Source organism: Mus musculus, chromosome 16 (genome assembly GCF_000001635.26).
Source record: "Mus musculus strain C57BL/6J chromosome 16, GRCm38.p6 C57BL/6J".
Taxonomy (NCBI): domain Eukaryota; kingdom Metazoa; phylum Chordata; class Mammalia; order Rodentia; family Muridae; genus Mus; species Mus musculus.
In genome coordinates this window covers 88,333,450-88,405,538 of record NC_000082.6, presented here as the reverse complement: position 1 = coordinate 88,405,538, position 72,089 = coordinate 88,333,450, and the positions used below count along the sequence as shown (strand labels likewise).

The following is a 72,089-nucleotide window of genomic DNA, read 5'->3' as shown; positions in this document are numbered from 1 at the left end:
TACCAGCCCAGAGATGATACCACCCACAAGGGACCCTTGGTCACTAATTAAGAAAATGCCTTCCAGATGGATCTCATGGAGGCATTTCCTCAACTGAAGCTCCTTTCTCTGAGATAACTCCAACTTGTGTCAAGTTGACACAAAACCCGCCAATACAAACCCCATCCCTCCACTTGATGTCCTATTTTCTACTAGAGGTGGGCTCTACAAGTTCCCTCTCCCCACTGTAAAGCATTTCATCTAAGGTCCCTCCCTTTCCAGCAGGTCCCTGGAAGATTCTAGAGTGTCCCCGCAACCTCCTATTTCCCAGGGTTGCCTGTTTTCATTCTTTCTGCTGGCCCTCATGGCTTCTGTCCTGTTCCCCCACTCGATACAGTGTCACTTATGCTGGTACTGGTAGTTTGGTATTAGTTATTGAGAAAATGATGAATTTAGCTCAGGCTACTCTTGAACTGCTAAACCCCCCCTTCCAACCCTAAGTGCTAAGTCTGTAGATAACACCGCACTACACCCAGTATATGTGCTGCCAGGGATTTAACCAGGGTTTGGGGCATATTATGCAGGCATTCAGTCCAATGAGCTATACGTTCAACTGAAAGGAGTATCACTTTCTAAAATAATAGTTTTTAACCTGGAAAAAAGTACTATGCCATATAATATCTACTAACATGATATACGACATTATAATAATGCGTAGTATAGCAATTTTTAAACAGTATTTAATGGCTCTCTATCACCTTTAATATAATAAATATCAATAGATACAATCTTGAAATAGATAAATCCTGAAAGACTAAGAAGATGCCCTGAGAGCCTGCAGCTCTGTGTGTGTGTGTGTGTGTGTGTGTGTGTGTGTGTGTGTGTGAGTGTGTGTGTGTGCAAAGAGCAGTCCTCCTGTGGGCCTGTGATTTCCTGCAAGAGCGTTGGCCTGGCGAGACCTTGTTAGGAAGGTAGAAGTCAACAAGAGAACAGATATTGGGAAAGGAATCAGCAGCGTTTGCCAGAGCCCTGGACAATCACAGCCTTTCTTCCAGGCTGCCCGGCATGGTAATGAAATCAGTGGTTGTTAAACTGCATTTGGGAGGTTTTCAAATTAAATCTGTTGACAGGTGGGACTCTGATGAGTTTTAGCCCCCACTGCTCCAATCAAAGGCATCTCCAAATGACACACTTACATATGGCATCTCCTTCTATTATTTCATTATAAATTATTTCTAAGGAAGTCACCCATTTCCGTGCCATTAATTCAACATTTCCATTGCGTGAAATCTTTATATTTGACATCTAAGCTTTGTTAGCTTAGGTTTCCTGAAGCTCTGAGTTTAGTATTACTCAACATTTTAAGCTACACATAATATAAAGTGATCTATCCTTATGATTATTATGATATTGCTTCACTTTAATTTTAGTGTTTTAATATTTATACATTCACATAATGCATTTTGAATAATCTACTGTCCATTCAATTCCTTCCAACTCTTTACCTATATCCTTCTCATTTTTAATCCCAATAGCATGTGCACTATTTTGCTTTTCCTGAGTAATACTCACTGAGTTTAGTACTATCTACTGGTACACTAGCATGGGGCCATCTACTGGAACATGAGCATCCTCATTGTGCCTGCAGACTTGCAATAAACCTACTTTTCCATTCCTAGTGGCTACCAGTTGCCAGTTGCTCCTCAGATAAGTGTGGTACTTCAAGAACTCCTCCCCCATGGAAGCTAGGACATGGACTGGTTTGATCTTGTGCAAATCTTATGAATGTAGTCATAGCTACTGTTAGTGCATACATGCAACGAGCTTTTATGTCTACAAAATACTGTTTTGATACAGGTGTCTACTCTGTTTCTTGCAGTCTTTTCACCCTCACTTTCATAGTGATTCCAGAGTGGTGAATAGGGCAATGTGAGATAGCTACACTATTTAGCTGAGTACATCACAGTCTTTTATTTTATACACATGGAAATGTTGTGGGTCTGTATTCATCATCATCTACCAAAGAATATTCTCTGAGGAGAGCTGAAAGATACATCCACTCATGGTTATAGCCATAAGAACTCAGGAGAAGTTTATTACCATGTCCACTTAGCAGAATAATATTACAAGGTTCTCCTTTAGGGCCTACAACCTAAACAAACACAGGTTTTTGGCCCAGCTGATGATATCAGGAAAATGCATTCATTCCACTTGTGAATTTCATTTGCTTGCAGAGTGGGTTTTAAATTGAATCTGAAACGTTTGTGCATCAATTGCACTGGTGGGCATTCCTTGTCACACAGGTGGTTATTATCATTCACAAGATTCACAGTTGGGTAAGGATGCTGAAAGCTTTTCTTCCTCAGTATACATGTGAAGAACTCTCCAGCACTATGAAAGGTAGCAGGAGAGATGACCTTACCAAGTTAGTACCACCTTGATTTCTCCATGCCCAATGACCGAGGTATGCAGTGCCTTCACCAGTAAGTTTTTTTTTTCAAGTTCTGGCAGGGATAGGGCTCCAAACACATTGGTAATAGATTGTAATGTTTGGGGGGGGGGGTTACTATGGGACTTGATTGGTCACAAACTAGGAGGGATAATCCATACCTAGCCCTAAGCTTTTTATAGCCTATAATATCTGGAGGAGCCATTGTCCCCAGGTTATAAAGTAATGCTACCAAAACTCCATTTCTAGATGTATATATTCTAGGAAATCTCTTCAACAGTAAGTTTCCAAGTAGCATTTCCAAAGTTCTTCAATGTCAGTTACCCTTTCCTGTAATCCCTCCTTTGCAAGACACCCCCACTTCTGAACCCCACTGAAACATTTCTGTTGTTATCTCCCTTTCCTTTCTGATACAGCCTAGGTCCTAGCTCCCTTATCTTTAACCATCACCCAGGTTCCTTAATAGTTTTTCTGATTCTATACGTAATTTGATTTAAGTACACATATTTAAAGATTCCTAGCTAGCATGTCCACATGAGAAGAGAACATGTAGCGTTCCTCTTTCTGAGAGTGGACTACATTATTCGGAATGATTGTTATCAGTTCCACCCATTTAAGTGTGAATTTTGTTGTTCCTTATACATGAATACTCATAACCTATATAAATTGCATGTTCATTCTATTCATCTATTCATCAGTTAATTGATATCCAGGTCGTTTTCATTTCCCTGATATTGTGAATAGAACATTACTGCACATGAATGGGCAAGGTCTTTTTTTTTTTCCAGTAAGATATAGAGTCATTGAAAATATATCTAGGAATAACATGTCTGAATCACATAGTAGCCCTATTTCTAGTTTTTGAGGAACCTTGACACTGAATTCCACAGTGGCTGCTGCAGTTTGTACTCTCACCAACAGTGAATATCCTCCCCTGACCCTACCCTCACATCCACTGCAGCCATCACCGTCATTTAATTTACTGATCTTAGCCATTCTGAGCTGGGTAACATGATATTATATCCCAAATAAATTTTAATTTGCACTTCCATTCTAGCCAAGGATTTGACGATTTAAGAAATATTTCTCAGACATTGTCTTTCTGCTTTTGAGAACTCGCTGCTAAACTCCAGGACACAATTTTTAATTGGGTTATTTCATTAGTAGTAGTTTGTTTGGTTCTTGGTCTTTTCTAGACAAGCTCTCTGCCTTATGGTACAGAGTTTTCCCTATTCTGTAAGCTACTTGTTCACTTATCTAATGGTGTTCTTTGATGTACAGAAGATTTTTTTAAATGGTTTCACAAGGTACCATTTTTCAATCACTGGCTTTCATGTCTGTGTTACTTAGTGTTCTGTTCAGAAAATCCTTTCTTGTGCCTATAACTTTAGTGTATATCTTACTTTCTCCTCTATCAGATTTAGGATATCAGATCTTATAGCAAGATCCTTGACCAATGTAGAGTCAAATTTTATGCAAGGTAAGAAATGAGGATCCTATTTCATTCTTCTACAGGTAACTCTCCAGTTTGACCAGTAGCATTGTCTTTTTCTCCAATGCATATTATTGGCCTCTCTGTCAAAAATTAAGCAACAGGTGGAATGCGAACTGTTATCTGGATCCTCGATTCTGTTTAATTGATCAATGTTTCTGTGTGATGCTGGTTCCACATTGTTTTTGTAATCATATCTCTGTAATATAACAAACTAACAAACAATCTGGATTTGTGTTACCTCTGAGCATGTTTTTATTGTTCACCATTGTTTTAGATCTCCTGGGCTTTTGTGTTTCCATATGAATCATGTAGCTTTTTTTTTTCTGCATCAGAATTTTGTTGGCAAATGTGGTGCTTAACCTGTACATTGCTTTTGGTAGGATGGTCCTTTTCACAACATTATGTTAAGATAAATCAAACAAAGAAATGTGTGAGTTGTACAGTGAAAACTCTAGAATTCTGAAGAAAGAAATTTAAAAAAAGACATAAGAAGATGGATATTTCCTGCATTTTAAGAGATAATGGTGGTGGTGGTGGTGGTGGTGATGATGATGATGGGGTGTGTGTGAGTGTGTGTGTTTTCTTGAGTCTGTTCATGTGCCTAATTACATTTATTGGTTTGCATATGTTTATTCATCTCTGGATCTCTGGGATGGATCCAAGTACATTTTTAAGTAGCTACTTTCTCTTGTTTCACAGCTCACAGTCAATCAAAGAACCCCCCTAGAGATGATTTCTCTATGAATTTAATCCTTGTTTTGAGGGTTTGATGCTGTTAAGCACCCTAACTGTGGGAGTCGGCATAGTACAGAAGGTTACTTCTGGAGTTTCTGATAGCAATATGTGATTTGGAATACTTTTATCTTCAAAGACATTGACAAAGGTGATAGACCATTCATCTCTAAAACGAATCCTTCCATGTCAGAAGTTGCCTCTATTACTACTTCTCCATGGACAGGACAGAAAATAAGAAAGCACTAGGAAGAACCCATGTCAAAATGGCTTATATTCTTTTGAAGGACTCTCTTGGTAAAGATGACTGTAATCCTGGTCTACAGGGCAGGTATTTATTACAGAAAAATATTAAAGGCACCTTTGTTATACAAATCGGGTATAAATACCACAGCTCAAACAAGCCACACCAATCTAGTACAATGATTCTTGCTTATGTGTTCACTTTCATTAGTAGTAAATTTTTAAGACTTAGTTTTTCAAAATGGTAACCTGAGAGCAATCCCTGACCGCCTGTTCAGTTCATTTCTGTTGATGCATACCTCTACAACAACACACTTTAGTTTTTTTTACTCTAATGTGCATATACTCGCAGGGACTCTATTCTAAATATTCAGTTCCAAAAAAGCACATGGTTTTCCTTCCTCTTACTAACTCATGATAGGCTGTTAAGGATGCAATCAGTTATTTTGCTAAATTGTAGCCACCCAGCAGGCAGGAGTGATATTTATGTTTGCACTCTGCTCCTTCCCACTGTCTCTACTCATGATATCTAGCATCGAAGCAGCCCTGGCTACCGCCAGGCACCCTGCCAAACACTTTCATTCATCTGTCTCTCATCACAGCTTAATCCAACTTGTTGCTCTCCCTTGTAGTTTAGAAAAGAAGAAGCTGAGTCTGAGAGATTGGTTTCAGGTGACCCACCCTGGGGGGGTTAAATGTGGGCACTATGGCCCCAGGTTTGCACTCCTCTCCATTTCCCAACACTGCTTCGAACTGAGCTAGAATGAGAAGATGACTTGGGAGAAAAGAAAGGAATTCTCACTTTGTATTTTGGTTGGTCATTGCTGCATGCATCTCCCACAAAGTATTACTGCTAACAACAGTACAAGCAAGCAAACAACAACAACAATGACCTGGGCCCTTTAATTCCGTAACAAGACAAGCAGAGAGCCAATGTAACTCAATGCAATGGGTCAGGACATACTTGACACTTATTGAGATTGCAAAATTGCCTTATGTGATGTGCACACTAATACTCAATAATCACCAAGCACCAAGACATTTTCAATTGATTTATAGACAACAAAGCTCCAATACACACTTCAAAATGTTCACTCATTTAAGTGTTTAGGAACTATGTTGGGATGTCCTGCTTGTCATTGTGGTCACTCTCTGACCTGTGATTTTATCCTGTTTCTACACCTGGAGATTCATGGCTTATGTAGTGATGGTTCAACACACTTCTGACAAACCACCTGAATCATTTCCATAATGACCACAGAGCAGTGACACATCCTGGAGGATATTTCTCTTTGTTCATGTCTTATCAAACTTAAGTTTGAACACATACTTTGGGGTCTGAAAAAAATCTGTGGAAATTGAACCATGTAGTGCTGAAAATAGCACATAGAGACAACATTCAGAGTTTCAATGGCTACTGTGTCGGGAAGATCCCATGCTATTCCTACTTACTAAATATCATCACAGATGTTAAAAACATGAAAGAAAGGTTGCTATTTTAAGGGCTTGTCTTGGTGAGGGTTACTATTGCTGTAATGAAACACCATGATGAAAAAGCAAGTTGGGGAGGGAAGAGTTTATTTGGCTTACACTTCCTTATCACTGTTCATCATCAAAGGAAGCTAAGACAGGAACTCAAACAGGACAGGAACCTGGAGCAGGAGCTGCTGCAGAGGCCATGGATCGTTGCTGCCTACTTGCTTGATCTTCATGGCTTGCTTACCCTTCTTTCTTATAGAACCCCAGACCACCATCCTAGTAATGGCACCATATAAAATGGGCTGCCCTACCACCACCTCATCAACCACTAATTAAGAAAGTGCCATGTATATGGATCCTATAAAGGCATTTTTCTCAATTGGCATTCCTTACTTTCAGATAACTCTAGCTTGTGTCAAGTATTTCTCCAGAGTCTTTGCTATATTAATTTGTGCAGTTGTCTTGGTACTCTCTATATATTGACTTAAGATATAAAAGCCTATTTTTCGGGTAAGATGTGAAATTTTATGGGAATATACCACAAAGTGCACATATATTATGTAAAGTCACATTGATCAGCCCTGAAACCTGGTTCTGCATTGAAATTCCTTGGAAAATGTTTAAAAATCCAAACAAAAAAACCATCTACTTACTCAGATCATGTGGCATATGTAGGCACCAACTACTGTATTTCTTCTAACTCTCTAGATGATTATGAAATCAATATATTTCTCTGATTCATACTCCCTTTTAAATACATTAGCTTAGGTCTACTCAAAATTATCCACAACATATAGCAGCATCAGCCACTGAAAATATATTTGCCATGCAGAATGTCGGACCATCCAGGTCCCTCAGATTTCCATTTTAGTGAAGTCTCTAGGGACTTATGTGCATATTAGAGTCTGAGAATACATCACACATATTTTTTTCCTTTGTTTCTTGGGTCTGTTCTCTGGAGTTATCTCAAGATACCTCAGACTCACTTGATTTATAAAGAATAAGAAATCAATCTTTTATACAATGAAGGCAAGGAAGTCCTAAGTCCAAGTGACCAATATCTGGTCTTCTTGCCACATAACTATTTAGCTGAAAGCATGAGTATGAAAATTTATGGAAGTGAGATGAGGGAAACAAGGCAATTACATATTGTCATCAAGATCTTAAGACTCACAATGACTAATGTACTTTGATGATATAATATTAACCCACCTATTCATCACTCAAGGCTTCCTTCTCTCAGTCCTGTAGGCTTATATTGTTCTCTACACCTACATTATTTAGGATTCTTCATTGTTTCAACTTCCCTTCCAGCCCACTGACTAGAGAGTTAGGGAAGAATGGTGGTTAATAGGAAAGGGGGGTTTTGGACTTGTTTTGAAGTAGATCTTTGGGGAAATTACAATCTTTGTTGTCAGGATATCAGCGGTCCAGTCCAATAGCAAACACCAAGTATGAATTAGTAGCAACAGTCCAATCCAATAGCAAACACTAAAAACAAACCAGTAAGAGTGGGTTGATCCAGCAGAAACCTCAAGGCTCTGCTAAATCAGCCAGGTCAGCAGAAGCAACCAGAGTCAGCCAGAGTACCATGAGAAGTTCTTTGGTGCATTTCTCTTTGTGAAGTGAAGCCCAGCAAAGACCAGTGAATGAGCAAGACAAGTGCTGCAGACCAGTAGCGATCAGAGAGGCATTGCATGATATCACAATGCAAGAGCATGCTTTACTGTTTATAGGGTTCTATTTACACTTTTCCCAAACATCACTTACCTTCTCCAGTGTCAGCTCCAGCAAAATATCACATGTTCTCTCACATGTTTGTTTCAGCAAGACAGCTTTCAGAAAAAAAAAAAAAATCATGTGGTGCTATTGAGTTTCCAAAGAAACCAGAATTTTCCACTTCACAATACTGTTGTATTGGTAGTTGAGTTTCCAACATATGGACATTAGGACACATTCAATCTAAAAGTCTACTTCTAACTTGCAGTCTTCTTGGCTCTAAGCATAAGGTCAGTTGCCTTAAAAAAAGTCAAATCTTATTAAAAGTTTTGGCTTCATTGGTATTTATATTTAAGTATTCAATTCATTACCATCATTCAACCTTAAACTATTGGGCTATTCTTCAAGTATAAAATGTAAGCATTTCAGACTAGCAAATACAGGTTTTTCCTCTTCCGTGGTAAAAGTTTATAATGTTAATTAAGGAGAAAGAGTTTATTGTGTTACGTGTGGGAGTGCTATTCTAATATATTATAGCAGATGTGGGTGAGAGAGATGTATTTCCATATCTTGGTATGCTGAAATAAATATCAACAAAACATGCCAGTTCAACACAATGAATCCATGCCTTTAAGAAACTCTATAAATAATATGTCAAAGTAGAAAGCCTTTTATGAAAGGAACTCAGTATGAAATGCATATGTCTGCAATTTAATTTGCAGTGACTATATAATGAAGTATTGTGGGTAAAATGCTTCCTTGTTCAATTTAATTATTTCTTGTGCATTGGTATTGATTGTATTTGAATCCAGAGTGAGTGGAGACTTGTTTCTATGTCTGGTTGAATACCTGTGGTTTCTCAAGGCCTCCTACAGCTGTGATGTGAATGAGACCACTAAACTAATGATTATATTTTAAAACTCTTCAGGTTGATGTGTCTTTCTCTTCATTAAATTGGAACAATAGTATTCACTGCAATCTTTCCATTAGTGCAGATCACCAAGAAGTACTCTCTTGTCCTATTTGCTTTAGATTACCATAATAAAACACTGCCAAAAGCAACTTCGGGAGGAAACGAATTGATTTAGCTTATAGGATGTAGTCTATCATGCAGGAGATCAACAAAAGAACTTGAAGCAGAAACTTTGGAGGATCTGCTGCTTAAGGCCTTGCTTTCAGATTCAAGCCCCTCTACCTTTCTGATAAAGCCCAGATCCACCTGTCTGAGAATGGTACCTCCCACAGTAGGCAACATTCCTACATCAGTTATAATCAAGGAAATGATGCACAGACATGCTCACAGGCCAATTTGGTGGGGATAATTCCTGTGTTGATAAGCTCTTTCTTCGCAGGTTGACAACCAAGATCAGCCATCACATCTAAGGGTTGTGACAAAAATTACATTCCCACCAGTGGATTTTTCAAGCTATTGAGGTATGTAGTAGTCACTTATACATGCTGTAAGAGAATCTGGGCAAATCTGTGGTATGCAGAAAAAGTTCTGCTCGTAGCATAGAAAATAAATGTCTGCATGTACTTTGTTGGAGGGAGTGCTTTATTCGCCCCTCATATTAAAGACCCAGCCAAGTGCACATCTAAAATGAAATCACCCCACATTTTCCATTTTGCACACCATCTTCCTATCACTTCATAAACTGCCCTTGTTAAATTTGTCCTAGAAAGGGGGCTGGAGAGATGGCTCAGTGGTTAAGAGCACCAACTGCTCTTCCGAAGGTCCTGAGTTCAAATCCCAGCAACCACATGGTGGCTCACAACCATCTGTAATGAGATCTGACGCCCTCTTCTGGTGCATCTGAAGACAGCTACAGTGTACTTAGATATAATAAATAAATCTTAGAAAAAGAAAAAAGAAAAAAATTTGTCCTAGAAAATACTTCCTGTAAACATAAACAACTGAGAAATTAAATGGATGGACAGGGCTTGGTTGATTAGGCATGCCCAGCTAAGTTTCATTTCCCTCATCTGAAAGTAGAACTTGCAGTTTCTATTTCCAGCGTTGGAAGATGCCTCGGATTTCTAAGCCTAACAAAGGCTCTGGCATCATTTCCTGTGTTATCCATTTTTCTTCAGAGTGGCAAGCATATCACCTTGGGTTTAATGTGTATCAACACGTAAATTTAATGAGAGGCAGTTGGATGTGATGATTGAATCCTCAGGAAAGAAGAGCTGGGCCATCGTGGCTGTCATTTCAGATTCTAAGGCGTTCTCAAAGACTTTGACCCCTCCCACTCAAATTAACCTTATTCACTGCTTGTTATTCCCAAAGTCCTCAAAACCCCATCCCATTAACTCAGTTCTTAACATACAACACGGGCATCAAATGGCAAATAAACTTAACCTCAAAGATTAAGGTTTTTCCTCTTGTGACCTTGTAGGCATGAAGATAATGTTAATACCACACCGATCCTTGATTGGCATCTCTTTTTGTTTCCTACACGAGCATATTAACCACTAAAGAGAAAGAAAGAGAGACCATGGGACAGATTTACTAAATTCCAGTTATTTCAAACACACACATATTCATACACACGCATTGCCTGTTCACACTCACCCGTCCACAAAAACACGTGATTGGTTCCCTCTCTCGTTAAACTCAGAAATCACTAATGTACTAAAATTGTTTACAGACATGAAGAGATTTGAAAACACAGTTCTGATTAGCCTCTAGATCCAGTATTTGTCAAATATTAAGTGATGCTTCCTGTGACCGGCAAGGAGCCATGCCGCCATGCGTGGAGTAGCCGGAAATGAAATACTTTAAGACTTCATGATTGGCTCTTGTGTTTTCCTGGGCGACACAGGATCTGCCAACCCTCAGTAGCTAAAGTTACAGCTTTGCTTTCCCAGCTGTCCCAGCTACTGGCAGGGTCGTGGGGTAAAGATGAGAGACAGTGACAGTGGTGGCTGTACCACAAGCTCTCCAAATGGCTTTCAGGGTGGGCATAACAAATAAAATGTGTGGGACAGCCAATGCCTATTCTTTCATCATATTTTCCTTGCATATTAAAGTATAAGTCTTTACTATTCATGAACCAATCTTACACTATTTTTCCTACTTAAAAAGAAATTTACATTACCCAAAATATCAGCTCAACAGCCCCAAAGGAACAATAGAGTTTTTTACAGAGATTTGCTGAGAAGAAATTCCCAAAGGCAAGGTATCAAATTACAGTGATTCTCAACCAGAGGTGGCTGTTTTCGCATTTGCTCTGTCTCTATTGAAATGAATCGTCTTCTTTGAAATGATGTCTTAGTGCTGAGAGATGCAAGACAGTGAATAAAGCAGTTATCTTTGAAAGTCGTGAATCAATGTCCATAGGTCATAAAAAGACAGCAAATAAAGTTAAAATAAACAAAAATTGTATCTATGAAACAGAAGTTTAAAATCTTTCCACCTTCACGGATGTCATGCTGAAAGAGATATAATCCATCATTTATTTGCACACTAATTCTTACAGACTTATTAAACAGCTGTCAACTTTAGTGATCTCAGAAGCCATTCACAATCCAGGGACTTCCACACATCATGGCCTATGGTTCTTTGGTGACAGTGAAAAAAGTTATGAAGATAGTACTCTACTCTGACCCCTAGAATCTCTTCTCTTTACAATTAGTGACTATCAAAAAGGAATCATTTCTTTAATGGACAATTATAACTATCTCAAAAGTGGACATCTTTGCCTAAGTCAGCAGTTATAATGTTTGATGTTTTACCAGGTGAGCCAGGAAGATTCTCAGAAGTCAAGATGATGGAGGGGAGACTGAACAGTATATATTAGTCAGACTTCTTTCTCCCTGGGTCAATCTAACCTTATAGATAGATAGACAGACAGATGGACAGACAGGTGGATGGACAGTGGGACAGACAGAGAGATGGGCAGGTAGACAGGCAGATAGATAGATGTAATCACTTTGCGAGGACTCAGCTTTACTGTGTATCCTGAAGAAGGAAGATGCTGTGATGTCAAAGAATAACAACAATCTGTGTTTGTTTTCCACTGTGATTACTTTCTAAACTCTAGAAAATCAAATATTTCTTATCTTCTCTACTTATTATTTTGACAAACGCCATTTATTATGATTAAGAATGTTTTCTAATCTTCTTAGACATCTATCTTCCTCATTTTTCCAGTCCCTTTTTTGTCTCTATTTGTTCCCTTTAGTCTGGAAGTTGCAAACAGTTGACATACGAGGAATCCCCCAGCTTCCCGCAACCTCTGGGACTAACTTCCACTTAGTTGCTAAAGTCCCCCTGATCAAATAAGTGAAACCCTCCTTTTCCCCTATCTCTAAAACATATAAATGTTTGATGCCACTTAGCACTTTATTACTCTATGTAAATATGTCATGTCTGTGTTCACGGAGCATTTAACTGTAAATCTCCCTTACAAACCAATATAGGCAACAATCTGAAAAATGGCAAAGTAGAAAAGTGCAAAAAAGAGAGCCATTATAGTGCCCTCTAGTGGAATTAAGTAGCATTGTAGCTACTGAAATGGTGATTTTTTTTTTTTAAACATCACAAAATATAGCTTAGGAACAGAAAATTCTTTTTGTGTGTGTGTTATATTTCTTTTTTATTATGTATTTTCCTCAATTACATTTCCAATGCTATCCCAAAAGTCCCCCAACCCCCCTCCCCCACTCCCCTACCCACCCATTCCCATTTTTTGGCCCTGGCGTTTCCCCTGTACTGGGGCATATAAAGTTTGCCTGTCCAATGGGCCTCTCTTTCCAGTGATGGCCTACTAGGCCATCTTTTGATACATATGCAGCTAGAGTCAAGAGCTCCGGGGTACTGGTTAGTTCATAATGTTGCACCTACAGGGTTGCAGATCTCTTTAGCTCCTTGGATACTTTCTCTAGCTCCTTCATTGGGGGCCCTGTGATCCATCCAATAGTTGACTGTGAGCATCCACTTCTGTGTTTGCTAGGCCCCGGCATAGTCTCACAAGAGACAGCTATATCACCATCCTTGCAACAAAGGCTTGCTAGTGTATGCAATGGTCTCATTGTTTGGACGCTAATTATGGGATGGATCCCTGGATATGGCAGTCTCTAGATGGTCCATCCTTTTGTCTCAGCTCCAAACTTGGTCTCTGTAACTCCTTCCATGGGTGATTGTTTCCAATTCTAAGAAGGGGCAGAAAATTCCAGAACAAAATAGATAAAAAGAGTGAGGAGTATTGGGGAGGGAGGGGGCAGAGTGTATTTTGGGAAACTTTCAGAAAAAAAAAAAAAAAAAAACTCAATCTTTGCTATCTCTTTAAAGTATTAGTGTATTTTTCAAAAAGTACCCTAATTTATAATAAACACTATAACCTTCCTTATTAATCCCTTGCTTCAAGATTTCAATGTTACATAAGCTTTTGGCTGTTTGTTCAAAACTGAATTTACCCTTGACTAACTTGAGTCAGCAATCAGTAAGCTGGGCAAGTGGTTTTGCTGGTAAATTAATGGTATAAATTCTGTGTTATGAAATAGAAATACAATGAAGCAGTTTCTGCACTGTGGATCGTGGAGCTTAAGGAACCTGTGGCATAAATAGCAACAAGTACCTGCTAATGAAGAACAGGAAGAGTGTGGGCTTAATGGACACTGGGCTTTTGTCTTGTTCCCAGGAAAACAGTACTATTACTGGGTATTGCAGGTAAAAGGAAGGTTGGCTGTTATGCCTGAAATGGCAACAGGAGAGAGAAAGAAAGACCAAGCGACAAAGAGCAACACAGAGAAAGAGAGAGAACTAACCAACGCAAGAGGAGAAACATATACAGATTACAGATGGTCCTGACCATCAGCTAACGATGAAAGTATGTTTACATAACCAAATGGCTAAACACAGGGCAGGACAAACAAAAATATCTGAAAGTGAGTTAAATAAGCATTGTTGTATCAATACTGAAATGACTTAAAATCAATAGGCACATTCATAAGGAAGGTAGAGAACACATTTTTATGAATGGTGAGGCAAGGCCCTCTCCAAATCCACTTTATAAAAGTATGAAGAATACTGACACATGGTTTCAAAATCATCTTTCCAACTTTGAAATAATCTGAGTATTTTCAGAAATCTGAGAAGCTTCATCCATGGGAAAATATCACAACTTAACAGTAAACTTTGTAGGAATTCCACTGGTTCTATTTTGCTTTCAAGGTAGTCTTGAAACTAGTGCCTCAATCTTCCTCTTCTGGGGTAGGAGGTGTCCACACACCCTGGGGACAGTCTTCCCCTTAAATTAATCTTTCTGGAAATATCCTTACCAACCCACCCAGAAATGTGTCTCTTAACTTACTCTAGATCACAGCAAGTCAACTTCCAAGCATAAGCATCCCAATAAACATATGAAGAAGTAGAGATGTATATATGATTCCCAGGAAAACAACTGAAATGTATACTTTTTTTGATTTGGCCAGAAATGTGTAAAGCAAACAGACAGAACCATTGCTATTCTTACTTTTCCACAAAATATTCAAAAGTTTTATAAACGGAATCACCAGATTGTAAAAAGTCAAAACACACACACAGAAAACAAAAACAACAACAACAACAACAACCACATAGCTAAGTCTCAAGTATCCAGGTATCACATGACTTACATTTCTATCTGAATAGGATGCTTCCTTCTGCTGTACTCTTCCATCTGATGCCATCTCAACCTTCCTCATCCTCTTAGTATCTCACTAGCCATCATCTCTGTCTCCCTAAGAGGACACTGCCTTGCCTAGCTCAGACCTCACTGTGCCATCCCCAAGTTTCTTCCTGTAGGTGTCTACCTCCCAAAAGGTACAACCTCATGTGGCTTGTGACATCTTGCTACAGACACTCCTGCTCAAACGCCTTACTGAAGCAGAGTGGCCCTAATCTCTTTGGCTAGGTTCTCGATGTGCATAGTTCTTTGAAGCTCCTTCAAATGCCTACTTAATCTAAGCTAACAGATTGTCTTTCCCATCCGGAGTCTTCTTCACCGCTTCACTGATCACCACAACTTCTACAGCTTGCACTTCAATATCCTAAAAATGCCCTCTATCCACACCCATAACATTTCCATGCTGAAGTTCGCCCACCTAACCAGATGTCTGCTCTGGCCATTCGTGTGCAGTGGCTTTTGTACTGAAATATTAAGGAAGAAATAAAGGGAGGCAGGGAGACATGGCAAAAGGAGACATAGGAAGAAGGAGAAAAGGCAGTGAGAGTTTGATAGGAACGGGCCTCTTAGGGAAGACAGTAAGAGAATCATTTGAAACTAATTAGCATTTACCGTGAGAATCTGCCCTGCTTTCTTTTTTCTTCCCAGTGTTTCATTCAAGTCCATCACTGTAGCTGCTAGGGTAATAATTAGGGGGTGATAATGACCCTTAACTGATAGAATTTTCTTAAGGGGGTCATGCCAATAAGATGGTTCATTGGGTAAGGACACTTGAAGCCAAGCTTGAAGACTGACCCATGTTTGATGGTACCTGGAACTCACATAGTGGAAAGGGAAAATGATTGACTATCTCAAGGTGACTTTTGCCCTCCACATGTGTGTTGTGATAAGCCTAAACACACACACACACACACACACACACACACACACACACACACACACACACAAAAGAGGGAGAGGGAGAGGGAGAGGGAGAGGGAGAGGGAGAGGGAGAGGGAGAGGGAGAGGGAGAGGGAGAGGGAGAGGGAGAGGGAGAGGGAGAGGGAGAGGGAGAGGGAGAGGGAGAGAGGGAGAGAATGGCACATAAGAATTTCACTCTAGCTATCCCGGGTCCCTCAGAGACCAGTTTGTGCAGAAGATTCTGTGGATTGCAGAAGCAGCATAGCTTCTGGGACAGGCCCTGCTTAGGGCCTTCATCTTCAACCAGGAAGCAGATCTGAGCTCCAGACATCTGCGCTCCTCCCCCGGCAGAGTAGAGGTGACCTGCAGAGAGTACTCTGACTACTGAGACTCAGAAGAGAGTTGGACTCCCAGGAATGCTGACAGAGGCTAACAGAATCACAGGAGGAACAAGCTCCAGCCAGAGACAGCTATAACAACTAACACCAGAGATTACCAGATGGCGAAAGGCAAACATAAGAATCTTACTAACAGAAACCAGACCTCTCACCATCATTAGAACCCAGCACTCCCACCTCAACAAGTCCTGAATACCCCAACACACCTGAAAAGCAAAATTCAGATTTAAAACCGTATCTTATGATGCTGGTAGAGGATTTTAAGGAGGAAATTAACTCACTTAAAGAAATATAGGAGAACACGGCTAAACAAGTAGAAGCCCTTAAATCACAAAAATTCCTTAAAGAATTACAGGAAAACAAAACCAAACAGGTGATGGAATTGAACAAAACCATCCAAGATCTAAAAATGGAAGTAGAAACAATAAAGAAAATCCAAAGGGAGACAACTCTGGAGATAGAAACCCTAGGAAAGAAATCAGGAACCATAGATGTGAGCATCAGCAACAGAATACAAGAGATGGAAGAGAGAATCTCAGATGCAGAAGATTCCATAGGGAACATGGACACAACAATCAAAGAAAATGCAAAATGCAAAAAGATCCTAACTCAAAACATCCAGGAAATCCAGGACACAATGAGAAGACCAAACCTTCGGATAATAGGAGTAGATGAGAATGAAGATTTTCAACTTAAAGGGCCAGCAAATATCTTCAACAAAATTATAGAAGAAAACTTTGCTAACCTAATGAAAGAGATGCCCATGAACATACAAGAAGCCTACAGAATTCCAAATAGACTGGACCAGAAGAGAATTTCACTGGAGCTCTGGGGCAGTAATGGCAGCACTCTACTAGAGAAGTTTCTGAATCCTGTGAACACACCAAGAAGCTGCCTTTTTCTGTTGCCCTGTGAGCAGTGCCAACACAGGTGGAGTGGGTGTCTATGTACTCTTCTTAGCTGTAGGAAATGTGTCAGCCTGGGTCCTTTAAGCGTTCTAGCTTCTCTAAAGAATCTATCATCTATGAAACAAGGGCTGACTTGGTTTTACTAGTGAGAAAATTGTCCCTGATCACATGGAGGGGCAAGTGCAGAGATGACAAAACTAAGACTTACTCCCATCCCAGAGGCATTCTGCTTACTTTCTGACATCAAATGGGGTCTGCAGAGTCAGAATGGCATTTCCATAAACAAATTAAGATTACCTCCATAAACTGTAAGGGGACTGATAGCCAAACTCCCTATAAATAGGATTAAGCTTGCTAAAAACAACAGTGTATATATATATATGTGTGTGTGTGTGTGTGTGTGTGTGTGTGTGTGTGTGTGTGTATGTTTATATATGCATATATTGGTAAGTGGAAAACATATTTGTCCCACCCCAGCTTTGAGGTGTAAACTTTGCTGAGATGGGTCTAATCTGTCTTGATTTATTTTTCTTTCTTTTGTTTCACAGTGGAATTCTCTTCTTCCTCTCTGCTCAGCTTCCTCAATTTTCTACAGATCAGAGGATGACAGAAGTACATATTCTAAGGACCTGGCAAGCAGACAGGGAGCTCAACAAACTTAGTCTTGCTTCAGAATCATACTTGAAAGTCAGAAGATACAGGCAGGGACTCTGGGTCATGTTTTTGTGCTATTCAAGGGACAGAAGAAGGATCCATCAGCATCAAGGATCCCTTCAGTAAGTGATGGCTTTTGCCCTGCACTCTTTGCATCCCTGTCCCTGTGTCTTATGGCTTTGATCTTGCCACTGGTTAACTGGAGATAATTGCTGCCTTTCAGTGCTTGTGAGAGAATGGCCAGAAGCCATTTCCATTTACCATTTGACCATGGGAGAGTTAATTAATGAGGGATAGGGTGACTTACACATGGGGAGGTTATTTTTGTGAAGCATTTTGAAAAGATTTAGATCTTTCAAGGCTCAAATCAAAGCAAGCAACCAGACATTAAAATGCCGTATGGAATTAAGATGTTGTTTATTAAAGTCCGCTTCAGACTGCAATTTACTAAATCAGCTATTCTGCTGCACACCGTGGACAAACGAGCCTCATTTGTCAATTATGTCCTATTCAGTAGAAGTCTTGGAAAGTCACCAAGACTTTTCTGAACATAATAGGCTTTGAATTTTGGTCATTTTAAAGTGTTGTTTTTTCCAAGTGGCATAAATTGTTTTGACATCCCTCAGATTTTTTTGATGTAACTACTCAGACAAATCCATTCTGTAACCTTGCTCTCAGAGTTGAATTTATTGGGATGGGCTTAGATGGTGAGAGGGATGCTGAAGTGGCAGCTGAAGAAATGGGAAGAGACCTCTGAGACTGTTGATACTAAGGGAGAAACAGTGGTGACTTAGTCATCTTGGTTGGATCAATATCAAGGAAAATTGGCCCCTTCCTAGGATCATGAACACTCTCTTGCCACCTATGTTGGGAATAAAATTTGAGCACAATGGTTCAATTTTTCATCTTTTACTGAATACAAAGTAGGATAATTTTACAATTTTAATTCTAGTGGGGGTGTGCGCAAGCACACACACATGATTAAGAGCTATGGGGTCTATGTGTAGAGGTGAGAAGCTTTGGAAATTAATTTTCCATCTCCACTCTGGAATTGAACTTAGGCCTACAGGGCAAGTACCCCTATGGCTGATTTGATGTAAATTTGAAATGTATAATGGGTGACCATGGACAACCAGTGCCATTGGTACCCCAAGCATTTATCTTTCCAAGCTTTCAAAGTCTCATTTGTGAAATACATCATAAGTTATTTTTAGCTATGCATGTCTTAACGTACTGTGGAACACCAGAACTAATGCTCCCGATCTGTCCTTTACTACCCACTTACAAGATTCTCCTGGCTAGTTCCCACTAAAGACACATGCATGACTGTCCTGAAGCCAGCCTGCATAACCCAATATGACAAGTCTCATCATCTCAAGGTGCTTAACATAATGCATCTAGGAATTCATTCTAACTCTGTATAGTCATCATGGTCCACGGATCCATTTGTGAACTTCCTCACATGCCACGACTCAGACCACTACAGCTACTGGGAAGTGGGGGTGCATTTGAGCATAGCACTCTGATTGAACACTATACAGGCTTGTGCACATTTGATTCTGTAGTCATTATTCCAGTTTTAGGGTAGGGGAGTCTACCTTCACTATGCTGACAAACTAAGTGTGTTCTGTTGGTAAATTATTTACGTTGGGCTCTAGGAATTCAGGACAGCTTTTCTGTTCCTTCCTATCTGCCTAATAGCAGTGTATGAACTTGCTCTTTCACATCATGTTCACTGCCTCCCTTCTGGTCATTCCCTCCCACAATCCTTCCCCCATCCTCCTCCCCTTCTTCTCTGAGCAGGTGGGAACCCTGTGGTATCCCCCCCCCCTCCACCAACCTGGAACAGCAAGTCTGTAAGTCAAGGCATATCCTCTTTCACTTAGGCAAGACAAGGGAACTTCATACATGAAAAGTTTCTATTGCAGAAAGGCAGTAGTAACTCTTTAACGGCGTGCAGAGTGCACTCTACAGAGAATCTGTAGAACCCTGCTGAAACATATGCTGCGTTGCATTAATTCCTCTCAAATATGTCTTAGTCTCTCCCCCAAATACTTCATCCTCTAAAGCTCAAAATCCTTTTCTTTGATCCCGAGGTTGGTGTTTAAGCTCTCTAATCTACTTGTTTTGATTTCACCTGTTTTGAAATTTTCCATGAATGTAAATTATTAATAAAATTCTGTACTTTTCATGTTTTGCTGGTTTGGGTTACAGGTCCCACAAAAATGTATCTAAGAAGGAAGACAAGGTTTTTTTGTTTTTGTTTTTTCCTTTCCAACACTGATATTATGCCAGGTATTATCTGGGACAAGTGTCACACTTGTCTGAAGAAGATATAAACATTCAATCATCAAATCCTCAGCTAGTCCAAATTCTCTGCTTCTTGAAATGCATTTGATGCAAATAAGCTCCAAACAGAAGAATCTGAGGGAGTAGTACTCTCTAGAGATTGTCAGGGAGTTTGGAAAGAAGGTGATTGTCAAGTCATACTTAAAACAGCTCGACACCTTATAAATCCTGTTGAAGAAAAGAAAAGGAATATAAACAAAAAGAAAACACAACCAAAAAATAATCCCTATTATCTTGTCTTGTAATAATTTCTACACTGAATGTGAATTTTTTAAGCACCCCTGATATATATTTCAGGGCAAGAAAGGAGCTAAAAGTCACTGACACTACTGGAATCCATGTTCCATATCAAGAGATGTTTTACCCTCTTCTAGCCAATTCATTGTATATTATTCCTTAGTGAGTGGGAGAAAGTTAATGGGGAAAGACTGTTTAATCATGACACCATGTTGGATCACCAGGTCATTGCCATCACCTGGACCAGCAGCATCTGGGAAACTGTTAGGAACACAACTTCTCTGGGTCCATCCCTAAGGTGCCATTTTGTGAGTTTTACAACACATTTGTCATTTTTTCCATAGGTCTTTTGAGTCTGGGCATCTAGAGATCGGAACCTGAATCTCAATTTTAACACCCAATGTCAAATTGAGTGTTAAAATGTGAAGTTGAGTGCGACTTTGGTGACTTGTGTTCATGAAGTGTGAGAGTCACCTACTGCTTATGATGAGCTATTGAGTATACCGAGAGGGACCCAAGTGAGAATGATGGCCAGCTAGGTTCTTCAAGACAACTGCCTACTTTCTATCTCACATGGTCCCCTCTGAGGAGACAAATTAAATTCATTCACAAGAATTAGGAGAACATGCTTTCAGACTTTTACTTTTCATTATCTTCTGGGCAGTGTTACACGTAATAGAGCTAACAAGGACAACCCATTATTTATAACACACTTTATTACTCTGATGCTTCACCGGGTACTGCCCTGGATGGTCAGCAAAATGCTAATGAATTTGATTCTCATACCAATCCTATTATCCCCATTTGCAAATGGAGAGATAACATTGTGGACAGTGCATTAGGTAAAAGCCATGCAGCTCATTAGTAATAGAGCCAACATTTAAACCCAATCACTCTGATACCAAAGATCATTTGATCTCAGCAGAGCTACTTTGTCATCTGTGGAATTTTAGCATTCCAATCTCATTCCTCATTTAGGTTACTAACAAAGAATGTGGAGTCTGAACTTAAATCAGTAAGCCCAACACGAGAAATCACTTCCTGACCTGCTCCAAAATGTTTCTGTTATTTGCCTGCAATGAAAATGCCTCAGATGCTTATGTAGATTTTTAATTTTGTCTGTGATGGACATTCCAGAAAATGATCTTCAATGGCCAGGAATTCAGTTTTGAATGAATGTTTTTTGTTGAGCATATAGTAAATCAAACCCAAAGAACAGACAGCAAATGGTAGGTAAAGGATCGGTAGAAGAGAGAGAGAGAGAGAGAGAGAGAGAGAGAGAGAGAGAGAGACAATAGAGAATACGTGTGGATGGATGGATGGATGGATGGATGGATGGATGGATGGATAAATAGGTTTATAGATGAAACATAGATAGATAGAAGATATAGAGAGATGGTGGGTAATAAATACTATCAGACTAGACTCTCTAAATATCCATCAGAAATCTGGCAAAACCACTTTAAGGAAATCAGCTAGAGTTTCCCCATTGGAAGTCCCAGGCAATGCAAAGTGTCTTCTCAGGTAAGACTTTCAAGTAAAACAATAACAACAGAGAAAGATGATGTCATTAAACAAGATGCTCACATTATCCATTAGAGTCTATCTGGGGAACCTGAGCAAGTAGACTGGAGTTCCCAGTTGAACTTTCTCTCTGTAGATGACTTATCACAGCTAAATTTCCCATGGTTCCCATCTTTCCTTTCACAATGTAGGCTCCCACCTAACCTCACAGGATAAATACTTATAAACAGTGCTAGAAATAACTCACCTTTTATAAGGATAAAATGGTTCTAGTCTTTGGGCTATTTATCTGTTTTCTTTCTCTTCTCACAGTTATAAGGGGACAGCATATCCCCAGACAAAGGGTATTGCAGAACACCTTGAAATAAATATGCCAGTTTCTAAAATGGAGAGAAAACAAGCAGCTATGCTTCCAGACTCAGCTCCTCAGTGAGCTCTAACAACACATTGCAATTTAAGAACATTGTGCTTATTATAGTCAGCTACATGAATGCAAGACTATAAGCAATATGGAAATCAGTAGACAAGGAATTTGTAGGTAGATTTACATATATATGGTTACTAAATTTACATATGTATGCATATATATATAGATGTAGATAGATAGATAGATAGATAGATAGATAGATAGATAGATAGATAGATAGATAGATAGAAATTCAACTCACAAACATATTTGCATTTTCTAAATATTTCAAGTGCAGGTGAAAATATTTCAATATTTTCTAAATATTTAAATCCCACTTAAAGCACTCAAGCTCACCAGTTGACTCACACTAATTTAGGGATGAAATTGAGAGGAAACAGACTATATAAATGAAAGTCTCAGAATATATTTGAAGCCTGGTGATATCTTTACTGGCTTGAATCTATCCCGATTATGTACATCTTTTACAATGATTCTTCTTCACAAGTTAGCAAAAATTGTACTAGTTGCCCCATCTTAGAATGTCTGATGGAGCAATGGACCCAATTCCATGAATGTTCTGTTCTTCTAGAGTCATGTTATCATGGATTAATCTGATCAGTATAGTCAGAAGAAGAACACAGATTAGGAGATGCAGCAAAACCTGGCTCTCCTGGGTGTCCTCTGTAACTCCACAATAAATAGTCAGAATCTAAACACAGAGAACTTGGAATGTAATAAAAAGAAGCAAAATACAACATCAACAATCCAGTTATTTCTGCAAGGCATCATTGTATTACCCATATTTGAAGCAGAAATGTCATTCTGTCTCTATGGAAGGACCTATGTGTATGCCTATCTTCCTATCTATTTATTTATCAATCATTTATTTGTGAACAATTTAGGATCTACATCATTATCTCTATGAGTATCTATGTTTATTCTGCATATATCTACTCTATTCTGTCATATCTATCTCCATCTCTATTTATTACAAGTAGGCTATTAATAGAAAAAAAGGTAATTCTAATTTTTCCCAACTCTTAAAACAAGGATATTTGAAGGTTGATTGTTGATACTTCTCCAGATAGTATTAGAGCCAGAAAGAAGTGTCGAGGAAGGACAAGCTGAACATCTTCCCAGGAAGTGAAGCAAAATCAGAAATGGGTAAAATGCTTTTTAAGTTGACCTTGTGTTTCATTATTTGGTGCACATCACTGCAAGCCTGTTCCTAATGCTCTTCTGTAAGTCACACAGTCGGGTAAATGAAGCTGAGAGAAACAAAAGAGGGTGCCTTTAGCTGTCAAGTGAGGTGGGTTGAGGGTGGGGGCTGCTGATTAATAGGGAAAGCTCTGCCTGGAAACAGGGTCAAGGTGAGTGGTTGCCCAAGTGCAGGCTCATGTTGAAGGAAAGAAATATATACTTGCTAGCCCTTCTCTGAGAAGCATATTTAGTTTAGAAATTTTAGGATGAAAGAAAAAAATGGGGGGAGGGGGAGAACCCTCATCAAACAGGACTCTGGGAATGGAATCAGAATAGATGAGGGAACAGATATAAAGAGCTGATCCTTGCCAAGTAAGCTCATGCTGGGCTGTGTTGACCTCCGTTGCTCTTTAAGGGGGAGAAAACCCTTTCTATTGGTTGCTTCAGAACAAAGACTTCCTCAGAAGGACTGCTGGAAGTCTGCAAGGTTTTTTACCATAGACTTGAGCAGAAATCCTGAAAAGTGAGACCCTTTGGAGTTAGTGTGAAGACAGGATGTGTCACAATTCTGGTAAGGACACACTTTCTCAAACACTAGAAAACAGGACACTTCCCACTTTAATGAGCCTGCTTATTATCTGGGGAATCTCACTGAAATGCAGAATGTTGTTCAGATCTCCGATGGGACCTGAGATTTTGCATTTGTAAGGAGCTGCTTGCATTGCTTAATCCCCTAGACATACTTGAAAGGCAAGGTCCTAAATGGTTTCTGAAGGTCTGTGAGTTTTGTAGCTAATTTTAGGACCATATCCCCAACTCACAAATACTACAGCAAAATAAACCTATCCCTAACATCAATGAGATGGGGTGATAAAATTTGTTTCAAATTGACCTTTGCTTATGTCTACCGTGGTTTCTCAGCAATTAGAAAGATGGCTATGAAGGGATTTAACCAAAAGGTGGGCAGAGGGAAATTCGTGCAGCCTTTTACTGGGTGTATTATTTTCCTGTTGCAGTGATAAAATGATTCCAAAAAGATTCACTTTTTTGGCTCATGACTCAAGCACAGTCCACCAGATTTGGGAAGACATGACAACAGGAGCTTCAGTAGGCTGCTCACACTGGATCCACGGTGAGGAGGCAGGTAATTAGAAATGCTTTGCTCCATGGATTTCTCCTGTTTGTCCAGTCTAAAGAATGATGCTGTCTCTCTGTGGCCTCTTAAACAAATCACGTTAATTCTTCACAGATAGATTCAGAAGCTAACCCAATCTGAATAATCACTCGCATACACGTCTAGAAGCTTGTCCCTAGGTGACTATAGATCCTGCCATAATCAATCACACTGGGTGGCATGACCCAAGGAGCAAGAGGTAACATTTCCCTGAATGTCCACTGTCTGTGGCTTTAAAACCCCTACCACCTGGAATACATGCTAAATTAATTTGTCTTGAGTTCAGCCTGACAACCATTAGTTTATTTCAGATTGGCCCTGAAGTACAGAAAAGACTGAGGCCTGGCCAACTCCTTTGCTCTGAGCTGCATCAGTGAATTTTTTCTGTAGAGTTAGCTTTCCCATGAATTACTTTTGAGTCAACAAGATCAAAGGAGAAAATGCAATCAAGGAGATGACTGTTTCTTCCCTTTGCCAGCGTCTCTGCCTGCAGGTGGTTTGGGGAGTGCTTCCTTCTCCTTATTCTTGTATGGTCCTCTGATGGTTTGAATGTTTTAGATGAAGTGATTGATTTGGGGCAAGAAGGAAATGAAAATAAGTTTCCCAATCAAGCTTTGTGTTCACAGTGGCCTCAACCACTTTTCTAGTAAATAGAAAAAAAATGACAGGAACATGGGAATGGCAAAGATGCACTAAGCATCACTTTATTTTTTTTAATCCTTTCTATGCTGCTTTCCACACACCCGCATCTATAAGAACTCGATCTTGATGCCCAATGGCAGATACTATAAAGAAGACTTACTGGGCTTCTGTATATAGGAACTATGCAAAGTAACAAGATGTTTCTCTGGTTACTGTAAAAATCTATATCACACATTCACCTCTGAAAAAGACCCATAAAATAGCACAAAAGGACAATGAAGGATTCTGGGGCTGTGAAATTGATTGATGATGACACTGTGTGGGTTATTCCTCTGTAAGAATAGCAAAACACCAACACTGACACTCATAGAACAAATGTTGATTAGCCGTGGATTAATAGTTACAGGTAAGAGGAGGTAACATTCTGTAATATAGATGAACTATGACGACACATATGAAATAGGTCTAACAGTCAGGTTTGTCTCTCTAAGGCCTTGTACAGTAGTAGTATCTTTGGTTACTGAGTGCTTAGTGTGTTGCTTTCTCCACTGACAATCACACCAGAAGTATAAAATCCATGCTATATGTTCAGGATGCAAAGTAAGGTAAGACTTTGTATGATTTTTAACAGGTTAGAGTCATATTTTTGATTTATTGAATTAAATACTCTATATCATTAAAACCCATTCTCCTCGTATCCTTTGGCTTTTTAAAGGATGTGGTTACTGGAAAGCACACATATGCAGCTGTTCCCTGTTGTGTGCATGGAGTCCTGAAAAGTGTGTCATCTACTTCAGAGTTGAAGTTATATGCATGTGGTATGTGTGGCTTAATAGGCAGATGCTAGAATACAAACTCTAGTCTTCATGATTACACAGCATGTGATCTTAACCAAAAAGTCATTTACTCGTCTCCGCTTCCTTGGTTTTTTTGAGGCGGGGACTCTCTCCATATCTGGATCTCAGTGAATTGGATAGATAAGCTGGCTAGCGATTCTCAAGGATCCTTCGCCTCCTGACTCCTCAGTGCCAAGTTTATAAGCACATTGCTAAACACAGCTCTTACCTGGGTGGGAAGGATTGACCCCGGATCCTTGTGCTTACATGGAAAGGCATGACCAAAGCAACTTATAAAAGAGCATCTCATTTGCGGCTTACAGTTTAGAGGGTTAATCCATGACCATCATGACAGGAAAGATGGCATCAGGCAGTCAGATCTGGTGCTGGAACAGTGGCTGAGAGCTTACATATGATACATAAACAAGAAGTAGACACAGAGAAAGAGCTAACTGGCAATACCATGGGCTTTGGAAGCCTTAACAGTCCACCCCCAGTGACGTACCTCCTCCAAGCCAACACCTCCTATTCCTTCCCAAACAGTTCCATGATCTGAAAACTAAATATTCAAATATATGAACCTATGAGGCTATTCTCATTCAAATCACCACAGGGACTAACTGAATTTTGTGTTTTGAAATGAAAATGAGAATTTGTGAATCAGGGGTAGAATTTTGTCTGAAAACACTGTGTCTTCTTGTCAAGTTGACAAGCAGTGGAATTATGATGGTTAATTAAAGTCTGTTGTCCAGTTGACTTGATTAAGAATCACCATGGAGACATGCTCCTAGGCCTGTCTGTGTAGTTATAGCTAAATAAGGTTAAATGATGGAGGAAGATGCATCTGAATATAGGTACCAACTGTCCATGTGCTAAAGTCCTATACTGAATAAAAGGAGAAAGCTGGGTGTCTTTATGCTGCCTGGCTGTAGATACAATGTAATTAAACTGACTTGGGATCCTGTTGCTATGAATTCTCTGATGTGATATACTTTCACAGTAGTAACACAGGAAAATAATACACGGACAGAGGGGAGGTCTGGGTCCATGTTGGAGGTTCTTAGTATCATTAATAAAAGAATTTAAGTATAGAATCTTTAAGTATGTTTTTAAACAACCAAAAAAAAATCCAGGGCAGGCAACCTTGGCACTTCAGTAGTTTCCTCGATGAAGAGAACAGGAGAGAGAGAGAGAGAGAGAGAGAGAGAGAGAGAGAGAGAGAGAAGCAATAGCTGTGTCATTTAAGCTGGTATGGAGTCAGACACATGGCAAACAGCTACAAGAAAGACAAGGAAACTTTAGAACAGAAAGGAAGCCCAAAATGTTGATGAAAAACTCAAAATGATAAGGAAAATATACTTAGAAAATAAAGAAAAACAAAACAGGAAAACGTATGCTTTTCTCAAAGATTCAGAGAAGTGGGCAGACTTAAGGCCATTACTCGGCTGCAGCTCACAGCTTCTGTTCTAGAGATGGGGCTTCTGGGAAAGAAAACTACAAGGTCTCCTTAAAGAATGAATTGTTCCACCTGCCTCTTTAGCACAGTTTAAAGGGAGTTTACTTTCCTAGGAACGATCTCTAGCCAAACTGAACCAACACGTCTGGAATGCTAGGTCTTTCTCGAAAGGGAGATTCTATTCTCTTGAACAGGACCAAAGATTTCTCACACACTGCTATTCCATTTTCTATTATATATTCTATTTTCTCAGCACTTATCTACTTGTATATTTTCTATCTCTTCGATCATTTTATAGGAAGGCACACAATTTCCAATTTACTATAACTATTCTAGCATCTCTAATAAGGCTGAGCCTCTGGTAATATATTTCTAGAGTATATATACTTAGTGTCACTGTTCATAAATCTACCAAGAAATTTACAGTGTCTTGACAAACTAATGATTAATTACCCTGGAATTCACACTAGGAACCCAACAACAGCCTTATGTAAATCTCCACCTGTTTTAGAAATGAAGGAAGGAAGGATGACATTAAAAACAAATAAATAAGCAAACAGTTGTCCTCTCCTTCTATCCTTTCTTCTCTAATGGCCTTGTGGTAGAATTCTTTGGTTACAAATAAAATCTTAATTAGTTATTTTGAAATACAAGGGTTTTTTTTCTTTTTTAATTATTAAAATTTGAAACCTGTTCAGGAATGTCATCAGAATACAGGAGGGTTCGCCAGTTTGATCATCAGCATTTTCCAAATTAAACCAATTAGTCCTTTCTCTAATTAACAGCAGTTTCCATCTTAAAACCAACACACTGATAATCAAAGTGAAACATTAATAAATAATATAGGAGTGAGGAAAGAGAGGCAGACAGACAGACAGACAGACAGACAGACAGACACACACACACACACACACACACACACACACACACACAGAGAGAGAGAGAGCAAGACAGAGACACAGAGAGGGGGACACACATACAGGTACGAACAAAGAGACAAGGAGTGATGTTGGGCTCTATTTGACCCTGGTTTGGGCCTTGAGGACAAACCAGAGCCTAGCTCGAGTTTTGAAAGTTGTCTCAGTCATTTCTGTACTGAAGTGACTGAGCACAACCTCCTTAAGCCCGCCTTTGCTTAGCTACTGCGCAAGTAAAATAACTTCCTTGGCACTGTCAGTCACCCCATACCCTTCATCACCCTTCCCCTCCCCCTATGTCATCTCAACTCAGAAAAAAAAATCTCCTCTCTCAGTCCTTTATAAACAGAAGTTTGATACAATAAAAGGAGTTCCTGCTTCACAGACTCGCAGCTCGAGATCGGAGCCAGGACACTCACCATCCCTCTTCAGCCCAGGAGAGCCTCAGGTGGACCAGGTTCTCTCCTCTCAGCCTAGACCTGGGCAGAGAGCAGGCAGCGTAAGAGAACAAAAGGAAGAAGAGGACAAGAAAGAGAAATCTCACTAGCACCGGAAGGAGCAAAGGACAAAACCACACAGGATCATAATTATACATTTCTCAAAGACTGTTAAGGCCTTCCATTGTCTATTGTAATGCGGTAACTGTATTGTCTATTGTAATATTGTAAGTACGGTACCCCCCACCCCCAATCTGAAATCTGCAATCTGCAAGTACCCTGTGATCCAGCACTCAGTTAATTGTGATTGGTAAACAAAGGTGCGAACAGCCAATAGTTGGTCAGAAAAAATATAAGTCCCCAGAGAGAACCAAGAGGAGGGAAGAGAAGGGAGAACCACCATGGAATAAAGGAAGAACATGCAGGAGGGAGAAGAAGAGCTATCATGGGCTAAGGGAAAACAAACAAACAAACAAAAAAACCAAAAAACAAAAAACAAACCACCCTGAGAGCTGCTCAACCAGAGTTAAGAGGAACCCAGATGGAACATAGTAAACAGTAAGTGATATCATGGGGTTATCAAAAGAAAAAAAAAAAAAAAGATTGTAGCATCATGGAGGGTAGGCAGCTGCCCAGCTACTGTGTTGCCTGAGGCTATTTAAATATATAAAGGCTGAGTGTGTCTTTCTCCTGGGAACATAAATAGTCTAAGATGAGGAAAGAATCCTGCTCCAGGACTTTTAGTATTTTCTACAACAAGAAAGTCGTTGTATTTAAAGTGAGGGATTTGTTTATTACTAAAGTTTAAGGCTTCCGGGTTGGATGCTGCAGATGCTTTGTAGAGTGAAGTATGTGAAATACGAGGGATGGACTCCAGAGCCAACACTTGCAAAGGGACTCAAAATAGTTAACAATCCACTGAGAAAAGACAAGATCTGGGATCTCTCATCAGGCTCTGCTTCAAAGGAGAAAAATATAAGTGGCTAAAAAACAAATCAGCTGTGAACCTTCTCTTAGATCATTGTTAGAGCTTCCAATTTCAGCTTCAAAGATATGGACAGATGCCAGAAGATAGCTTTCAAGCTCCGGAAATGAATTTATGAACCGAAGAGGCATTGCATGGCAACAGTATAATATCACTGCCTGAAATGTCTATATAAACTAGCCAAAGCTAGGTTAAAGTCATTGAACACCTACTCACCACTTTTTGCCCAAAACTTTATCTAAATATTCTCTTCTCCTACCCATAACCTCCATAACAATAGCTTTACTGTGTCATATCCCCTTCAGTGCCTTATTTTCTGCTAGTGGACAACTATGTTAGATTAACGTGGATTAAATTTCTATCTCACAGGTAGCAGAAAATATTTTTTAAGTGGGACCTGTTTTCCCCCATGCTTGCACAAGTGCAGAGGGTTAAAACCACAGGCTTAACGCTCTGTAGGGTAAACCCAGCACATCCCACCAGAGCACAATCAATCTTAAAAGGTTCCTTGCCTTCAATGCAGTGTCTGCTTTGACCCAGGCTGTTGTTCAGATATGTGGCATACACAAAAAATGCTGAAGACCTTGCCCTGCTGGGATTCTGTTTACCAGGGAATGGGCAGAAAGGACATAAATGACAAACTCTGATCTGCACAAAAACATTTTAATGGAAACATTATTCTATTGGGTGTAAAATCTTGATGTAATAAAAACATATTAGAAAATACTTAAAATCTTATTTGAAGTAGGTCTACTTCTGGTAGGCAAGAGAGGGGGCTGTGTTCCACAGTTCTCTTCTTTCTTTTCAAAGCACTTTTAGGATATTTTTAGGAATGAAATCTTTATGCAAAGGAATGACATTTCCAGCTGGGTCAGCGAGCCTGTGTCACCCTGTGTAATTGTAGCAAGTAGCTTTGATTTACTACCTGGTCTATGTAAGGATCACTCTGACTCTGTAAGCTGCTGTTTAAAAATCATGTCAAATCCTAAAAGTGAGACATTCAAAAGCACTAGGCAAAACTCGTGTGTGTGTGTGTGTGTGTGTGTGTGTGTGTGTGTGTGTGTGTGTGTGTAGAGAGAGAGACAGAGACAGAGAGAAGCAGAGAGAAACAGAGAGAGGCAGAAACAGAGACAGGCACATACAAAGAGAGACACAGAAACAGAGAGATGGATACAGAAAGAAAGAGGGGGGAGGGAGGGAGAAGGGAGGAGGGGGGGGAAGGAATGTAGGAAGATGGAGAGACAGAGAGACAGAGACAGAGAAACAGAGACAGACAGAGAGGGAGACAAGAGCACAAACAAGTATCAGAGGTTAATACTTAGGCTACAGAGTCCTTTGTTCTTTTCACAGGATTAGTTTTATATCCCATTCCACAGGAACCCCACCTCTACCTCCCTTCAACTGTATGTGAAGGAAGCTAGCATTGGTTCATTTCTAAAATACTCTTTCTAAGCCGAAGGAAAGCCCACGGCAGGCACTCTTGCTTATAGTGTGATGGGGGATATCAGAGTGTGCCATAGGAAAGGCATCTTGAATTGAATGTAGCTCTGTCGAAGCTTCTGGGACTTGTGAGGCAAGAGCAGCTGGGTATTCCTCACAGTGTTTTCACTGTGACATCCTCAGCTCTGTCTGATGAGGACTAGTCCCCATGAGCATCGTCTAGTGGAGTGGAAAGTAAACCCAAAAATAAAACACAATTTTGAATAGAGATGGATATTCCAGAAAACTGGGGAGCTCAGAGGCAAGAACCTTCTCTACATTAGCCTAGCCAGACCCTAGAACATATCTATACCATATACGCTCTCTGGTTAGGGGTATTTGTTGAATGTATAAAGGTATGAAGCATTAACCATTATCTTTTAAGTCAGCCACTTTTTTTTTTCCCACTCTAAGACTGATCTGTCTCGCACCCCCTTGTGGCTGGCTGTATTTGAAAAGCAAGGGATGATATTTGCCTTGCACCTGCAAGGTCAATTTGTTATGCATTACTTTAGGTTAGTGGAATTTATATTTCTTTGGTTGGGAATCAGATACATTAAACGATTTGCTAAGGAACCCAGAGCAAGAATGGCTCCGGAGCCAATGGCTACCACCCACCGTGCTGTTTCTCTTAACGTTTGCTTGTGAACTCCAGAGCCAGATGTATCGTGATATTAGGATACCTCCAAACACCCACCAGAAATAGAATGTGGGATTCGGAGGGGAAATAACATTTAACAGTGTGCAGACACAGAAGGGAGTCTGAAGACAGAAGATAATTATTCCCACATTAAGCAGGGAAGATTGTAAAGTGTCAGAGCTGTTTCTCATCGGCATCTGGTTAAAGCAGAACCTGCCACTCATCGGGGTGCACAGCTTCATTTGTCTGTGGGAGAGAGAGAAAAAAAAAAGAACTAGAATTTCCAACAATGTCCTTTTTCTATCTCACAAATCTGTAGAATCTAAGAAAAAGTAAGTCTAAGTTAAGCATTTTGTCCCTCCTAAGCTTTGAATTGTGTTTTAGAATGTCAGATGTTTCTCGCCTTAATGAAGTTGGATTGCTTCTGGTGAAACAGCATACACGCTTGCCCCTAACCCAACCAAACCGGCCATGGAAAAGTGTTAAAGTGATAAACACCCATCTGTGCTAGGAAGGAGGTTCTCGAGCTGTTAAGCCATAAGGGGTCACATCCCTGTGACTCCCAACGCATTGTCCTGGCAGCTGAAAACCACTTAAGCAGCTGTCCTCTACACTTTAATTTCAGATGTATCCATTTTAGCAAGAATCTCTATTAAAACTCAAATGTGTTAGACAACAATGTCCCAATGGAAGCCAAACACATTACCAGAAAGACGGAAGATGGAGAGCAGCATCTTTCAGCACGCAACAGCGACAGTGAACGTGCAGGTAAAGACGATGAAGACAGAGGCAGAGTCACAGTAGTGAAGGAAGGAGGATAAAGGAAGACCAGAGGCCTCATTTCTCTCAACAGGAAGCGAACTGAGACTGTGAAACTGGACATTGAAGTTGATGTCGGACAACAAGAGCATGAATGGGCAAAACTGGTTTCATTTTTCTATTTCCAAATTTAATTTTATGTTTGTGACTGATACATAAGGGCATAAAATCATACACATTTAGCAAGTATTTTTGGAAATTCATGTCTAAATCCTCAAGAATTTCTTATTTATTTATTTATTTATTTATTTATTTATTTATTTATTTATTATTTATCTATCTATTTATTTATGTAAAAAATTTAAATCCCCTTTCCTAGCTTTTTAAAATATACTGAATATTATTACTATTTGTTATCATTTTATCTAGCCCTAATGTATAGCAATGAGACACCAGAGTGTCTCTTTTCTATCCGATGGTAACTTGAGATCTATGATCATTCCTCACCCAACTTTATAGCAATGGCACGCTGGAGTGCCTCTTTTCCAACTTATGGTAAATTGAAGTCCACTGTTATACCGCCCCCTACTGTACAGCAATGAAACACCAGAGTGTCTCTCTCTTATCTAGTGGTGAATTAAGGTCCATGGTTATACCGCCCCCTACTGTACAGCAGGGGAACACTACAGTGTCTCGCTCCTATCTAATGGTGAACTGAGATCCTTGGCCCATTCCCTTTATTTTTCTTTCCCACCTCCTCTTCCTAACCACCTGATATTGACACCCTCTGTACGATCACCACTTTCTGTGAAACCCAGCGTATTTATATTTTATACAGAAGAAAGGTCATGGACGGTGTTTCTGTGCTTGGCTTACCTTATTTGACACGATCATCTCCAGTTCCATCTACTGTTTTCATTTTGACGAATTCATTGACTTAATTAAAGACCATGTGATGTTTGACTCTGACCCATTGCAATCAAAAATGCTTTTCTTCAACACTGCTTAAATAAAGAAGTTTGCGAAATCCACATTCCAAGAATATTACATCAAGATAGATCGAATTCACTATGACTAAAAGAGATACTTACTCTTCAGTAAATGGTTTAAAAAACTTAAAAATAATACTGGAGATTCAAACATTTTATTTGAAAAATATTTTAGCATAATGAAGGCTGCTTAACTCAAATATCTTGACTGATACATTGAAAACACTAAAAAATGCACCACAAGCCACTATAACAGGCTTTTAAATTTGATCTAAAAATCAATAAAAAAACAACATAATATATTAAAGTTACAAGTAAAGGCAGTGTTGCTTTTCATTGTTTTAAAAATAATAATATTCATTTCATTTTTTTAAGTTAAAAAATACATCCTAAGAAAAGTAATAAAAAATGTTAAACCTAGAATCCTGAAAATTCCCTTGTTTAGGTCAAATTACTTGCTGAGTTAGTTTGTTTAACAAAAGACACTTAGGACATTATTAAGTTGGTAATTCATTAGGATTTGTTCGAAACAAATTGGAAACCCTGAGAAAAATTAAGTAACAAACACATAAGTAACCCAGACCCTAAATATAACGTCTCTGTAAATTCTATAATAGACTTTTAGCACAGATATCTCATGATCACAGTGCAGTTCAATGACAGCATAAAGTTCAGTGTACGGTTGTTAACTCCGGCCTTAGGACTATACACTGGTGATCGTATTTGACTAAGTAAAACTAGACACTAGGCACGGACTTAAAAAGACATTGAGGAACATTTGAAAAATCTCTTGGGAACATTTTTATGAAAACCACGGTCCTCAGGGCCAAAGCTTTGATTACCTTACTTTTTTCAGTCTTTAAGATCTTATTTGTTAAATATCTGTAATGGCTTCTTGAAGTTCTTCATCTATTTATTTTGATTGATTTTGTTTCTGAGTCTAAATGTAACAAGGCGGGCTGCCTTCTGTGAAGCCATTATCAACGGCAAGGCACGCTAAGCTCTGTTTTGAATCCCTGAAAGAGATGCTGGACAGAATCAAGATGCTCATTCTGATGAGAAGGCTGATGATACTCAAGTGCATCATTTGCATTTTGAAAATGAGATTAGAGTGCTCCAGTATACAGTGAGATTTTGCAGAGCCTTCATTTAGTACATATGGATATTGCTCATTTTTGTCTTTTAAAAATCAGTTTATGTAGCTGGGGGGTGTCGCTATGCAAAGATAAACTTGACTGTCATGTGCAAAGCCTTGAGTTCCATCCCAAGTGTTGCACATTAAAAAAACAAACAAACAAATAAATTGACCATTGATGAAGACTTTGGAAAATATGAGTGACATGAATCAAATATGTAGCAAAAGTATTAATAAGGTTAATAAAATTATGTCAGTGTAACAAAAACACCCAAGCCCCCCCAAAAAAAAAACACATTATATCAAATGTGAAATTAAGATAGTAAAAAGTTTTAAACAAAATGAATAGTTCTTCAATTCCTTGATAAAATAATTAATGAAGACTGTTGATTTGCCATGAAATATTATCAATATCATTATGAAACTTGCAATTAAGCCACCATAGTGTGTCTACTTATGATAAGTAGATTCATGTATATTATCAGTTCAAAACACCAGCTAATGCTTAAGAATATTTGGCACATTCATAGCTTATAAATGGCCCCAACCAATCCTCAAGCTCTGTGGAAGAAAAAAAAATGGACTTTTTCCCCCAAATATGACATGTTTTGAAAATTGAAATGATATTAAAGCAATTTTGAATATAAAGTCAAATTTCCTAAATTCTCAGCAACAAAAACAAATTGCAGTCAATTTGTTAAGTAAAACAGAATCATTCGTCTTCTTCATAAAATAATTAATGTAGCAAAATCGCATGCCAAAACCGTGGCAACTAAACTATGCAAGGAAAAGGCCCAAGTAGGAAAATCCGTAAGCCTGTTCATCACATACATGATGTTTCATGGAGAAGCCAAGATTTACTACCTTTTTACTTTAATTTCTTATTTATGTTACTAAAATACTTAGGGTTTTTTGGTATTTGTACATGATGAATATGCATGCTTCAGTGTGTACTGGTGCAGGCTAGTGCCAATCCATATAACTGTCGTGCATGCAGGGAGAAGGTCAGAGTCTAGCATCAGGTACCATCCTTGGTCACTCTCCACTTCATCTCCTGAAGTGGGACCTCTCTCTGGTTTCAGTGAGCTCACCAGTTCAGCCAGTCCAGTTTGTCATCTTGGACCAGTGATCCCTTGTTCTTGAATTCAGAGCATAGACAATGACAAGTCAGCGGCCCTATCACCTACCTTTTGTGGGAGTTGGGGACTGAAACCCAGGTCCCCCTGTCTGTGCAATGAATTGTCTCCCCAGCTACTAAAATATTTCATTTTAACCACAATCATGTATTAGCTATCTTAGAGTTTCTCTTATTGTAAGTCTTATGGCCTATAGAAACTTAGATACCTTAGGAATCCTGATTTTTGGATCATTTCCATTACCCCCTTTAGCCCTAAATTATAAGGATGAAAGGTTTTTCTCACCGAAAAGCTTTGCCTATCAACTAAGGCTATCATAACAAAAGAACTACAAACATGGTTGTCTGCAAGGAACGGAAATGTAGTGCTAACAAGCCTGCAGGCTGACTCGCACGGAAAGGTGCCAGCAGCCCTGAGTAAAGATTCACATTAGTTCCTAGATGCCTGACTTCATAGGCAAATCTCACAAGGAGAAACAGTGGAGACCTCCCAGAGTTGTTTTAATAAGGATACAGTGGTCCTCTGTGATCTGGTTTTAGGATCTAATCAACATGCAAGAGCCTACTTTTGAATGATGTCACCCTGGAGATTAGAATTTGGAAATATGGATGTAAGCTGGGGTGAATCTGATATACAAACCTTCAGACCACAGCACACGAAAAGTGACCAAGAGGGAAGATAAATAAATCAACAGGGATTATCCATGCCTAGTTTTTCTCCTTCCACAGCTACAAGTATATTTCTGGTGGCCACTTCTCCACTGTGGGTAAGGAGGGGTCACTTTCCCTTGAGTGCAGAGCTTATGATATTTCCATTTGAGGGAAGCACTATTTTTAATCTGTATGGTCTGTTGGATCTCCACCTCAATGAGAAAGCACTGGACTTTGCTTCTTTCTTTCCTCATTGTGCTTCAGCAACAGGGGTCTCCAGTCTCTCAGTTCCAGAGAACGCAGCTCCAGCCTGGGATGGAAAAATAACCTGGAGGAGGTCAGAGAGCAGAAGCATGACTTTGGAAACAAATCCTCATTCACTCCCCTTGTGAGCTCATTCATCAAACTACCGGATATATGTTAAGACTTTATCTTCTAAGGTCTCACCCAGAACGTATGCGGCAAAACCAAAAATAGTGCCTGCATATTCAAGGGCAGACGGAAGGAACTGCTGGCTACAGGGAGCATGGGGCTTTGCACAATGGCACAGTTCAGCTGCTGAGGCCTTTTGCCGGCCCCCTCCTCTCTCTGACCTGCTGACCTTACTCTTCTGGAGGCCACTGTGGCCAGTGACTCACCCTGAAAAAGTGGTGGATTATACTGTCAACCTTGAAACTCTGTTTTCTAATTCTTCTTCCCTCTGCCGCACTGCTAGGCATGAGTCCCACCCTCTGTCCTACATGAGCAATGGTGGTACAGGGATGAGCATGAGTCTATGGCCATCCAGGTACAGAACCGTTCCTGAATGTGGGTATTATCCTCATTCATCATTTCCATCTAGGTGGTAATGGAGCTCTGGCCTTTACACACCATGTATATCCTATCTAGAACTGTCAGGGAGAATGGGGAGTGAGGCTGCCCAATCCTTTATCTTCTTGGTGTGAACACCCACTTAACACCTCTGCTTACGGCAGGTTCACATAATAAATCCCCATCATGTAGTATTGGAATGGCTCTGATTAGTCGTTGCTTTTTATTAAAAAAAAAAGTTTTATTTTCTTTTAATTATGTGTCTATGTGGGAGTATGTGTATGTGGGCAAAAGTAGCAATGGAAGACAGATGAGACAGTTTGATTACCTGAAACTAGAGGGAAGGTAATTGTGAGCCATCTGATTTTGGTGGGAGAAGCCCAACTCGGGTCCTCTATATGAGCAGTACATACTCTTAAACACTGAGCCTTCTCTTCAGCCCACCCCTCTTGGCTGAATTCTTACTGAGACCATGATTTGTAACAGAAGTCCACAGTAAATAGAAGCTTACAGATGAGGATCTAGTACTATTTTTCCCACCTAAATTGATACAAGAGTGTTAATGTCCTACTATCCCAATAAATGGGGTGTTGGCAGAGCATAGCACTCAGTAAAACAAGCAAACAAACAAACAAAAATCAATACTCAAACTACCTCCTAAAGTCACCCAGGATCAGTTGCTCTTAGGAGGCAAGCCCTCCTAGGATCTCCTGCATGAAAATATTTCAAGGAAAGTACAAAGTCTCTGGGCATGGCTGGTTCCTTTGAAGTAAAGGCCCAATAAAGACAAAGTGGTGTGCTTAGGGCTTTATCTGTTTGTATCAAGGTCCAGTTATTAACTGTAAGGCATATGGTTGTTATGAAAGGAATCCTTGTATTGTAGGAATGTAAATCAAGATTGCTAAAACCATGACTTCACAGCATCTTTCATATCGAACTTATGCCATTGACCAGAAAGGCATGGAGCCATTAAAAACATTGCCTAGGTGTCATGTAACAAATTTCTGATGAGTGTAGGGGTCTTATCTCCCAATTTTGTCAAACCTCTTGGGCTAATAGAAACATATTTTCATCTCTGTCTGATGGCCTCCCTCCTATGGAAAATCTTTATCATCATACACACAAGAATCCCTTGAATAAAAACTTGGTCATTGAACTAGTTACTTTTTTTGTTGCTGTGATAAGACATTACCAAGGCAACTTATAGAAGGAAGTATGTATTCAGTCTAGTGGTTCCAGAAGGATAAGAGTCCATCGTGATGAAGAAGCACGGGAGGAAGTAGCTGGCTGGAAGTTGGATGCTGAGAGCCCAAATCTTGAACCACAAGCAGGAAGTCCAGTGAACTGAGAATAGTGCAAGCCTTTGTCCTCACAATGTCCAACCCCAGTAACGATTCCTCCAGCAAGGCTACTCCTCCTAATCCAACCCAGCACCACCACCAACTTAGGAACAAGTGTTCAAATGCCCAAGACTATGACAAATACTCATTCAAAGTGCCCCAGTTCTTAATACACACTCTCATGACCCATTTTAGTAGGTTTCCTAAAGTTTACTTCATATTGTCTACAATCATCCTAGATCATGTACCCTTAAGTTTTATTAGTTACAGTCCCCGAATCATGTTGTCATAATCTCCATCACTTTTAGAACAGTTTCTTTAGGACACTCTGAAATCTTGAGTCACCCATCTATCCCTCCATTACCCTCAACCAGAACCCAATCCCACCGGAGCAAACACAAATTTATTTTGTGTCTCTACACATATTCTAGTCATGGGGAACTTTTGAAAATGCAGCTATAAAACACATACTGATTTTTGACTAGCTTCTGCTGCTTTAGATGCTGCCAAAACCCCTTGATGCTACAATATATATCAATATTTCATTTTTATTTTCGTGGAGGAATTCCATCAGGCTCTTATTCAGCTCTTTCTTTCTTTTTTTTCTCTTTTATTAAAAATGAATTTTTTCATACTATATATTCTGAATATAATCTCCCCCTCCCCCAGCTTCTCCTAGTTCTTTACTTTCCATGCAGGTCCAGACTCTTTCAGTCTCTCTTTAGAAAAGAAAGAGGCATCTAAGGAATTATATTAATAAAATGAGATAAATCAAAATACAAACAAATCAGAGTATGACATAACAACTGAACAAGAAAAGAGGCAAAGAACAAGCAGGTGGAGCACACGTAGAAGCAGGGTTGCACACTTGCACACATACAGCAATCCCATAAAACCCCAATCTAGAAGCTTTAATGTATACACAAAGGACCTGTAAGGTGGGAGAAGGTGCTTTACTTAAAATTATGAGACCAAGAACCCCTAAAGATGCTGTTGAACTCATTCTCTACCCTTAAGAGTGGTTTGGTTCCCTAGTGAGACTTCCTTGGATCAAATTTAGTTTTTCTTTGCAAGTGTTTGTTAATTGAAGACTGCTTCTGGATTAGAGATGGTAGCATGTTCCCCCATCTCTTCACAGGTGCAGACCTGTGCATGCCCTGTGCAGGCTGCCTCCATCTCTGTAAGTTCACGTGTGCTCCAGCCCTGATGAAACTAGTAAGCTTCGATTCTCTAGTCCCTCCCACCCCCTGTGGCTCTCACCCTTATCCAGCCTCCTCTTCCACAGAGTTCCCTGATCCCCGAAGGGAAGGATTGGATTGAGACGTCCCATTTACAGATGAGTGTTCCAAGGTCTCTCTCTCTCTCTCTCTCGACATATTGTCTGGCTGTGGGTCTCTGTGTTTGTTCTCATCTGCTGTAGGAAGCGTCTCTGATGATGGTCAGCCATGATGGTCAAGACATGAATCTATATGTGTATAGCAGAATATCATTAGGTGTCATTTTCTTCCTACAGTCCTTCAGTAGAAGAGTAGTATTTGGTATTCCCATATGTCTCTGGTCTCAGGTTCTTCATCTCCCCAAGAGCATTAGGTAGGAGTTCCATTCCTTGAAGTGAGCCTTAGTACAAGGCAGGTATTGGCTGGTTATACACACAAGTGATTTTTACCATTATTGTACCACCATATGTTGAATTCAGGCAACTCTTATAAGTAAGAGATTTTTTTTTAGCTGTGTTTCTGCTTACCTTTGTCCTTTGGTAGCATGCAGATTAGTTTTCTGTATTAAAGACATTAGCCTATATGGGTCAGGGCCCTATATAGACACCATTGTTCTGCTGAAAGAGTTATTTAGGTGTTGCTTTCAGCAATGCGGCCTTACTGTCAGGTTTTGGAGAGCTACCAATATCCTTGGTAGTAATCTGGCTTATTTGGAGGTATACATAGGACCCCTTTTGCTAACAAATCTAGAGAGAGATCATGTTCGGTTCAACATTTCAAAGGATACTATCTGCACAGTGACCTTTTTGAAATCACTAATGGAGTGTTACAGCATCCTTAAAGAATATGTAGTATTTACACTCCACAATCAAAGAATGGAAGATTGGAATGCTATCAAGATTAACTTTGTAAATCAAATGAGGTTCATCAGGGTTGTGTGTCATACACACACTTATAAATAACTAAGGTAGAACATAAGTAAATGTATTAAATAAACATTAAGAATAGTATATTATTTCTGAGCTGGCACAAATATAAATAAAAATAACTTAAGAGAGAATAATAGACCTATATCCTAATATACCTCTGTCCGAACATACCATATCCTATTATTATCTTAAAACATGCTAGTATTCCTATGACCTAATGTTACAAGATTCAAAAGATCTTTTACTTTAAAAATTATTTTTGGGGGACTGGAAATATGGCTCAGCTCTTAAGAGTACTGATTGCTATTCCAGAGGAATACTGGGGTTGGATTCCCAATACCCACAGCAGCTCACAACCAACTGTAACTCCAGTTTTAGATGATGTCCACTCTCTCTGGCTTCCAGATGCACAAAAAATTGCAAGTGGTACACAGGCATACATACAGGCAAAATACCCTTATACATAAAATAAAATAAAATATAAAATATTTTGTACATTTTTTGTCATAAATTTTTAAACCCTACTAAAGAATATTTAAAGAAGAGAACAAGAGATAAGAATGTGGGTTAGTTTGGCAGAGTACTCATCAGTCATAAATGAAGTCCTGGGTTCATGTGGCTAAAGAAATGGCTCAGCAGTTAAGAGCACTACCTGCTCTTGCAGAGGGCCCAGGTTCAATTCTCAGAATCTACATGATGGTTCACAATCTTCTGTAACTCCAGTTTTAGGGGATCCAACACCCTCTTCTGGCTTCTGTGGGCACCAGGAATACACATAGGCCACAGGCATACATCCAGACAAAACACTCATATACTTAAAATAAAAGAAGAAGTAACGATGAGTGCCACCGCACAGCTAAATTGAAAGAGAGAGAGAAAACACACTTAGGAGAGAGTGTGATACTAAAATTATATTTTCTGTTCCCTAACCCAACTTCAAAATCTAGAATTTTGTCAGCCTTTAAATAACAACCTTATTATTTAATTCTTTGTGAAATTTTAAAACAAAACAAAACAACAACAACAACCTTATTATTGATTCTTTGTGAATTTCATACCTTGGACCTCAATCCCACTCATCTTCTCATCCTTCCATAATGGCTCTCTGCCCTTGCAACCTTCACCCCTACTCCAAAGAAAACTAATAAACCAACCAACAAACAAATCCTTCCTTGGAAGCTGCAGTGTGTCATGTGTGTCACTCACAGTGTGTTGCACCATATACCCCTTTTCCCAAACAGATTTTCTTGCAAATAATTATTGTAATGATTCATGGGTCTGCTTCAAGGCATCTGGCTTCTGCTACACTATCAGTAGGAGATGCTCACTGGGACTCCTCTTGGATATCCCATTGTTAGCCAGCATTGTGGGGATCTTATAGCTTTGGATCTGCAGTCCCTTCATGTGCTCCAGCAGTTCATAGAGTGGATGGGGTAGATGTTGGAGTGAGCCAACTCAAAGCCTGGATCTGGTTCTGGGTGGTAGCTGAGTTGGTTAGACTGACAGCTGTCCCATGCCCATGACATAGAGTCAGCTCTCCCACACCCATGTCACCTGGGCTAGGTCCCTAGCACTGCCCAGGCTAGGATGGGGCCAGCAGTGCCACCAGGGCCAGCTCTACTGTGCTGCCAAGGTGAAGAGTATGTTCTTCTCTCCTGGATGCTGCAGCAGGTGTGAAGCAGGAGCAACTCTCCTGTCCTCATGTCCCTCAGGGACAGCTCTGCCATGATACTCATGTGAGGGGTGTGGCCAGCTCTCCAGTGTTGCAGCCAGTGTGGGGCTGGGCCAGACTTCAGACATTGATGTGGCCCCAGTTAAAAGCCCAACCAGGGATTACCCATGGCCTTTGTGGGAAGACACCCCACTACTGCAGAGCTACAGACCCAGACTTGGTGTTCAGCTAAGGAGCAGACTAGGACGGGCTCAGGGCCTCACATGACGACATTTCGGGCTACTCACATCAAGCTGTTCCTCACTACCCTCTAGTCTCCAGTTCTGCCTCTCATCATTGTTCACACACATTTCTACTTTTCTTTCTACAACTTACTTGTTCATCCTCGCAGGTCCTGGGGCCTCTGGGTATATGGGTGTCATTTCAGGAATGCTTTGCTCTGTCTGTGGTGGGGTTGTCTCAGGCTCACTATACTTTGGCTTGAGCCTTAGTGTGGGGCAGGGGTCCTTGTCAGACATTTCTAAAGAAGGTACTTTATGGTTTAGAGTTTATGAAGCCAAGTTATTAAACAAACATGTTTAGCAAAATTATGGCTACGGTTGCCAACAATTGAAAAATGATCTTCTTTTTTTCCTAAGATAATAATTGTATGTATCATGTTTGTTTAGGGGGAGGAAAAACAAAACCATGGTACTCAAAAAAAAAAATCCTATTCAAAGTATTTCAAGATTTCAAATTGGCTTCTTTGCTTTCTTTTTGTGGAATGTGGCTCCCTAACCAGCAAGCGGTGGCTGAACGAGGACAGTTGCAATAAGGAATACTGGAAGTTTCGGTGAAGTCCATTTTGCCAGCTCCTTTTTTCTGGGGGCTCTGATTCTGATTTCCTTCTGCACTAGGAATATGTGCGCACTGCTGAGACACTGCCTGCTTTGAGTGAAGCCCAACTCTTCATGTGCATGGGGCCTGTGAGTGTCTCTGCAGGAGCTTCATGGTCCTCTTGGACTCTGGCTGGGACAATAATGTGTTCTCCACTAAGTTCAGAATCGGGACACACTGCCATTATAGAAAAAGTCCTTTTCACTTTTGGTTATTTTCCGGCTTTCACTGTCTGACATTATCTTTGATAATAAAAAGTGATCAATAACAAGCAAAACAACAACCACAAAAAGTTCACCAAGAATTTGACTTTATTTGTGGAGGTAACATCATCTTTCCATCTAGTATCGTACTGAAATGTAACAGTATTGTTACACTCACTCATTTAACACATAAGTAAGTGTATAATTATCTGGCAGTCATCATCCAATTGCTGGAGGTCAGGGCTACTTTTTCCATCATCACACATAAAAGGGCTGATGCTCCCACTAAACCTCTTATTCCAATGTGGACCCTTGAATTCCCAAATTTTTCACTCATACCTGTTCAATCTAGCTCAAGGATGCCCTCGCTTCTGACCTGAGTATTTAGTCCATTCATACTGGATGATATTGAGATAGTGGTCTGATTATTTTCTAGCTATACCACAAGTATTTCAATGTGCAGTCAGTCACATAAATATATTCTTTACCACCTGTTAATTTTGGATAAGTGTTGTCTAGACCATGTGTCTAATACTATCTAGGATGGCAGAAGGATTGAGAAATCATAGGAACACCTATTTAAAACAATAGTATTACAACATTCCTGGAACAGAATATGTGGCCACAAAGCTTTCAAAATTGCCAGCACCTGAGAATGATAACTGTCCAAAGGAAGAAAGAAATTCGCACAGTAGACACAGTTACAAGGGAGGCCTGGTTAATGACAAAAAAAGAAAAAAAGGCAGGTAAAACTCCACTAGACCAGCATATGATTCTATGCCCCTACTGTAACTCTTTAGCCAATACATCTTTGGGAATGAAGAGATAGCTCAGAGGTTTAAGAGTAATTGCTGCTGTTTTAGGGAACCCAAGTTTGGTGCCTAGCCATGGCTCAATTCCAGTTTTGGGGAATTTCTTTTCCTATTAGGGGGCCAGATATGCAGGTGGAGCACCTATATACATACAAGCAAATGACTCATGCCCACAAAATGAAAATTAATAGATCTACATCTTATAATGCTTGTATTGGTAAAGAAAACTTATTGAAATTTGCAAACCTATACCTACAAGGCTTCCCTTCGACATCCCAGATGCAGACTAAAGACTCTACAGTGTCCCTTATCTGAGTGTGCCACAGGCTCCACAATCCCAGGGTGCCACAAATCCCTTTTGCTCACTCTTGATGTCCATTTCCACTTCAAGAATGAGAACCTTATCAACCAACATCATTTGGAAGGGAATTTACAAGTTGCATGTTACATATCAGTAAATACAAGGTTGCAAGAACCCTTTCCATTTGAGATTCTCAGTCTAATTATACCATACTGGTTTATGCTGGTGTTCCAAATATTTTATTTCACAGAAGGAAAAGAGACATATAATTTTCAAAATTTACATTGCATTTGAAAACTGTGGATTTGGCTTTTGATATCAAACCTGAGCTAATTGATTTGTGTGAACATTTGCCTTTAGTAAATTTCACTTCCAATTAATTTTAAATGATTTTATTTAAAGAGACTCCTGGACATCAAAGAACTTTTTAGAAAGAGATCATTAAAACCCTTAAAACCCTTCTGCCCAGACTGTGGAGAGTCTATGATTGCTTTAAAGAGAAATACTTAATGAGGTACATTTGAGTTTAGAGTGAGCCCCTGATGCCAGTGGAGTCTGGGCCCTGGCAGCTGTGTTTGGGGAGGATTTGTGGACACTGATTTAAAAGCATCTCATCCCTAAAGCAGCCATCCCGGCTTAATCTTGTCTGTTCTCAGCTCTTCCTATCAGAACTGATTTGGGCCGCTGGGGAGAAGTTGACCTTGTAACAGTGATTCAATCACATGTTGCTTTTTGACAAGCGAGGAAAGTGCTTCCTCTGTGTTGTGTAACAAACACAGTCCTTTCATTTTGTTGCTTTTGAAGTTTCGTTTTATGATAGCGTGTGAAAGAAAAGCGTTCTCAACAGGATGTGGCCACTGATTAATTTGTAAAATGTTCTACATCAATCAAATTCACAAACCATCATCAACACTTAAATGCAAGAGATAGAATTAATTATATCTTTCTCTATGACTCATTATTTAATGTGGCAGATTTTGATGGAAAACAAAGAAGTTCCAGAGCAACAATAAGAAAGAAGAATGGCAGTGGGAGGGGAGGGGAAGGGTGGAGTGCAAAGCCTGCTCCTCCTAAGATGCCCTAAGGGTTTCTTTTCCTACCTACTCTCCCCCTATCCCAATCATTAACTTGAATTCATTTTACTTACTTACCTGACAAATGAGACTTCTGTGACACTGTTAGAGAAAGAACAGTTAGACTATAGAGAACAGAATAACAAACCTTTAAGCGAATTGCCTGAATCATTAGAAGAAGAAGAATTTGAATGCATTGCAAATATGTCTTTTATCTTCAGGAAGGAGCAGCCAAGAAAAAGCTTAAAACACTGGAGAACAGGAGGACTTTCACGCTCTGCAGCCAATTGGTCCTGATTGCTGCTTTTAAACAAAATTAAAATTTTCTCATCATCTTTAAACCTACAGATGAATTATCTCTTTGGTAGAGCCACTCCGTGTTTCCACATGGTGTGGAATGATTCTGTGTTATCTCAGATTTTGACAGAGATCATAGATCACGAAGGAGCATCACAAGGTGTTGTTAGTGGAGATTTGTGCTCAGACTTTAATAATATTCCTACAGATGTTTGCTTTGGAGCACAATGCTCACTTCTCAGTATAATTGGGAATTGTAACTGAAGACAATGGAAGATTCACTGTCATTAATGGATTGTGTGATCTGGTCTATTTTACCGACAGACATGTAAAAACATCACTAGTTATTCATCCTCACATTTGTGAGACTCTAAGACATTTAAATTTTGCTATTTTGTTCCTTTTATCGTGATTTTTCAAAAACTCATTAGTATATGCTTAAATCAAATTAAAATATTCAATAAGTATCGGGGCATGTCTGCCTAGAAAATGTATTGTCTGTACTTGATTGACAAACTGCTTTGAGAATAAAGGCATGCCTTGTTCACTAGTGAGTCTACAGACCTCCTAGATTCTTGTCCCATAAAAAGATGCCCTAGTCGGCCATCACTGGAAAGAGAGGCCCATTGGACAGGCAAACTTTATATGCCCCAGTACAGGGGAACTCCAGGGCCAAAAAATGGGAATGGGTGGGTAGGGGAGTGCGGGGGGAGGGTGTGGGGGACTTTTGGGATAGCATTCTAAATGTAATTGAGGAAAATACATAATAATAAAAAATATAAAACAAAAGTCATTAGTATGTATCAGGAATATACACTAATTTACCTCTGTGAACTATGGTTTTAAACTGTGAACAAAGATATAAAGCTCAGTAGATATAATATAAAGGTCAGCTTTTTATCTTTTTTTTAATACAAATATCTGTCAGTAGTGAGACCTCTATTCCTTTTTTAAAGAATTTGTTTTCTATTTTTAATTGTGTGCATGTCTTTGTGTTTGTGTGTGTGTGTGTGTGTGTGTGTGTGTGTGTGTGTGTGTGTGTGTGTGTGTCCAAGTACACAGAGAGGCACCAGTACACCCTGTATCTGGAGTTATACATGGTTGTAAGCTACCCGATGTCGATTCTAGAAACTGAACTCAGAGCATCTACACACAAGACAGGGATCTTAGCTTTTTGGACATTGCTCTATCCCTTCAGTCCTGCGTTTAGACATGGATCTTAGCTTCTGGGATATTTCTCTAGAAATCTTGTCTGAATCGGAGGGAAGGGTGATATATTTGTCACACATGCTGAAGGTCACAGCATCTACCTCCATCAACAATGTTCATGTACCACGTTACACTGATGTCACCATTCAACACCCACTGCGCGCTGTTCTAGCTTGGGTTTACAATTCCAGTGAGAAGATCCCTGCCAGCAATACAGCCGACTGTCTCCATTCCACATCACAGTCTGGACCAGGGAGACAGTTTAAAATCAATTTGATTTCAGACATCATAAATAGGAGGAATAAAAATATTTAATCAATGTATACAAACCGGCTCTCTAAGGGACACTCTGACATATGTGAAGGTCAGAGAACACCTTATGACAGTTGGCTCTCTTTCTACCATGTGAGTTCTAAAAACAGAACTCAGGCCATCAGGTTTCTTGACAAAAGCCGTTGCCCATTAAGTCATCTTACCTACTCCCATGTATTATAAGCAAAGTAATTTTGCATTTGTCTTAGTACTTGGAAATGTCCTAGGAGATTTAATAATACGGTAGCCCCGAGAGCAGAATTACTTTTAGTTCTAAAAACCAGAAGATAACAATAAATCTATAAGGTTGCTCTGAGTGTTTATAATTATCATTGAGAATTACCTAGAATCTCAAGAATTAGTGACCACTTTGAGATTTATCAGATTTTACTTATCCATTCTCTGAAGATCGTGGTATTTTATATTATATTCAGTTTAAAATGACTTTTGTATGCATTGCTTTCAACTAAGTTGGTTCTTGGCATCACATAATGATGTTACTCATACTGACGGCAATCTTTAAGTGCTGTGTATAAAATATTTAATATAGTTTTCCATATAAAATATTTAATATTGTTTCCCGTTGTTAATATTTATGATTACGCTTAATGAAAAGAGACTGTGGTCAGATAAGACTGAATGCAATTTGCCTTGGAGATATGACCAATAATCAGGTTGATTCCTCTTCCAGGAAAGGATCAACCCTTAGGTAATAGCCTGGTGGTGTTTCAGTAAAAATTAGGAAGGAAAACCGGAAGTGCATTGGCATCTCACACCCTCCATTATGTAAACTACTCAGTGCGCATATTTTAGGGTATGCTGTAATTACAGATGGTCTCTTTCTGTTGTACTTGGAAATGATGCCCTGAGAGAGAGTGATGAGTTTTCAGGTTCTTATCCCTGAACCATGCTGTTACCATCACTCTGCATTAAGGCCTTCGTGTCTCCACACCCCCCCCCCCAGATCCATCCTCCTTTAATCTCTTAATCTTCTTTTTTAATTTGTTCCCATCTGCAATTTTCTATAATTCCAAAATAAGCCTAAGTAGACAACTTTATTCGAAAGGGACTTAGGAATTTGCTTCGGATGAAGCTGAATGAAACAAATTAAATTATTTAAGAAAATTATTCCCTACTGCTTATTTTAAGGCACCCTAAGTCATAAGAGAAAGGATGTGAATATGAATAGCCATACTTAACATTTACAGAAATGGTAAGAAGCAGGCAATGTTTTCATGTTAAATTAATTAAAATCAATATGATTCAGACCTACCTACTAGATAATCTATTAATCAGTTTGAAATAGAAATCTTGGAACACATGACTTTAGTAATGTTCAGAAATTATCCTCTACATAAAACTGGGTGAGAAATGTTTAAATACAATTGTTTTTTGTTTGTTCCTGGAAGAGAGGGAATAGAAGCATGCCATGATATCATTTGTTGTGAAAGCACAGGGCACTCAGAGATTCATCAGGTACATGTATTTAACATAGTTTTTACATTGAACACTCTGATAGAGTAGTTGAAGTCTCTTAGAGTTACATATTAGTTTAATTGTGAAGCCAAATTAAGTTTAAAATCTATTTTGATCTAAGCAAATAAACCAGCGTGCTGAAAGCCTGAAAGCCCTGTAATTCGTTAACGTTCTTAGAGTCTGATGACGTCTTAAAAGCAATCAGACCAAAAGCAGCCTCAAAACCGTGGGACTGAATGAATGACAATGAGAATTCCTTTCACACACTTGCAAATAAGTCACGAATGATGCCATGGGTTCTTACCTGAATGCATTTCATAACAAGTGGTTTTAAATTCACTGGGATTCATGTATGGTGATTTCAGTGGAGCAAAGACAACTCGATTTATTCCGGAGACAAACCATTCGACTTGGAGTAAGGCTTTGCTAAATTAAATGTAAATATATATTAAAAACAATTAACAAATGACAAAATATAAACCAATAGAGAGTTCTCTTTCTCTCTTCAAAAACTTTTTCTAAAATTTGTGATAAATTTTACAGTAATTTTTAAATGGATATGGATGTATGCATTATAATGCAGAAGGTTAAAAGGTGCCCTGACCACTCAGCAATCAAGAATGCGGCGCTGTAACTTTTTAAATAGATTGTTAAAAGAGCATAAAGGGGCAGCAACAGCATGGATGAGTCCTGGTAGAATGTAGAGTCTTTGGCACATGACCAGGCGTATGCTGGCTGAGTCATACATTAGAACTATTTGGGGAAGGGGGCTCGTTTTGTTTTGTTTTGTTTTGTTTTGTTTTGTTTTGTTTTGTATTGTATTTAATTGTTTGTGGGTGCCTCAGCATTGCTTTGATATGCTCCATTTCATGTCCTGACCAACAACAGTGAGTAAGGGCTCTGCTCTCACAGAGTGATGCTGGGCATTGTCAGCTCTGACTGCAGCGTGTTTATTACAGCTCTCCTGTCAATAACAAGGAAATGGAATCAGTCTGTCTGCCAACAAATCAATGTGTAATGAAAATGCAAGATTTCATGCAGTCAGAAAGAAAACTGTGGTAGGGTGCCACAGGTGGCTTCGCCACAGGGCTCTTGTCCCCTTCCAGAGTTCTGCCACCTCTGTGTTCCTTCCCAACACCCAAATCTCTGAGCTCACAATCACCTGTAACTCCGGTTCCAGAGGATCTGTCTCTCTTTGTTTGGCTATTTGAGTACCTGAAAAAGAAATATGAAAAAACATCCACATATAAATTTTAAAACTAATCTTAAAAAAGAATAAATAAAATAAATAAAATAAAAGTATCAATTTTGTAGGAAAATATAGGAATTTTGTAGGGAGGCAGCCCGGACTCAGAAATATGAATTCTGCCTGAGATATCTTACATCCAAATTCTAGTATCTGAATATTAAATATGTGCGTTCCTGTGGGAGTAAACACTGGTGGTTACTGTACAGGAGACTGAAAAGAGGCCCAGGAGACAGGAGAAAGGGGGCATTAAAGGGAAGAAGCCGGGGAAGTCAGGGAAAATGAGAAAGGGAAATACCTGGGTCGTCTTGGTATAGTGAGGGAGATACCCCGATTGTCTTGCTGCACTGAGGGGAAAGAGAAGCAGAGAACTGAGGTAGAAAGAACCAAACTGAGATGTGTACAGTGGAATATTTGTTTTATAAGTCAGCACTCTTTAACTCTTGTGTGTGTGTGTGTGTGTGTGTGTGTGTGTGTGTGTGTGTGTGTGCATGCGTGCAGACACACTGGATGTAACTGAAAAAAATTAAATATGTTTTTGAAGGAAAGCTTAAACAACAAAAGCAAAATAAACAAACATAAAGCAGAAGAACATGAAGCACAGAGATAAATGGTGAGTGTCGCTCACTTACTCTCTGGCTCTGCAGAGTGTGCTGGCCAACCTGCGGACTCCTAGATCAAAGAAAGGATATTAAGTGTAGACAAGAAACAATGGTTTGGGGGACTGATGACTAGTCAGGCAACCTTCACATACAGGAGCTCCCCATGACTCTCGTATGAAAGGAGAATGTTACCTTTGACTTAGTTCTTTACTTTGGAATAGCCGAGGGTAACTCTTCCTGACTACAAATACCGAAAAGGCAAAGTTTGTGTTTGTCGACAGAACTGCAGAAAAATTTCCATTAGGATAAAACGTGCGCTTGAACTTGAAATGAGGAACCTTAATTAAACCACAGACTTCCCCTCCAGTGTTTCCTGGACATTAATTGAGAGTATTTTGGATAATATTCCTTTAGGCTTTATATTTTCAAAGTAATTTATTCTCTGGTTCACCCTTCTGGGAGAACACTGAACTATATATCATGTTTTGTAATAGGACTTATGAGTCCCAACACATCACATCTACACATAAAATCAAATTTGCATGTAATGTATGAAAGCTTGTGCGCACGTGTGTGTGTGTGTGTGTGTGTGTGTGTGTGTGTGTGTGTGTGTGTGTGTGTGTGTGTTGTAGACACATGTGTGGGAGTCCAGGCTTCTACTATGCTCTTCCGAAGCCGCAGGGGCTGCTCACCTTGTTTATAAACCAGTCTCTCATTGGCACTGGAAATTTATGCATTAGGCTAGGCTGTCTCTGCCTTTGCTGTGCTAGGTTGACAAGCGCTCTGTCACACCAGTTTTGTTGTTATTGCTATCCTTGATGTTCTTCGGTTTCTTTGTTTGGTTCTTTTATGTGAATGGAGTGTTGGAATTGAACTCTGTGAGGCAAGTGTGACCTGTGGGAACAGGCCTGGAGCAAGAGTCCGATCAAGATGCGTCCAAACCAGAAAAATCTCATCTAGAAACCAGAAGTAGCAGACAAAGTAGGATATCGTTTTATGGTCCTCAGATATTTCTCACTATTTGTAATGTGCTCCACACACAGTATGCACTAATAAGCTGTTATTTCTATGGTAATCTGTCTAGTGTACAGCATGCTATTATCAATTATGATGTCAGGGCATTCAAAAGTTACATGGAAGGCTTCTACTGTGCAAGAGTCTGCTTTCTTCATCTCCTGATCTTTCGAGAGTTATCTGTACTTAGTTACAAATTCACTTTTAAGTCTCCTGCATTATAAATGGTACAGATTTAGTAATCTAAGACTGTATGAGCAGGGGCTTACTTATGTTTTAAAAAATACCTGGTTGGTAACAGTTGTTTTTGTTTTGTTTTTTTTAAGGATTGCCACCATAGCCATCCCAAGCTACCAACACAGCTCACTGCACACAGAGCTGAGAGGAACTGTGTCTGGTTGAGAGCCTAGAGATTCAGTCTACGCAGAGCTGTCTGAGAGTCTCAGTGAGGCTCAGTGCTTGTTCTGTACCATGGCACCTGCTCCTAGAAACCTGCTGCGTGTGGCCTATTTTTCAGTTTGTTTATTTATGAGGTCTTTCTTTTTTAAAATTTTTTCTTTGTATGGGTTGTATTTGTACCATTATGATCGAGACTTGAGGCTACACCATAGATGGGGAATCAAGTTAAAATGTGAAACAGTTTTCAAAACAAATTAACGGTTGGGGGTTGAACTTCAAATGCCAAAGCAGGCATGTGCCTCTGGTCTCCTGGACCATGGCAAATGCAATCACTGTTCCTTGATATCCGTTCTTTCAAAGCTTCTCTTTGATCTGAATGAACGTGTGTACCATATATAGGGGTTTGCCATGTTTCAGAAAAAGTAACATGAAGGTATGTATTTCACAATGTGGTAGCAAGGACCACTTCATAGAGAAAAAAATTTTAGCAGGTTTATTGTATTTTTGTAAAAATGGTAAAACATAGCTGGCACTGTTTTATAAGATAAGGTGTCGCTGAAATTTGAATTCTGTAGATTATTTGTGTTGGAGTATGAATAACAGTGTGTATAGTAATAAGATATATTTAAAACATATAGATTATGTACATGTAAGGTTGCAGTTTCAAAATCAACATTAAAAATATGTAACTCTTTAGATTTTAAAACCTTTAATTTATTATGCAGAAACTGTTTTTATATCTAAGTAGGTGACAAATAAAAACCATCAAAATGTTGGATTGTACATGGAAAATAGCAATATCAAATTATTCTGTTAAAAGTAGATTACTTTATTGAGCACCTCATAAACTTTTATGTCCAACTGGAGAAATTAATGATATAGTTTATGTCCAGCGATGAGGAAATGTTTGTACATGACACTTACATTGAGCCTGCTGTGCAAGCCACATAGCATTTCACACTTACCTGGAGATCAGGGCCACTCCTTTGATAGTCAGAGTTCTAATAACATAATGCAAACTGGATGACTGTCTTCTGCAAGGATGGCACTCTTTCATGGTTGTCATGGATAAGCCAACCATGATGCTTCTAGAAGCAAAAAAACTTATTATGATTATCTAGTGATAGGTCAGGCTGTTTGGCACTGGGAACTGATGTAAACAGAAGTCATGTGGCTTGCTGAGAAAGCCAACAAAGCACAGAACAACAAGGTGGCGTAACCTTCTCTTCATCTAATTGACACGTAGAAGATGTTACTGAAGTTTGAATGCTTTAATTGTACAAAATAATAGTATTCAATGCACCAGGGTCAACAGTGATGTACTTCAGTCATATGTATAACATCATAGGAGATCTTATGGATAAGATACATGTAATAGAAATAACATGATACAGTTATATATAAGCCACATACACAAGTTACGTCTATAAAATCCATACAACTGCATGGGCATCTAAAGCTCGCGAGATCTTTATACATGGAAAGAGTTGAAACCATGAAAACAGCTGCAGTTACTTTAATTAATACCAATTATTGTGCTAGCTTTGTAGTATGAATGTTACATTATTATATTCCTCTAAAACTGTGGTTTCTGAAAAGGGTCAGACTAGAAGACACATTCCAACATGAGGGACATTCTAAAAATTGTCTTAAAAGAAACTAGCTCAAATTCAGAAAGTGTACTGAATGAGTTTTTACAGGCATGTAATTAAATTCACAGATCCAGGGAACCATGCTCTGAAAAAAAGTCAAAGAAACAATACCTCAAAAAAGACACCCATCCCCTCTATCAGATGAAGATCTCATCTTACAACGTCAGCTGTGATTTTCACCACAGAGGAAATGATTATGAGTGGAAATGTTTCATCTTTTATATTTCTTTCCTTCACCGGAAAGCAGAAATGTTTGAAACTTAATACCTTAAATCTTTCCCCTATTATTGAAAACCTACTGTGTTCATAATTGAAAGGCAGAAAAAGATGGAGCCAATAAGTTAGATTATCCACATGACTTCTATATATTTATTTTATATAAGTGTACAATTTTAACCTTAATCAGTAATAAGTGACACAATTTATGGGAAAGGAGAAATATAACCCATTGGTCATAGAATACTTTTCAAAACTGTGTAGATCTTTCTTTCTTCTATCTACTGGAGAAATGCTAGCTGCTTTAATAATGGTCCTCTAATCACTGCATACTGTGTCTCTGATATGCAAATATCAGATAGTGGCGCAAATTTGGTAATTCTTATGTGTACAGATGTAAATATCTGGCTCATTCAACTGCTGTTTCTAATCTGATTGTATGCTATGGCTGTATTAATTAGCATCTTCCAGAAAAGCAAAACATTCATGCTTATATAGATTTATACAACTCTACATTACAATTGGCTGGCTTCTGTTACTACCGGTGGTTTCAAAGCCTGGGGAAGTCAGTGGTACAATCTACAACCAAACACCTGAGCAGCCAAATGTCTAAGTCTGGACCAGTCTACCAGTGTCTAAGGGGTTTGAATGGATGGATGGATTGAGTAGATGAGTATCTCAAGACAAGCACTTTGACAACATCTTATCGCTGCCCATTAAAGCTCTTCCAAGGAAGAATGTTGACTGCCCAAATCATTGAGAGTCTTCTTCCATATTTACTCTACTCGTTCAATTATTATCACCTCCAGAAGCACATGCACTGACAAATACTTACATTTTATTAATATAACATATACTTCATCAGATATCTGAGTGTCTTGTTAGAGGTACTATTGCTATGATGACACACAGTGGCCAAAGGCATCTTGGAGAAGAAAGGTTTGCATCACACACAGTTCATCATCAAAAGTAGTGGAGTCAGGAGCTTACACAGGGCAGGAACCTGGAGACAGGATCTGATGCAGAGGCCACAGAGTGGTGTCACTTACTGGCTTGGTCCCCATAGCTTGCTCAGCCTGCTTTGTAATAGAACCCAAGACCACCAGCCCAGGGTTGGCTTCACCCACAATGAGCTAGCCCCTGCCCCATAAATGACCCATAAATCACTAATCAAGAAAAAGTCCTACAAGCTTGCCTACAGCCTGATCTTACGAAGTCATTTTCTCAGTTGAGGATCTCTTCTCTCTGATAACCTTAACTTGTGTCACATTGATATAACTAGTCAGAATATTAGGCATCCCTTATTCTAGAAATGCAAAATAATGAAACTAGAACCTGAAAATACAAGCCTTGCCCATTTTGCCCATTTTGTCTTTTTATACATCTATTTTCATGATATTTTGTTTATATGGTTGGTTTTTTGTGGGGTCTTTTTTTTGTTTTTTTGTGTTTTTGTTTTGTTTTGTTTTGTTTTGGGGGTTTTGTTTGTTTGTTTGTTTGTTGTTTTGTTTTGTTTTGTTTCTTCAAGACAAGGGTTTTCAGTATAACCAGTCCTGCCTCTCCTGGACTCACTTTGTAAACCAGGCTTGCCTTGAAGTCACAGAAATCCACCTGTTTCTGCCTCCTGACAGCTGGGATTAAAGGACAGCACCACCACACCTGGATTCCCATTTCCCTCTTTCCTTTAAAGACAGGATTTTGCTGTAGAGCACAGGCCATCCTTGTATTTACCATGTAGCGCAGGCTAACCCTTAATCTTCGTGACTCAGCCTTTTATGTGTTTGAATCTTAGTCAGAGTTTGTATTCCTGACTAAGAAGTAAGATATGGAGGAAAGGGTCTATTCAGCTTGCACTTCCACATTGCTGTTCATCACCAAAGGAAGTCAGGACAGGCACTCACACAGGGGAGAAACTTGGAGGCAGAAGCTGTTGCAGAGGCCATGAAAGGTTCTGCTTACTGGCTTGCTTCCCCTGGCTTGCTCAGCTTGTCTTCTTATAAAACCCAAGATTACCAGCCCAGGGATGGTCCCACTCACAATGAGTCCTTCCTCATCAATCACTACTTGAGAAAACACCTTACAGTTGGATCTCATGGAGGAATTTTCTCAATGGAGGCTCCTTTCTCTGTGATAACTCTACCTTATGTCACGTTGACACAAAAAATCAGCCAGTACAGTTGGATTTACACACTTATGTCACTGTACCAATATTTTTCCCTGGTTTTGTAAAAATAAAGATGTGATTTATAAAGATAAAAAATAATAATATAGAACATTTTATCAATTTTCTTAATTGTAAAATTACTTTATAAATGTACTAGTTTCTGCATGGATAATGATACCATTTGGAAATATAATTCAATTTTTTTTAAATTTCCAGGTGATTTATTTTCTGATCACAATGAAGAATATAGAACTTGTGTAACAGGTAAAAGATATGGCTTTCCCATTAAATAGTAAGATTCATAACTAAACTTCAAGAACATAATACAATATCCAATAGAAAAGGCTGGAGTGGATCTTAGAGGGAAAACCTTCAGCCATTTTCCACTAATCATATTGTTAGCTATGCATTATATGAAACTGTCAAAAGTAAAGGAAAGCAGGCTCTGTCTGTTGACAATTTACATATTGAGTAGTCTTAAAGGAATGCTTATTTTTCTTGTTATCAGTACTTTTCACACATCCATGGAGATTATCACATATGTTAACAATTTTAGTATAGAAATGTAATGAATTATGTTGAATTATCTCAGAATGTTATATTAAACTGAGGTTTTGGAAATAAAAATGTACTTGATTCTGAAGGAGTTTGTTTGTCCTCGCTCTTTAGGAAAGAAAAACTGATGAGACAGAAATAAGGGCTTTTGGATAAATGATAAATAGGTAGATAATAGATGATAGATATGTAGTTTTCATAGATGGAGAGAGAGAGAGAGAGAGAGAGAGAGAGAGAGAGAGAGAGAGAGAGAGAGAGAGAATATTATAAATTGCACAAATTACAGAGGTCTGAAAAGTGAATCAATAAGTCAGATCCAGGAAAGTTGATGGTATAGATCTACCCAAGGACTAAGATGAAGGACTGATGAGTTCATTAAAGGTCTGGGGAAAAAACGGTTAATATTCCAGTTAGAAAAGCAAACACACAATGGGAATGTTTCTTATTTTCAGAAAACTCTTCAAGTTTCTGTTCTTTTTTTCTTTCTTTTTTTTTTCCTTCCTTTATTTTTTTTTCTTTCAAAATTCTGTTTGTAGTGGTTTGAGTAAGAATGGCACCCATAGGGCCATGTATTTGAATACTTAGCCCCCAGAGAGTAGAACTCTTTGAAAGAATTAGAAGGGTTATGGGGTGTGACCTTGTAGATGTGGCCTTGTTGGAAGAGGTGTGTCAACTGGAGGTGGGTTTTGAGTTTTCAGAGCCTATGCTAGCCCCACTCGATGCCTCTGTTTCCAGATCAGTATGTAGCTACTTCTCTGAATACTCTCCTGCCTGTACTGTGCTCCCAGCCATAATATGATGGATTTAGCCTCTGAAACTGTAAGGAAGCCACAAATTAAATGCTTTCTTCTATAAGGGTTTCTTTGGTCATGCTGTCTCTTCACATCATCTAACAGTGACTATGACACTATTTAGCCTTTCAATGGCTTTAATTAAACTCACCTACATTAAGAAGAACAATATTCAATATTCATTCAGTCTAATAAAATAAGTGTTAACACAATTTAAAAACTCATTGATAGAAGCATCCACAATATGATTTAACTGAATCTCTCGATGTGCTTTGCCTAAGTTAAGTAGACTCATAACATTAAATATCTTAAGGGTTATGCTTTTTTGTATATTGCCAAATTCAGTTCTCTAAAATTTTGCTATACATATCTGTGCTTATGTTATTTGGGAATTAATCTAGTCTGTTTCATCAGTTTTGCCTTGTTTTGGTAACAGAACACTGATGATCTCATAAAATAAGTTATAAGCTGCCTCCCTATCTGTTTGGAATCATTATTATCTTTTAAATGATTCATAGAATTGACAAGTGAATTCAAATTTGTCTTTTCATTGAAAGTGTTAAACTATGAATTTAACTTTCAAAATTTATGAAGGCCCTTTCAAGTTTTTTTGTGCTTTGTTGTTTATGTTTCCAATAATAGCCCATAGATAACCATAAAATCTTTATTAATACTAGATCTTTTTCAAGCCAACACTAAAAGAAATTACATTCTGAGGATCGTATTGAGGAAGTATCTATGAGAGAAATGTGGAAGGACCTAATGGAGTCCAGAAGTCCTTGTATCTCTTAGAAGTCCTATACTGTATTAAAATCATCTATCATGGAACTGTAGTGTGTGAGAGACTCAAGCTCATGTGGAGTGTTCTGAGAAAATGGGTGTCCAGTTTCATTTCTGCTGCTGTGATAAAACACTCTGACATCAATGAACACAGAGAGGGAAAGGTTTATCAGACTTAGACTACCAGGTCAAAGTCCTGTGGAAGCTGATACAGGAACTCAAGGCCAGAACCTAATGGCTAGCCTGCTTGCTACTGCACATAGCATCATCTCCTACCAAGGAACTGATGTCATAGGCAAAGAAATGCAGCAAAATCCCTGGAGGAGGAGGATGCTGTCTGGCTGTAGACAGACTGGTGCTTAGCAACAATTCTTGTACAGTTCAGAAACACCTGCGCAGATATCTGTGCCATGCTATAGGCTCTCCTACATCAACAAGCAATCAAGACAATACCTTCAAACAATTCCACAGACAAATACGATTTAGGCAATCCCTCAGTGGAAGCTCCCTTCCAAGATAATTTTGGGATGTGTCAAGTTAAATTCACCAGAACAATGATATATCTTGTATATAAAGGGATCAGGCATGTGACTGAATGGTGACACTTCTAGTATGGATCCTACAGTCCCGGGCATCTTTAGACACGGTTTAAACAAGAAACGTGCTATCAAAGCTTAGGACTTTCTGAATCTCTTCTAGCTCAGAAAATTGTGAGCAAAATCAAATTCTCCTTTAGGAGACAGGTGCTTAAATTATGCATTGCAGCTGGAAGATGAGAAACAGGAGCTGAAGGAGCATGCACATTTCTATTTGAAATATGTCAACCAAGAAACTGAATTGGACTTGAGCTGAAGTTGAGTAAGAGCATTCGGAGAATGGTTTGGTCTGATGAGGAGCACAGGCCACTCCTGATAATCAGCTCACCCAGCCAATCAGAATGAAGAGCCGAACTCCATGCATTGGAGAACAGGAACCTTTGTACCACTTCAGAGACCTTCAGAGAACAATGATGGCTTCCTGGCTTAGGCTTCTCTCATTTTCTGCAGGCCTCTCTATTGCTCACATTGCTCACCCTCAGACAGGAGCCATCCGAGATGGGGTCCCTGGGAATTAGAATTTTTGACGTGAGCAAGAAACAGTCGTATGACAAGGGCAAACCTTGTTTTTAAATTTTTCTTTTTAACTTTCATAAGACAAAAAATGTTGTATTTGGGTTGGCATTATAGAAAATCTTAAGAGATGATTGGGGAAACCTTTTTTACACTGCTTTATTTTTTAAATTGTCTTAATCCATGATCTTGCTGATAAGCTTTTCTTTTTTTAAAAAACAAATGTTTTACTAGATATTTTCTTCATTTACATTTCAATTGCTATCCTGAAAGTCCCCTATAAGCCTTTCTTGAATGTTAGCCAATTGTTTAATTAATTGGTTGTGTTTTGTATGTGTACCTGTGTGTGTGTGTGTGTGTGTGTGTGTGTGTGTGTGTGTCTGTTCTGTGTGTGTATGTAAGAATCTCTCCGTTAACAGTGTCTGAGGTTTAAACTCAGGTCACTAGGTTTGGGGAAAAAAGTAATTTTATCCTTTGAACTATACTGCCAGCCTAATATGCTATCCTTTGTGCTCAATATTCAGAGTAGTAATTCCTTTTTGGGACTATAGTGTTTCTGTTTTAAAACAAACTATAACAGAAAAAAACCATAAAATTCAATTACCATTTTTTGGACTTGGGCTTCCAGGTGGTCCCTTCATTCACTTTTCCTAGAATATTTCTTAGTATATTTTGGAAACTTTGAATTTATTCTCCATTGATTTTTTTGATTTTTATATCTCATCCATATCTTGAAGTGGACATTTTTCTTATGTTGACATGTATCTGTTTTATTCATGCTTTTCTTTGTGTTTTCTTGTTCACTTCACAATACAGCCCCTTTCTTCATAGAATATCCTAAATACATGTGCTTTAAAATTTGTCAAGCTGTTCCAAGAAATCAATATCCTCTTGAGTGAAGTCATAGTTCTATTTTTTTCTTTATACTGGCTTCTATTGTTAGCAATAGACTTGCTTTGGCTTTTAGGTTTATCTTGAGACAGCCTTGAGAAATTGTACCCTCCTCTTGAGGTTCCCCCACCTTCCATATAGCCACAAGCTCTGACATTGAGGATATGTCAAGCCAACCCCAGATAGTATCCCTCTTCTGCCTTCCCTCCTGAGTCAAATGCCCCCTCTGTATCACAAGAAACAAGATCCCTCCATTTTCCTCAGCCTACCTTGTAGCAGAGCCTTTTCTACAATTTGGACTCTGGCAGTCATTTTCTTTCTGTTCTATGTCTTGTGTGAAATATTTGCAAGCAACAACAGGTGCAGAATTATTCTCATTGACTATTGTGGCCTAGCACACTCAGCCCTGCTCCTAAATCTGTGTTATTATTTAAAATATCAATTTATCTGTTCAAACTGCCCTTGATTACTTAGAAAATAACAATTTGAAAATGTGACCTTTTCTCAAAATATTTGCTATTATCATTTATTCTGATGAACTACTTATTAACTTATGGTTTGTATTTTCAGTAAATCTCACATGTTCACTTATTATCAGAAGTGGCACTTGTATGAATAATTGTCTGCATGTATGCAAAATGGCTGGGTTACATTGGAATCGCTTTTTATTTGAATATGCGTTTATGATCATATGCTCTCAGCCTATCAAACTTTTATCTGAGATGACCCACTGATGGTTTCTCATATAAGCATTGGAAACTACTACCATACTTGGAACACACCACTGATGACCGTTCCTATCCTACACACCATCAAGTCTTCTCATCAGAGAGCGCCTCGTGTTCTATTGCAAGACTCCTTTCCTTACACATATCATTACTTCTATATAAGACTGCTGGAACCTTCTCTTCTAGGACTAACACAGGAAGACAGACATTCCAATGAGAAGACATTGTACTGGCTTCACTACAGCACAGAGTAGTGGAGTCAGAGTGAACTGTCTAGTTTCCTAACCCAAAGGAGAGACCAAGGGAATGATTAGTGAAGATGAGTTCACCTTTGTGCTTTCTTTTGTTTCCATTACACTTAATTAATTGTGTAATCTACTGCCCTGGTTTTAATGAACAGTACTCCTAATTTCTACCAATAGGTTAATTTTCAATCCTGGTCTGGAAAGTGTGGCAAACAAGTGGAATACCTCACAGATATCCAGACTCATGCTCGATTAAGAGATGGCAGGGACCACTGTTCACTTTAAAATGAAGGGTGCTTAGATATAAAGCACTGGTGGGCAGGGCCTGGTACACAGCGAGTTGGGTCATGGGGTAACACAATTCTCAGCAGATGGCATGTTGTTAAAGTCGAGGGAGACGGTGGTAGAGCCATTGCCAAGATGAGAAAGAACTAAAGCTTTAAGGAACAGTTTGTCTGCTGTCTTGGTAATCTGCTTCCTCGGCGACTTCTTATTCTTTTCTTCTTCAGTTGAATTTCTAGCTGCATAAACTAGCTCCTTTGACAACTAGTTCCATGTGTTCCTTTGCAGCTACTGGGAAAACTTCACAGTCATGTTAAAGAACTTCAGAATTGTGTGTTTTTTTTTTTTTATGTTTGGTCATTCACAGAAGAACAGCTTGGTATCTGTTACTAATTTACTCACTATACTCTGTGTTGCTATAATGAAAGCCCAAGATAAACTGGTAGTTTTCTTAGGGTCGTTAATGTGGCTTAGGCAGCCTCAGTGCAAGACTCTTTACTTCTTCATTCCTTCCTGATTGTCCAATTACAGTTGAAATTTTGTATTCAACCACTAATACAATTGCCTCCTTTAATATATATATATATATATATATGTATATATGTGTGTGAGTGTATTAAGTGTATATATATATATATATATATATGAATATATAATGATATCCATGTCTGACAAAATTGAAAAGTAAGAAATTTGTAGTATTTTATACAGTTGACATAAATGCTATATCTCCTGTGGCATTGCCTAGGAAAAGGGACTCAAACATCAAATGCTGTCTGTCAAACTCCTTTCTTCTCTGTTACTTAAGACAGCAGCTTCTAGGCATATGAAATAGTTTAGTCAGTAAAATGCTTGACATATGAGCGGGAAGACCTGAATTGCATCCCCCCCCCAGGACCACCACAAAAATCCAGGTATTGTAGCAAGCTCTTGTAATCCAAGAACTGTGGAAGAGACAGTGGGAGGACACCTAGGGTTTACTAGCTAGCTACTCCAGCTGATTCTCTGAGCTCTATGGCTCAGTGAAGAAATTCTGTTTTTAGTAATCAAGATATACGGGAAGCACAGTAGAACTAACCGAAGTGACAGGGAATCCAATCACTGTTAGTCTGCTCTGCAGAGGTGAAGGAGAGATTACCCCCCCCCACACACACACACACCTTGCCTCTTGCCAGCTGTAGCAAAAGGAAGAGCTTACCCCGGGGTCATGAGAGTGGGAGAGCTGGCCCTGTGCTTCATAGGCTGCAGCACCTGAGAGAGAAGCCCATGTACCTTGCCTGGGCAGCACAGTAGGGCTCACCTAGGTGTCTTGGATGGGGTGAGCTAGCCTCCAGGGCGTGAGAGTGGAAGAGCTGGCCCTGCCCCTTGCCAACTAAAGCATTAAGTGAGCTAGCTAGGGCAGTGCTGGAGAGCTTACCCAGGATAGTGAGGGTACAGGAAAGCTGGACACAAGACCAACTTGGCTACCACCCAGGCCCAGATCCAGGGCTTTGAGTTGGCCCACAGACCATCTATGAGCTGCTGGGACATGTGCTGCAACACATTGTAGTTGGTCCTATAGATACAAAACTTCAATATATCCATGCCACCAGCTATCCAAGAGGAGTCACAGTTAGGATCCAGTCTTGATAGTGTAGCAGAAGCCAGAAGCCCCAAACCAGTGACTCTCACTCATTGCAATGATGATTTGCAAGGAAAGATGTGTGGACAGAATTGTATACTGTGGGACACTAATGACATACTACAGCCTCTCCATAATGAGATGATTTGTTTGTTTGGTTGTTTTGCTTTGTTTTTTTTTTTAATTTGTTTGGGTTTTGTTTTGTGACAAAGATTGCAAGGGCAAAGGGTAGATACCAAGGGACAGAGAGATAAGAGGATTGGGGTTCATGATTTACCAGGAACTCACACAATATGTACTCACTGGTAAGTGGATATTAGCCCAAAACCTAGGATACCCAAGATATAAGATACAATTTGCTAAACACATGAAACTCAACAAGAATGAAGACTGAAGTGTGGACACTATGCCCCTCCTTAGAATTGGGAACAAAACACCCATGAAAGGAGTTACAGAGACAAAGTTTGGAGCTGAGACAAAAGGATGGACCATCTAGAGACTGCCATATCCAGGGATCCACCCCATAATCAGCTTCCAAACGCTGACACCATTGCATACACTAGCAAGATTTTATCAAAAGGACCCAGATGTAACTGTCTCTTGTGAGACTATGCCGGGGCCTAGCAAACACAGAAGTGGATGCTCACAGTCAGCTATTGGATGGATCACAGGGCCCCCAATGGTGGAGCTAGAGAAAGTACCCAAGGAGCTAAAGGGATCTGCAACCCTATAGGTGGAACAACATTATGAACTAACCAGTACCCCAGAGCTCTTGACTCTAGCTGCATATGTATCAAAAGATGGCCTAGTTGGCCATCACTGGAAAGAGAGGCCCATTGGACATGCAAACTGTATATGCCCCAGTACAGGGGAACACCAGGGCCAAAAAGTGGGAGTGGGTGCGTAGGGAAGTGGGGAGGAGGATATGGGGGACTTTTGGGATAGCATTGGAAATGTAATTGAGGAAAATATGTAATAAAAAATATTTAAAAAAAAAAGAAAAAAAACCCAAGAATCAATAAAAGTAAGAAAAAGAGGGCAAGGGAGGGAGAGAGAAACAAGGCATTTGGCACATTAAAAACAGCATCCAAGGTTGATTTCCAGCCTCCACACATATACTCATACATGGCCTCCACACATGTAAAGAGACACACAGAATCTTATAATAACAATTAACTATGTAAAGTTTAGATGGGTTAAATTTTGTAAAGAAGCATCTAACACTAATGTTAATAGTGTGGTCACGAAGCACCCTAAGTTGCCTACAGTTACCAGCAAAGCAGAGGTGTAAGAAAAGTCACAGAAATGTGTAAGTATTCATGGTTATTTTCTTCATACTTTTCCTGGTTTGGGCTTGTTGTTGTTGTTGTAGTTTGTTTTTATTTTTGTGTTTTTAAATTTTGTTTTGATAAAAACATGTTCCAAATTACTTTGAAACCATTACTAAAACCCCTGGTTTGCAAAGAATCAGTGATGCCAGATTTTATTAATACACTGTCTTAATTAAAACAAAAAGGCATTTGTCACGTGAATTATTTCCAGGCTCCTCAGTTCAGAGAAGACTGAAACTCTTTAGGATGTGATGTACTCGTATGTATTAAGTTGACATTGAGAGACATGGCAGAGAGGATAGCACAGGCTCCGTTGGGGAAGGAAAGAGGGTCGGAGTGGGTTCAGGTGACATTTTTCATTTCTGTATAATGAGAAACATCTAGAGCTTGTTGGGTAAATGTAAGACTGAGACAGCAGTAAGTGAGAACAATCCTTTGGGTTATTTTTTTTTAAGCGTTGTGTCATTTATCCAGGTTGGTATCGATGGAAAGTCTTCACAGCATTTATTGTAACAGACACTAACCATGGACATTGAAACATCCTTTTGAAAATTTCAAAGTTAGTTATGACTAGAAGATTGATTGGCTTTCAATTCAGTGAATGTGACAGGTGAAGGCTGTTTGTGTCTCTGCAGTTGGGGCTAACAATCCCGCTGGCGCACATTGGGTACCTCCACCTCCTCCATACTGGTAGCATCTGCTTGAAGAATCTACGCACATTCCATTAGTGTGGTTGCTGCACAGAAGGAAGGGGGAGGTGAGTGAGGAGGAGACAAAGAGCAATGGCTCTCTGTAGGTCTTTTCTTCACTTACCCAGCAGCATCCTCTCACAGATGTGCAGACACAGCCCCACTTATCCTAATTGGGTTCCACACTCACCCACCTTCCATTAGCTTAGGAGTTATTATGATGAAGCCTTTCAGTGAAGAGTACAAAACCTTAGAAACTAGTTTCATTGTCTAAGTATGCTTTTCTCTTCTAGCTTTATTGATATGCAAAGGTTTCAGAACTGAGTGCTTCTAAGGCTTACCACTTGATGTGAAAGGCATATAAACTATAAAGTATTTCAGTCCAGGTGAAATCAATACCTTGCAAAATTACCATAGTTGTGTGTGTTTGTGTGTGTGTGTGTTGAATGTCTACCCATTTAGAACATTTCTACCCATTTAACACAGTTAACATACTTGAACTTCACACCCTTACTACTTACAGTGACATCACAGTAGCATATGTGCTAAAGTCCAATAACTTAGTCATCTTGCAAAACACAGTACATCTTATATTTTGCACCACAAACCAATATCACTCTTCTCCCTTCTTCTATCTGCTGGTAGCAGCTCTGTCTGCTTTGATGAGGTTGGCCATGTTAGATTCCACATGAAGATGATGTGATGTGGAATATTAAATTTGTGCCTAATTATACTATGAAAGATGTTGTCTTTTAAGGCTGAATAATAATCTATGTATGGTCATGAGAGCCATGTGTGTAACTTATTCTTGACTTCTAAGAAAAAATCCTATATTAAATTTATTTTCTGAGTATTGAACACAAAAGATGCAGCTATATAACTGCAGGCACACAGAGAAAACCTATGTTCAAGGGAAAGCACACACACATACACACACGCGCACACACACACACACACACACACACACAGAGAGAGAGAGAAAGAGAGAAAGAGGGAGAGAGAGAGAGATTGGGGGAGAAAAAGGAAAAAGAGGGAGCTTATTTTATTAAACGGTAATATTTTGATCTCTGATCAAAGTAACAGTTCTCACCATATTTTAGTTAGATATGAATATCAGATTTTTATTACATTTTGTTAACGCATAAAATATTATTCAAGAGTGCAATGCTCTGGTTGACAGAATGAGCAATCAATAAAGTAAAGAATGCTTAGAACGAAAATATTTTATCTAATAGATAAAAAAAATTCAGAAAAAAACAGCTTGAAGAAAAATAACTAAAGTTAGATGAAAAGATTTGCCACAATGGGGACAAGCCTGTTCTACCTATGTGGCCAGAAGGATAAATATATGATACATAACTTGTCATGGCAATCAGTATTAATTTACAGGTATCCAAATAACCAGGTGTCAGGTGTTTACATGCTCTTACATGATCATCTGGTCACTCTTGTCACTATTTCTCTCTCTCTCTCTCTCTCTCTCTCTCTCTCTCTCTCTCTCTCTCTCTCTCTCTCTTTTTGGTGTGACAAGATCTCACTGTAATTCCCTGGTTTTCCAGGGACTCAAAATGTAAACCAGACTAGCCCCAAAGGCAGAAATTTTCCTGCTGCTGCCTACCAAGTGCGAGAATTAAGTGCATATACAACAACAAATTTGTATAAGTTTTGAATTTTTACAATAACTAAAAGTTCATTGAAAGTTATAAAGAAATGCACAGGAAAGGGCTCATGGTTCTTTTGTCCAGTGTCTCTGAGCATCAACATGTTTCACAATTATGGAACAATACAGAGGCAATAAAATAGTCATTAGGGCAGTCACTAAAATTATTACATTTCATAGATTATATAGGTACTCATTCATGTGTGCATAGCTACATAATTTCATAGTGTTTTCTGCATGTCATTCATACCACAAATACAATGTTTAACTATTATAACACAAGATCTTGCATATTACCCTTTTCTGCCAGTTACATCTCTAAACCATGTGGATAATTAATTATCTTTTCCATTATAAACTTCCTTTAAAATCATATAAGTTGTGTGCATAAGTAGTACCTATTTATTCATCGTTAATTTGTATTCCACAGAACACTATCCCTTTGTTTGTTTTCCAGAGAAAGATATATAAGTAGATTCCACTGCCAAGAAAGAATGTCACTTAGCCTGGTTTGTGGAGAAGGTGTTCTAGGTTCTACTAGATCTCTGTTTAATGTACCAACTTTAGCTCCCTTGAAAAAGAGATCAGACCTTGATGACCTTTAGTTGTTTGTGTCTGATGGTGGTTCCAAGTTTCAGGCCTCTCCCATGATGAGGTGTTGGGGACATAGTTAACTTAAAGAAAACCCTACACTGAATCCCAAAGTCCTAAAGACTTGAGCCAGTCCACTTCTTGTGTCAATAGGTCTACTAGTTAGGGATAGTGCAGTGGCTGGAGAGGTTGATCTCCTGCAGCAGGAGTTTGAATCTATTTGCTTACATTTCTAGGATTGGGACACTACCTGGTTGCCCAGTAATATGTTAGACTATAAATGATTATGTCTTCTATTCAGTGGACCCACTTCCTCCAACAAGACTCCACAGTTTCATAAACAACACCAGTCAGTACGAAGTGTTCAAGCACATGGGCCTGTGGGAGACATTTAACACTCACAGCACACCTTTTTTCAGTTCTCAAGTCCTTTGATCACTGACTTTCAAATAATGTCCAAGGTGTTGGTGAAGAAAAGACACAGGAATAAATGACCAGAAAGCTCTGATTCCCAACAGGAACACTGGTCTATTTTTTAAAATGGCCAAATGTATTTTTTTTATTTTTTATTTAAAAAAAAAAGTCTGGACATTACTCTAATTAAAACAAGGAATACTTGGAACATAATCTGGAGGGACATTTTCATCTCCAGGTTGGATTCTGTCTAAGTTTGAATGAACTAGATTGCAAACAGATTTTGTGAAAACAGTAGGCTGACTCCTAACGGGATGGGTGTTCTGCCCTTTTTATAAGGGTAATATGGTGGGAAAGCTTCAGTTATTATTATAACACCCTTTAATTCCTGTCTGAGACTTAATTCTTTTTCAGCATCATTTCTCCATAAAGGTTTATTTGGGATCTGAGGGGATATTGAACAATGTCAGAAGCAGTTTTGTGATTAAAGCGGACATACTGAAGTCCAAGATTCTCCTATGAGCATCTTACAATGTCAGCATAGCCTCCCACATGCAAGGGAGGAAGAGCCTGTTTTAACAGCAAGTAAAGTTATTCTATAGCGAGGTAACTTTCCAGGATTCTTACTTTCTACTCTTCATTGTTGAGTTCCTTCATCTGAGAACGATAGTGAGTCCTAAGTGTAAGACATGTTCATGACAACTAGATATACCACTTCCTCCCACCGTCTAATGGAACAATTGTGGTATTCAAGCCATTTTACAAGTGTTAGAATGGATGCAGTAAGTTGAGGTCTGCTGTCCTACCATCTAGAGGCTATTGCAGAAATGGAACAAAGATACAATAATCTGATAAAACACATTTAATAGAGAGGAGTTCACTCATGCTTGCTCTTAATATACGTCTCTGGTTACTGAGTGCTCTTCTAACCTCTCCATAATGACTGCATTAGGTTCCTGTACCGCCTAACTTCAAAGCAATTGACATTTATAGTGCAGATAGAAAGTCGCCAATGTTCTCACTCAGTGAACATTGAAGTTTCATAGACCATTCCCTTTAATGTACAATTAAGCCTGTAGTCTTGAAGACATTAAAGTGCATATGGATATGTGTTTCTCTGTGCGTATATGTGTGTGAAGCACATTTACAATGAAGAAATTATATCACAAATTTCCCAAGCTACAAATTGTGTTACCCATATAAAAGTCTTCATGATAATATTTTGTGGTTATACTTGAACATACATAGTATTATTACTTTAAATATTTTAGACTTGCTAAAGTTCTTTCACATTCATTTCTAATTATTAGAACCATTGTTCCTATTAGGAGAGTAATACAAAAGCATTAGATGTATACTTTCTCTTATTTATTCATACACATAATATTTAATAAAATATTGGTTTTTTTTTACAAAATTTCTTTGGATGAATTACACATTTCCTCTCAAAAATGCATTCATGCAACTTAGTAGACTCGATTGTATTAGTTTGTGAGGTAAAACACTTTGTTTCACTTTAACTTAATTTTTTTATTATCTAAATATAAGTAATAGAATTCAAGTGCCTCCCAGAGATATTTCCAAAAGGCATATAAGTATTGCAACAGCACAGTATATTATTTGTTGATACAAGCTATAAAATGGAAATTAGCCTCGTGTGAATACTGAGGTAACTCAACAGTGTCCCGTGATTCTGAGGTACAGAGAAGAGTCATTCATGTCCTTAACTGTTTTATTTCCAAGGACCATCTTGGTCATCACTGTAAAGACGACAGCTCACAGTAGCCTGTCTTTGTTAAAACATGTATGCTATTTCAAAATTGTACTCACTTCATAAATGCATCTTTAATGTTCAATTTCTACCATCTCAATGTCCAACAACCAAAGGCAATTCCATATTAATATAAATTCTAAGTAAAAATTGTGACAATTTTTGTTTGAGTTTAAGCTGGGTGAACTCATTTGCCATAGTATAAGTTTCCCCTGCATAGAAATGCAGTAGGCTCTGTACTTCTGTTAACATGCACACATGTGCATGTACACACACACACACACACACATACACACACACACACACACACACACACACACAAAATATTACAGTTAAAAGATGACAGAATGGTTATTCTATTCTTAGTGCATTCTTTGTAAACTGTCAGACTTACAAGGCCATTTCATGATCTGTAATGGTGGAGACTACTTCTTAGGGTGGCTGGAAGACCCACCACACAGCCTCAGTATTCTGTTAGGCAAACACTACACACTCTTCAAGATGAATAATAGAGAGAGGAGGTACTTCATAATCCGGGACACTGTTGAGTTCAACATCAAGTGCTAGCAAGCTTGCTAGTCTGCGCAAGGCTTAGCCCAGCTTCTATGACTGTCAAGTCTTCTTGGATCAGTCCAGAGAGGGAATTCCTTATCCCCAGAAGGCAGAAGTAGAAAGTGAACAGAGCCAAACACTGTGAAGCTTGTTTTCTGAGGAACGTAATACTGTCCACAAGATGGAAGGATTCACCAAGATCCTACATTTCTCTATATCATACTAACCTTTAAGTTTCAACACCTGACTTTGGGGGAGGAGGAATTCAGACACATGAATTCAGGTCTATGTCAGAAGAAGAGAAAAAGATGGTCAGTAAATTCTCTCTTCAGCTAGGCTACAGCCTCCTGTTTCATCTCAACACCTTTGCCATGAGCTTGTAAAAGGTGGCCATTGGTACTCATCTGTTCAAGGGCCATTAAGACTGGCACAGGAAAAGCCAAGTTCACTGCAAGTTTCTAGAGCTGTTTATTCTTCAAAACTGTTTTGTTATTTACCGAAGTCCAAGGAGTTGAGGTAACCCAGACGCAAAAGCACATGCATGACAGGAACCTAGCTTAACCTCTGAGAGGCTCCACACAGCAGTCATTGGAAGGAGATGCAGAGACTCATATCCAAACGTTAGATAGAACTGGGGAGAAAGACTGAGGGAGGAAGGCTGAGGGAGGAAGACTGAGGGAGGAAGACTGAGGGACCCATAGAGGACAGGGACTCCACAGGAAGACCAACAGAGTCAACTAACCTGGTCCTTTGGATGCTTCCAGAAACTGAACCACCAACAAAAAAATGAGCCAGGACTGGACCTAGGATTCCTGCACATATGCAGCAGATGAACAAACAGCTTGGTCTTCATGTGAGTCTCCCAAACAACAGAAACAGTGGCTGTCCCTGAGCCTATTGCCTGCCTGCCTGTGGATCTTGTGCCCCTAAATGGACAGTCTCATCTGGTCTCAGTGAGAAAGGATACACCTATTCCCAAAACAACTTGCTGTTCAGGGGTGAGAGGTTAGTGTGGGGAGTAACTTTCACAAAGGAGAAGTTGGGAAGGGGGAGGACTTGCATAAAGGCATACTGGGAGGAGAGGGAGCTGATATAGGAATATTAACGGAACAATAAATCAATTAAAAATATTACATAAATAAAAGAAAGGAGTTGCAGAACTCCACAAGGGAGGGGATCACTTTCATTCTCACTGACTGAAGGGCAACTCTCATGACTCTTGTTTAAAATTATGTAGTATCCGACGGACATAACAATCTGTTTGCTGCAAAAGAGTTCCTTCCTCACTTGATGGCCCAGATGCTTACAGACCTCAGTAACAATAAGGGGCTGAACTGGAATTCAGATGGTTTCCTCACCCGCTGTGCTGCTCGTTAAGCATTCCGATGGGTTGCCTAAAAATATAAACCCTGTCAGATAAAAATATATCCATTCAAATGACTCTCTTCACCCCAGGTTCAATGTGCAACATGTAATGTATGTGGGAAAAAGAATACCTAGACCGGGGAAAAGAAAATGAGCTTTATAATAAAAATACTGTTTTCTAAGCTAGAATAGTCGCATTAATTATGCAGCCAGTGTTACTTTGCTTAAATTACCACAGCCTCTGCATTTGAAGAGCCTTATTAAATAGTTATGTCCCTGTATATTTAAAGGAAGAGAGTTTTATTCATTTGATTAA

The 72,089-nt window shown here is 39.1% G+C and overlaps 1 long non-coding RNA gene across 3 annotated transcripts; it reads left to right on the top strand.

Moving 5' to 3' along the window:
* Positions 1–23,820: 23,820 nt before the first annotated feature.
* Positions 23,821–52,892, top strand: Gm33255. 3 transcript variants are annotated; one of them, XR_876221.2, is made up of 3 exons: positions 23,821–23,914; positions 24,360–24,475; positions 52,294–52,892. It is a non-coding gene; the product is annotated as a predicted gene, 33255 (long non-coding RNA). The 3 variants fall into 3 exon arrangements; XR_876220.2 differs by having other exon boundaries at positions 24,360–24,487; XR_385025.2 differs by lacking the exon at positions 52,294–52,892 and adding an exon at positions 36,843–37,637 and having other exon boundaries at positions 24,360–24,487.
* Positions 52,893–72,089: the final 19,197 nt, after the last annotated feature.